The sequence below is a fragment of the Ornithodoros turicata genome, chromosome 9 (genome assembly GCF_037126465.1).
Source record: "Ornithodoros turicata isolate Travis chromosome 9, ASM3712646v1, whole genome shotgun sequence".
In the NCBI taxonomy this organism is placed as follows: Eukaryota; Metazoa; Arthropoda; class Arachnida; order Ixodida; family Argasidae; genus Ornithodoros; species Ornithodoros turicata.
In genome coordinates this window covers 4,871,246-4,943,334 of record NC_088209.1, presented here as the reverse complement: position 1 = coordinate 4,943,334, position 72,089 = coordinate 4,871,246, and the positions used below count along the sequence as shown (strand labels likewise).

The 72,089-nt window shown below is 45.6% G+C and overlaps 2 protein-coding genes across 2 annotated transcripts; one reads left to right on the top strand and one right to left on the bottom strand.

Annotated features, from left to right (window-relative positions):
- The first annotated feature begins 17,704 nt into the window (after positions 1–17,704).
- On the top strand, positions 17,705–49,594 carry LOC135368063 (peroxiredoxin-6-like). The gene is made up of 6 exons (XM_064601141.1): positions 17,705–17,897; positions 30,275–30,431; positions 32,747–32,890; positions 36,083–36,156; positions 38,935–39,007; positions 49,340–49,594. Exons 1-6 carry the CDS (start codon positions 17,809–17,811, stop codon positions 49,463–49,465), a joined length of 663 nt encoding a protein of 220 aa, XP_064457211.1. The 5' UTR covers positions 17,705–17,808; the 3' UTR covers positions 49,466–49,594.
- A 17,650-nt stretch (positions 49,595–67,244) lies between these two features.
- Positions 67,245–67,841, bottom strand: LOC135369162 (heat shock protein beta-1-like). The gene has a single exon (XM_064602818.1). The coding sequence runs from the start codon at positions 67,839–67,841 to the stop codon at positions 67,245–67,247; it is 597 nt and encodes a 198-aa protein (XP_064458888.1).
- Between the last annotated feature and the right edge of the window lie 4,248 nt (positions 67,842–72,089).

The following is a 72,089-nucleotide window of genomic DNA, read 5'->3' as shown; positions in this document are numbered from 1 at the left end:
GGGCGGGCCGTGGTGGACGGTGAGGCCGCAGGTGGAAAGGCGCCGGGTACGTTAACGGCGGGGTTTGCAGGCGGTGGGTCCAAGTATAGGGCGCTGTGGTAGTGCTCGAAGGCGTAGTCAGGAATTTGGGATAGTAAAGAGCCGAATTGCTCCGAACATGGTGTTCGTTGTTCGGGTCACCAAATGTAGAGGACGGTGGTCTTCCTCTACATGAGCCCCGACCGGCGATGATGGTATGCCACGGAGAGGCGATGACGGTGGCCTATCTCCATGGCCGCGCCGGTGGAACTGAGGCAGGTGGAACTGAGGCAGGTGCTCCAGGCGCGTGGCCATCTTCGTCGTTGTCTACGGCCCGCTACAGCTGTATCATAAATTGTCTTCAGGTATTAATAAGCCCCCCCCCCAAAAAAAAAGAGAAGAAAAAGGAAAAAGGAGAGAGCGAGAAAGAAGAAACGAAACCGGCAGTCTATACAAACGGTGTGTTCATCCACTCGGAGTTTCGGAATATATAGATCGGTTTTATAAAGATGGTTGTCCTACTTCCCTCATCTTACATGCGTATCCGTATGTCTTCTGCACTGCCGAGCCTTCAGCCTTCAGCATTTTTTTCGTCTAGACGACACCATCTACGTCATCGTGACATATCCACGCCAACATTCACTCAAAATACCTTGTTTCTACAATCAAACTGATTGTTGGTTCGTTAGTCAATTTTAGTCAAATCTTTTATTTGTGTATGTCCCAAATTTTGCAACCATGTCATTTTTTTAGTTTCCTTTTTTTGTGCGCCATTTCATAAATACGATTGTACATTCGGTCTACCCGAACGAGCCTCGAATTCTTCCGGGAGTCAGTATGGAAACACATGAGGATATACAGGTTGTCCTCTGTTAGGTGCCACAGTTGTTATTAAAAATTTATGAGAGCCCCGGACGTGCCGTTTGGGCGCCTAACATACCTTGCCTCTCGGATATCTTTCCTAGCCGGTCTCATCAGCGTTCGATGGCTAACTAAAATGGTATACTTAATCAGCTTCACTAATTTTCAAAGATAAGAGATAGACCGAATGACAACATTGAATCCCTTGGAGTCATTGACATTCTCTATGACCGACACATTGGTGTCTATAATTATGAACCTATCCTCGATAAACTTGGTTTGACAACCCTAGCACATCGTAGAACCTCAGATATCACATTTTCCTGTGCAAAGTAGTACATGTCGTCTTAAGCCGTCGTTGGTCCATTTTCTGCTGTTCATTTTAGTTCTTTCTTGTGTTTTCATCCCTCCTTCATCATCTTCACATAATGTTCAACGTGCAGTGGGGTAGGGTACGCACCTCCGCGGTGAAACACCCCATCTCATCGTCATCATTTATTGTTCTCTTTGTTGTGCCGTTCACTCCGACCACACCTTTATTTTATGTTTTGTTTGATTGCTCACAGTTTAGCAGATGATACCGACAGACTTCGTAACAGCCATAATGTATACACGTTTGCTCTTTATTACAACCTCAACGATGTTAGTTCTCCTAACTGCTGTCAAGTTTTTAGTTGTTTACATCCTATACTCTTACCACGTGAGGTAGCACACAAATCTTTGCTCCTCGTATTGTTATTTCTTGTTTGACTTCTTTATCTGTTGTAGTCTCTTCTGCGGCGAGCCATTTCCCAAACCTGTGGTTGCGCGTGGCCTTGAACGTAGGCTTCGCCGCAACGCGTTCGTGCGGCGATGGAAGGCCCCTTTACACATTCAAAATTTGGAACCCGAATGGAACCTTGAAGATGTCACTATTCATGCCAAAAAAATTGCTCAAAAGTTTCGTCCTGGCAGAGGCAAGATGCTATTAGAGAACGAATGCAAAGCGCTGCCAGCAGAATATGTAGCACGCGCTTTTCGTTCCAGAATACACGGGCTCTATGGGAGCCGTTTTAGGTGAAGCCTGCTTTACGTTTTGTCCCTAATTCTTGGGATGCTCCGAAAAAAAAAAGCAAAATGATTTTCGGATCATCGTTCGCGGCGTTTTGTTATACTAGGAGAGCCTTGGGAAAGCAGGTACCTGGCAGTTTCAAAATTGTTATACTAAGATTTGCTCTCCGATCTAAGTCGTACGAAGGTAAAAACGTGAGACATTTTACATCTGAAACACATCGAGAGCAACCTGAAAATCCGTCGAAGAACCCCCACGCCCGTAACGCGGAAATGTGGAGATACCACCTCACGCATTTTGTATATTGTTCTCTCCCCACATGAGCAGGCGGAACCAACGGAGCGAAGAGAAGCGACCGAGCAAACACTATACAGTTGCCAATGTTTTCTGTGCACTTCCTACATCTTTATTATTATTATTATTATTATTATTATTATTATTATTATTATTATTATTATTAGTTGTATTTCGTTATTTCATCTTTGGACATATGTTGGCGCTGTTGCAATATAGCTGCAATAAAGACGTACTACTCCAACTTTCTGCAATGCACCGTGCTGAGAGTGTTGGGTAAAATACAATGTCGTAATATGCAGTTATAATGCGCTAGCATAGCGACCGGTAAAGACAGAAAATCAGCGCTTCTTCACAAACTGAACGAACGGTTACCACATGATACCAGTTAAAAATTGGTGAACAAATCAGAATGGTGCAAGCGAGCCGTTGTACTGTATAAAAAGGTAAGGGTGAGCCTAGTGTCATCCTCATCGTCATGTGTGTCCCTCAAACTCGAGGAAAATTTCCCTCTTTCTACAGTTAAATATGCACGAGCTCAGAAATCAATATGCACGAGTTCCCATTTCTGTATCTTGGCAGTTTTTGATGAACCCAGGTTGTGCAAGTGCTCTGGTACACGCCCTCACTCAATCATGCACTGCAAGTGGGCGACGGAACTTTCCTGGAATATAGAAAAAAGAAAAAGGGAAACTCTCCGACACACGACGTGACGCGAGCAGCAGGCTGGCCGGCGAAGCCAACGCCACCTAGATACATAAGGCCTGCACATTGCCTCCTCTCCCTTCTTCGCTACGTTGACCATTAAGAGCCAGAATATGCCTGCTACTGCAATTCGCCGTTCTGCGAATTCAAGAACCCGCAAATGATAGCAGCTTGCTTGGAACCTGCAGACCCGAATATTTAGACAAAAAGTGCAACGCGTTTTCCAGAAAATCAGTTTTTCAAAGCAGGCTTTCCCTATCTAGGTGGTGTCGGCGAAGCGCTCTGCAGTCACGTGACCTGTACATGTCAGAAGGAAGCTGTTCCAGGTACAGCACAGGCGGCCGCCGAAAAGGGAGTCCTGCCCGCGCTGAGCGAGGCTCAGTGCGGATGAGCTAAGATGTGGGTTTGAGTCCTACATCTGGCAAACCCTTTTGAGTGATGTGATAGAAAAAGAAAATATGGGGATTGAAGTCACGACAAAGTCAGACTGGCTACCCCAGACCACTTAGCCGCAGTTAGTCGAAAAAAAAATGAAAAAATGAAATGAAGTTGTGGGCCGGGAGACAGACATCCCGAACTAATGGGAACACTTGTTACAAACGTAAGACCAGAAAGTCTCACAAAATATCAATCCGATGAGTTTGTTCAAGGAAACGTATAGGTACGCTTTCAATGCAGTCGCTTAGGCACTTGAGGCTTTGTACGTATTTGTCCTTTCCATGCGTTCCAGCCTCAGAACGTCAACTCCCATCATGCAACAGCCATCTGCGTAGCCAGTCAACGGTACACTGCCGTCTGATTGGCGTACAGATGTATGTCACAATGATATTTTGCCGCTGGGGCTTTCTGTGATGCACTATGTAATATCTACGCTGTACGCGTAGACTACGCTCTTTTCGGGAGGGAAAATTAGCGAAATAAACCGTCGAACAAGGTCAGACAGTCATTTCCGGAGGCGACTGGCACTTTAATGGAAGCAGCGGCCTCGTGCTTTTTCTTTTATTTTTATTATTATTATTTTTTATTTCTTTTCTTTTTTCTTTTTTTTTTTTTTTGCGGGCAGCCTTCCACATTTTTCGCCCAGCATTCCTTCGTCATCTATCCTTGTACGCGTTCATCCAATGCTCCCGTTCCGCAGGTATTTCTTTCGTAGGCAGTTAACGAGTGTAATTACATTTCCTTTCAGTACAATGTTACAATGTACTTAAGTAAAGTAAGTACGCCGATGAAAAAAATAAAATAAAATTTGTGTGAAAATTGTGCCTGTCACAGCCTTTTCCTCGATATTTTTACCGTACCTCAAAACCTGTTGTCGAGGCTACCCTGTCGATTCGGCGAAGTGAAGTGAAGTGAGTTTGGGGAGCTCACTAAATCGTTAGTGCACTTTCTGCGAAGTGTCACTAAAAGATGTCGTGTGACAGCGCACGAATGTCACAAAGCGCAGGTGTCACTCGTTGAAAGTGACACTTAAACAGTGCGTGTGACGGCTAGGCGTAAATCTCGTGTCGTCAGAGTGTTTTCGCCATTACAATCGGTTCTCAACCATTTGCGGAAACCAATAACAGAGCTCTTCAGATTGTCGCCCTTTTTGAGAAGGAGAGGGTGGGTAAAAGCTTAAATTGCGGTTTCTTCCGCTCATAAATCGCGGTCTCCATTCCCCCCTCCACCCGGCCCACTTTGAAAGATTGTCAGGAGCTGAGGCGGTGGTTGAAGTGGTGACCAGCAGTGTTGCCAGACTGTGCACACTTGACTAGATATCAAATTTTACGATATTTCCGCATCATATTGGCAATATGGCAATATCGTAAAATTTACAGTTTGCACAAATTTATAAATGCACAGTCTGGCAACACTGCTGGTCACCACTTCAACCACCGCCTCAGCTCCTGACAATCTTTCAAAGTGGGCCGGGTGGAGGGGGGAATGGAGACCGCGACTTATGAGCGGAAGAAACCGCAATTTAAGCTTTTACCCAGCCTCTCCTTCTCAAAAAGGGCGACAATCCGAAGAGCTCTGTTATTGGTTTCCGCAAATGGTTTGTCCAATCATGGCGGGGTATCGTTTGAGGAGACCGGTCTGAGGCCTCTCCGCATTGTCGGCCTTCTTGACGAGGAGACAGACCGGGTGTCTTTCGCTCATAAACCGCGAACGACGCAGTGCAGGAACCCCGTTCCTTTTGTGTTGCTGTAAAGGTAACAAGATCTTTCATTCCTCAAGCAGAAATTTTACCCTTTAGTCCCCCTTTTAGCATCTGCGTGGAACTAGACAGATATATGCGTGATAGGAATCGTGTAGCTAAGAAAATATAAGATAATATGTTCGCACTATCTAAGTTCCTTTTTTCGTTAGCTTATAACTTAAGTCGGTACTTTTGCGCCGTGGTAACTTTCAGAAGAATTCTTTCTTTTTTCAGGTAACTTTGCCAAATAAGTAACAAAGTAAGTTCGAAGTTACGTTTAATTCACTTTTCACTCACGTCCACATATTTTCTTACTTTCTTTCCGGTTCTTTGATGGCATTTTATGCCATAAAGCAATACCAATGCCAATAGCAATGCCATAAATCAATCAATGACAGTATTCTATTCAAGAAGTAAGAAGCGCTGCCATGGAAATGAAGCTGAACCATTGTGCGCCCACATCGAGTAAGATGCAAAGCGTTCGAACTGTTGGACATAAACGAAAACGATCTGAGAGTGTTGCAGTCTTCCGCAGGTAACTCAAGGTCTAACTAAACTGCTCACGCGCGCTGCACCTGTTTAGTGCTATTTTGTGTCCGAAGTAACTTGGAAATGACTCGTTCTTTATTTTAAGTAACTCCGTAACTACGAGTTACATTTCAAGCCGAAGAACTTCGTTATTACCTTAGTTACATTTTTCACGCGGTAACTTAACTTGTAAGGGGCTCTTTTCGACGGGTAACTTCTAGATCTATGCCATTTTCTGTCATATAGTTACGCTACCTGATTTTGTTGTCGTTACAGTACCGGTGAAAACCTGAAATTGACGTACTCAAGCACTAGGCACATGCTAAATTCAGACGAAGCAGCACATATTATACGCCCTTCGTTGCAACAATGTTTTCTTTGAAAATACCCACGCGAATAGCGCAAGGAAGTCGGGAGCAGCAGCAGCCATATCTAGCAACAGATAGTGCGATTGAACGGATAATTTGAAGTGCTCTTTCCTTTGACTATCTGAGAATAAATATTGTCACCGACCGCGTAAAAATAAATACCAGCGCGCATGTATCGGTGCACTTCGGTAAGTACCGGAAATCCCTTACTGACAACCACATACGTGTAGGGAATACCTATATTGGGATATGTTTGTAATAATATGTTGCGGATATAAGATTCCTGAAATCATGAAGGGAATATGCGTTGCACGTTGAACAGCCAACGGTGCGTTTGAAGTCCGTGTAGCACTGTGCAAACAAGAAGTAACTGGGATGCGTGAAGCGTGGAGCTATAGTTTTAAACACCTTACACCCTACCACCCTCTACACGCTAGATATATTTAAGCGCTTTGCAGGTGGATAAATAAAATTAAACGTCCTCAGGACGTTAGGCTTTTCTTTTCTGCTGTCGCATTCTACAGGGTGTCCCAGCTAAATGTGACCATATTTTTTAAAAATATATCTATCACTTTTTTCCGAGATGAAATCAATTGCAATATAGCGTATGCTGAAGGGCACATCCTAGGAGTGCCTTAGCAGACTCCTAATGCAATGTCTTAATTAACTAATTAACTTTTCCATTATAAAAGCTACGAAGTTGTTCCAATGAGAACATCTGATCTCTTCGGTCACCAGATACCACAGCCGTTTTCAGAACAAAAATCCGTTCCATACATCGTCCGCAAAAAAATCGTGAAGGAACACCATTTTTTTCTTTATTTTGTTCATTGCCCATCTTCGAAGAAGCGTCTTTCCTTCATCCCCAACGTGAGAGAGTGAAAGAGCACAGTGCCGCCTAATGCTTCGAAGATTAGCCGATTAGCTTTAACTTGCGGAAACAAAACAAGAACAAATGTATCCTGTGACTCTATCGCTACTGCCCTTATCTTGGGCTGCATTTTCTGTTTCCTTTTAATCTTGTCCCATGACGCAAGAGGCGATAGTGTGCTCTTTTCCCCTCTCACACTGGGGCTGAAGGAAAGACGCATCTCGGAAGATGCGCAATGAACAAAATCAAGAAAAAAAATACGGTGTTCCTTCACGAATTTTCGGCGGACGATCTATCGAACGAATTTTTGTTTTATAAACGGCCTTGGTATCTGGTGACCGAAGAGATCAGATGTTCTGATTGGAACAACTTCGTAGCTAACCTAATTAACTTTCAATAAAAGTTAATTATTGAAAGTTAACTAAGACATTGCCTTAGGAGTCTGCTAATGCGCTCCTAGGGAGTGCTCTTGAGCATATGCTATATTGCAATTGATTTCATCTCGGAAAGAGTGACACATATATCTTCAAAAATATGCTCGCACTTAGCTGGGACACCCTGTATATGTATACAGGGTGTCTTTTTTTGGATGATGCAGATTTTTCATAAAACACTATAAGGGGTATAGACATACTGTTTTTATTTCTATCATCTCTGGGCCGGCGGACGTTCTTGGGCATACGCTGCTAGACCGTCAAATGAATAACTACCTAAAAACCGTTAATTAACTTTTTAATTATAAAAGCTACGAAGTTGTCCCAATGAGAACATCTGCTCCTTTCGGTGACCTGATATCGTAGCCGTTTTCAGAACAAAAATCCGTTCGGTAGATCGTCCGCACAAAATTCGTGAAGGAACGCCATTTTTTTTCTTTATTTTGTTCATTGCTCATTTTCGGAGGCCCGTCTTTCCTTCCCGACTTTCCGTCTATATTGCCCTTATAGTTTTTTTTTATGAAAAATCTGTATCGCCTAAAAAAAGACACCCTGTATATAAAAGGAATGCCCTGACCGATGCAAAAAGAAAGTCTCATGAATCCATCTGTTCTGAGTGTTCTGCATGGAGAGTTCTTTTTGTGTGTCTGTGTGTCTCAACAAGGCCTCAGCTAACAATGGAAATCGTGCGAATCAGTGGCAGGAGATAGGCGCGAATGAGACATCACATTTTTTGCCGTTTCGTTCACGTCTGCTTCCTTCAGCTGTTTCTTTTTTCTTTTTTTACAGGGGGGAGAAGAATTTCCACCTCGTTTTCCTCTCCCAAATGCACTACTGAATCTAAGATTACGGTGGAGGGAGGGTTGAACACCCGAAACTTCCCTCCCCCTTGACTACGTCACTGCGAGTATAACTGTCACCCTTGTTGATGCTATATTCAGCTGTTGCCAAGTGATGCCTGGATGATAACCTAGCTTTGAATAGGAGCAAGAAAGGGATGCAGGTCACCTACTAGTTTGTCCCTGCATGTTGTTTTCGTCAATGACATAGGGTACTGTAGGGTACGTGTATGCTGTCAAGGATCTCGAGATTTGGTTACACAGTCGCCTCGCATTTAGGGTGCACGTGATTTATATATTTACATTGCCAAGAAAGACACTCAAATCCTTGTGATATGTAGGGCGACGAGGGACTTGGTTGATCAATGCTGCATGGACCCTGTCTTTATTATTCGCTTCTTTCACTTCATATAGAGGTTGGAACAATTACGCGACATTGCATTGGGCAAACTATATTACGCACACTGAAATCGAACAAGCAACCTCGGCACATTCCCCTGTTTATATACGTGGTATACACGTAACGTTGTACGTTCGGATTCTGCCCTTCAGCGTTACCTGTGCGCGATGGTTTCCACGTATTCAACGTATATGTCTATGTCCATGTGGTGTAACCGTAGATTAAGTCGGTTTCTTTGTTCTACATAAAGGTATTCATAACATCGCAGACGCGAAATCTGTACTTGATATTTTGAGTTTTCACTCACCACCTAGCGCTGTCCGGCACACTCATTCATTTATTCCGGTAAGGAAGTATGTGAAGGGAGTTGCCTCAGGAGGAGATATTTCGAAATATCGGCGGCTATCGTCCTGAGGCAATTCCCTTCATACTTTAATAGCATAGTTCTTCGTTCGCCAGTCACCGTCCGTCGTCGATGTTTTCTTAAATCTCACCCGACCTGTTTTATTGGTTTGTTCGCGATTTCAGACAGGTGTTTCGTAACTCATGGACCTATCCCTGTTTGTAAACAAATGACGTCATAGTGTTTCACAGCGCCACCAATTTGGTAGACTTAAACTACGCCCGAAGCTTATGTGCGAACAAGATCGCGCCCGAAAGCCGCGATCTTGAGGGGATTACGATGGTCCCTCACAGGGACCATCATAGGGACCACATAGGGACCTTATATTGACTATAGGACCTTCGGTCCTACATTTCTTTCAATAGGAGGCAGTGAACAAGTGCCCATTCATTGAAGCCAGCACTCTCCTTCGGATTTGTTTCGGTTTCAGTCTGTCTGCCAGCGTCATGATGACGTTTCTCGGGTAGATGTCTATATATATAGGTAATGATGCAGAAAGCAAAGTGACCTATACTGCGTAGGCTTTCGCCGCGTTTGTAGGCATCTTTTACACGGAGCATATACGCATTTTTTATTGTTACAGGTTTAGCCGAAGCAATCAACTGGAACATAAAAGGCTGCGTGGTGCATTTTTTCATATTTCAAAACGCCATATGCAGGCAACAAAGAACACTGCACCTGGCCCTGACGGCATACACTATGACATGTTGCGGCATTTATCACCCCACAAATCTTACTCCACATTTTTAACCGTGTGTGGAGAGAAGGGACTCTTCCGTTGTCCTGGAAGCTAGCCGAAGTGGTTCCGGTTCTGAAGCCAGGGAAAGACCCGTCTGCTGCTACTAGTTATCGCCCCATCGCATTAACCAGCTGCCTTGGGAAGACTTTTGAGCGCATGGTAAATGCAAGGCTCGTGTATGTTTTGGAAGAGGCAGGCATCTTTGACAAACACCAAAGTGGTTTTCATTCCGGCCGAAGCACCCAGGACAACCTACTCCACCTAGAATCACAAATCAGTTCTGCGAGGGCAGTTCTGCGCATCCATGTTTTTTGATCTCGAAAACGCGTACGATACCACATGGCGTTTCGGGATTCTGCAAGATCTACACGCATGTGGTTTCCTACACAGCATCAAGTCTTTGGACAGCTGAGAGACAGGTGCAGCTCACGATCAACCGTCTGTCTAAGTGGGCTGATGAAAACGGCTTCAGGTTTTCCGCGCAAAAGACAGCGTGTGTTGTTTTTATGAGGACGCGAGGCACATTTGCTGAGCTCTCGCTGCTCCTCGGTGGCAACACATTACCAGTTTGTGATGAGCAAAAATTTATGGGGTGGTATTTGACAAGAAGCTGTGTTTTGTGCCACACAAAAACTATGCCAAACAGAACTTCCTGAAATCCTCCAACATACTCAAGGTTTTATCCCATCGATCGTGGGGAGCCGACAAAGTCACACTGTTGCGTGCCTACGACTCGGTTGTGCGATCGGTAATTGAGTACGGGAGTGTTGTGTATGGCTCGGCGCGGCCTTCGGCATTGAAGGTGTTGGACCCCATCCACTACGAAGGCATCCGACTCGCCACCGGTGCCTTGTGGACGTCCCCTGTGAAGAGTTTGTATGTTGAGGGCAATGAATGATCGCTCGAGAGACGGAGACAATTTGAACATGTGAAGGCTGCGCTAAAGTAGAGGTGCCAGGGCGATGACCCAGTTGTACATTGTAGTGAGAAACCCCGCTCTGGAGCGACTCTTCCTTGCAAAGCCCTCTGTTGTAACCTCGTTTCCGCTTCGCGTGCAGGCGGCGAGTTCCCGTGTGGGATTCAGTTCCTTTGGCGTTCCCCTGCAGCAGGCAGTCCTCGATGCTGCCCCTTGGCAGAGACGCCTAATACAATCCAATCTAAAGATGACACAGTTTGACAAACAATCCTCTGCACACACTGTCATTCTCCAGGAATTCCTGGAGATTCACCATAACTTCGGGAACCACCATGCAATCTACACTGATGGGACCAAAGTAAGCAATAGTGTGGTGGCCGTTGCCCTTGAAAGTGATTCTATTACGACGGCACGCATGAACACCAACGCCACAGTTTTCACCGCAGAGCTTTACGCGATTCTCCTGGCTCTGCAGCACATTCAACAAAAAGACCTTCAAAATTCAGTAATTTATTCCGATTCGCTAAGCTCTGTGCGTGCGCTGCTTTCATGCTATGACAGCAAGAATCACCTCGTCAAGCGGGTACGAGCGCTTGCGACTCAACTTTGTTCCCGAGGCTTTTCAATATGTCTCTGCTGGGACCCCAGCCACGATGGGATCCCGGGGAATGAACGAGCCGACCGTGAGGCCCGGCGAGCGTTGGCACAAGAGGAGTCAGATGACTACCCTACCAAGACATCCTGCCAGTGTTAAAGAGAGCTGTCTACACACAGTGGCAGCAGGAGTGGGACATGGAAGAAAATAACAAGCTACACCTCACACAGCCACACGTTTCCCCCCCGCATCGGACTGAACACATCAATAGATCCTCCGAAGTTCGAGATTGAGGATTGGGCACACATGGCTCACGCATCACCGCCTTTACCCAGAGGTCAGGATCCGCCAGCTTGCGCGCACTGCGGTGACAGCTTGACTGTCTTGCACCGTTGCACGTACTCGCATCCTGCCCTCACTTCGAACACCAACGCCAACAGTATTTCACCGCATTCTACGAATACCATGTCCCATTCCACCCAGCCCTTCTACTGGGTGACACTCCTCTTGTGCCGTTTGATAATGTCATCCAATTTTTCACCATTTGTGGGTTACTTAGCCAGATGTAGATGTTAAGTATTGCTCCGCTTTTGTCCAATATCATCGAACTCCTCATGTAAATATCTCATCCTGGACCACCTCATTGCTCACACTTGTAGATAGCTTTTAACTGCCATACTCACTTGTTATCGTCATCCTCCTCTCTTTCCTATCTTGGTTCATCTCATCGCTAGTACCTGTAGATAGCTTTTAACTACCACACACATTCTCTCTCACATCATCTCTCCAATAATCATCTCCCACACACTCACCATAGTTTTGGAGCTCTATGGCCTTTGTTGCCTTTGTGCCATTAAACCCATAATCTCTCTCTCTTTCCCCCATATGCTACACATTGGCACTTGAAAAGAATTTTGCAATGCGAAAAAAGAAAGAAGAAGAAAGAAAGAAAAAACGTCAACAAAAGAACCTCGAATACAAGAAACAGCAATCAAAAACTGCTGCGGTATGGCCAGGGGTTACGCCCCATTTCGTCCAAACGTTTATTTCGTCCAAGTACTCACAACGTCCAAATATTTAATTCGTCCGAAAAAAATCGGACGTACTGAACACTTGGACGAAATGAACAGGCGGGGAGAAACTTGCCCAGCGCGTCCAATACCCGTACCGTCCAATAGCCCATTTCGTCCAAATGGGGGAATTTTCAAAATCTTTCGGCAGGCGACTGCCTGGCTGCATTCATGAAAGCACAGGCCATTTTGACACTGGGTGAATGGCAGGTGACTGTATTCATGAAAGCAAATGGATTATCGATCAAACGGGGAATCACAGAAAACACAAACCCGTTCACAGGACCGCTGACCTACAGTGACCGTCCAGTTAACGATGTGTTGTTTTCTATAACTATGTTCTCGCTACGTACCGCGTTTCCCAATGTCAGTGATCTTTCTTGGAAACATCTAGGGATCTGAAAGGAAACTTGCGGTCCTTTGCCTTTACGTAGACTACTTCGAGCGGCAGTGGCTTACCAACGTTCATCTCTGGAATTAGTTTGCGGATGAGGACGATCTCCGCACAAACAATCACGCCGAAGGGTGGCATAATTCGCTGCGCATGAAATTCAAGAGCCAACCCCACATGACGTTACGGACGGCATAAGGCCCAAGTGACCAAAACGTCCACATGTTCATAAGACCCGAAAAACAATTGGGCCTTTTGCGCATTTGGGTCAAATGAGCAGGACAGGATAAGGTGTCCAGAAGGCCCAAATGGTCATATGGCCCGAAAACCAGAAAGGAAGACTCACAGTGTATTTTTTCGACCGTATTTTTCAGTGTATAAGCGCCGTTATACATTGAAAAAAGTTCCCTGAAGAAGTCCTGCGCGTCATCTAATGTCATCATATCCGCGTCATCATCCTGCGCAGGACTTCTTCAGAGAACTTTTTTTTATATATAACGGAGCTTGTACACAGAAAAATGCGGTACATTTATCAGTGCGAGTTATATGCGAGAAATATTTTTCTGTAAAATCGCTTTTCAGGTGTGACTGCGCAGGAATTCCACACTTTGCCGAGAATCGCTACGGCTTGGTATTTTGCTCGGGACTGAGATTTATTATGTTCATCAAGCAGTGCCCATTTTGGACAATTGCACTCGGTCACTCAGTGGAATATGCTCCTTCTGCAGCGCGCATCTCACGTGAACACAAACAATGCGCTTCTTCCGTTTTGTGAAATGTAGTCTCCAAAGAGTTCAGTTACAGAATCAATTCGAAGGTGTCCGCCTATTTGACAGAGCGCCATTTGGTCGAACGGCCCCGAAAAAATGGCCCCGGAAAATTTGGTGACGGAACAAATGGTCTCGAAAAAAATTACACCGATGGGTTAGAGCGGAAAAAACGGTCCCATGCGTAGGCGTGGTTTGCGACGTTCAGACCCCTCCCGTAATTGTACCTTTGGTAGCGCATCTGGAAGAGAGAAACGAGGAGTAAACCCTTATCTCCTATGCAAATTTCCTCCTGAACCCCTCCAGAAATATTTTTTTCTAGCTACGCTACTGCAGTGCCCGGCTTGGATACCTTCGCAGAAAAAGCGCTACATATTGTGCGTCATAGCAGTATTCAAGCGAAAGTTGAAAAGCTTTTAATGCGGCAAACGAATCAGTTGTTCAATAAATATATTAGGCACAGAGCTTACCAATCTGTACCAAGCGAAATATTGAACGCTGTAAGGATTCAATATTTATTTGTATTTTACTTTTTCTCACATTTATATCTTATTTGCTTGAAATTTTTTTCTTCATTTCAGTACTTTTATTAATATTTTTAGTTAAGTTACTTTCATTAATTTTCTTTAGTTCAGTTACCTTTTTCTCCTCTGTCGCATTCAGCATTTAATTAATATTGCGCATATGTGCAAAGAAAATACATATCTAGGTCACTCCTAGTCTTCCCTCCTGGTTTTCGGGCCATATGACCATTCGGGCCATATGAATATTTTGGCCTTCTGGACACCTTACCCTGCCCTTCGCATTTGACCCAAATGCTCAAAAGGCCCAACATTTTTTCGGGTCTTATGAACATTTGGGCGTTCTGATCACTTGGGCCTTATGCACACTTGGGCCATATGAGATGATACCAAATACAGCTCAGGGGAAACGATGCTGGGAAACGAAGCACCCTTCACAGACGTAACAGAGCAGTTTGCTCATGTCATCAAGGCATACCTGCAGCGCATGTCCCATTTGCTGGGCCATGCTAACTAATAAGTTAGTTGTTCCAAGGAAAAAAAAAAACTAAACGGATCAGGCTGAGCATTTGTTTCTCGTTTTACTCGGTGTATAACATCTTTCAGTGGGAATGTTTAAATCTTACCTTCAACTAATAAGTCAGTTGTTGGAATGAAAAGAAAGAAAGAAAGAAAAATAAATAAACAGAGCAGGCTGAGCATTTGTTTTTCGTTTTACTTGGTGTATGGCACGGCATCTTTCGGTGTGAATGTTTAAATCCAAAAGATGTGGGTTCGATCCCTACAGCTGGCTAACCTTTTCAGTGACTTTCATCTTTCATTGTTTAAATCCTACCTTCAATCGTAAACGAAGCAATTGTTCACTCGCATTCGGAGATCCCCCTCCCTTTTCGGACGAAACAAGCGTTTGGACGGTACGGTTATTTGGACGGGTTGGTCAAGTTTCCCCCCCCCCCCTTTGGTTCAGTTCGTCCAATGCCCACTATGTCCAATTTTTTTCGGACGTGCTGAGTACTTGGACGTTGTGAACACTTGGACGAAATAAACATTTGGACGAATCGGGGTGCTACCATGGCCAGGGCGTGTGTGCAGCAGCAAGTTGTCGACAAAGTGATTGATTCTGTGTTAGCGCAGATTGAAAATAGTCGGGGTACACCTTCTTTTTCTCTTCCATTGGCCTTCACATTGACCATTGCACCTGGTATGACTCGGCTCTGAGCCAACCTGGGCTTTCAAGCCAGATCTATGTCATTATGAACATTTGTACTATTCCAATATTCCTAATGGCTTTATCACTATTATACGTGGTGGTTAAAAAGTCATCACACACACACACACACACACACATTGAAGCACTTAAAAAGGAGGCGGAAGGCCTCATTCTTCCCACCATAGAAAGGCGCAATTTTTTTTGTGATGTTTCGCGGTTAAATCTGTATTTTCGAGGAAAACAGCAACTCGTATTACTCTTGTGGAACGAGCTTCGTTTGCAAACGACGTGGTCAGCCCGAACATATCGAGCATTTGAAGATCCCCTTCTTGAAAAAAAATGCTGCTAGTTTTTAAGTAATTCGGGGCTTTACGTCTCGAGACTTAACTGTGATCATGAGCGACTCCACAGTGTTCGGGTCTGTGGATTAATTTTGTTCACCTCGACACACCACAGTGAACGTCCCTCGCGGAGACGTTGAAAGCAACTCATACCCTTCCACCAAGCTGCCACCGTCCTCGGTTGGGTTTGTACCTTGGTGTTTTCTAAGTTCATGCAAGTTCTTTCGGAAGTATTTCAGTGTATTAGTATTACGAGAATAATTAGGGTCTGAGGTTTTCGGGTTTTACCCAATTCCTCCCCGAATTTACCCCCGAACTGCACATTTAGTGATTCGGGTCAAACCCGATTTCAACCCAAGCCGGGGTTTTGTTACGCGACGCGGAACCATAGAGCCCTGGACCGGTAATCCAGAAGATGTGGGTTCGATCCCTACAGCTGGCTAACCTTTTCAGTGACTTTCATCTTTCATCGTTGATTTCTTAGGCAATTTGAGGCTTTGTTTGTATCTGTCCCTTCTATGTTGTTCCAGCCTCAGAACATCAGTTTATCTCTTGTTCAACAGGTGCCGCTTGCGTCGATTTCCGTCGTATGAATGTGTGTATGAGTGAGCAAAAATGTAAGAGTGAAAGGAAGGTGAGTGAGAGTGAGTGGCTGGTTTGTCGTCCCTTCAGATGACGCACCCCGAAAGTCGCTGGAGCGGCGTGTTAGCTTAGCTCAATTGGTAGAGCCCTGGACCGGTAATCCAGAAGATGTGGGTTCGATCCCTACAGCTGGCTAACCTTTTCAGTGACTTTCATCTTTCATCGTTGATTTCTTAGGCAATTTGAGGCTTTGTTTGTATCTGTCCCTTCTATGTTGTTCCAGCCTCAGAACATCAGTTTATCTCATGCGGCGCACCACTGCGGTAGTGGAAGAGAGGGAGAGACCACCGACCGAAGGAGGTGACACCGCAGCTGAGAGAGAAACGCACATGGACGCACATCCCCCAGAGACAAAACGTCGCGCGTACGCCGTGACCTTGTACATGCGGCGAAGAAACGACCGCGGTCGACCACCCGAAGCGAATGGGACGCGGACAAAGCGAGTAACGCGCGCCTATGTTGCCACGTTCGTCGACTAGAGCCCTGCACGGGCCCGGGCCCGACCCGGCTCGCGGGCCGAACGGGGCTTGTTATTGGCTGTGTGCTCCGGGCCGGGCCGAGACAAAATACGCTAGCACCGCGGGCCGGGCCGACAAATATGTTTTCGAGAGTCAGCCCACCACCCCGGGTCGGGCCCGGAAAAGTCGGCCCGTGCAGGGCTCTATCATCGACAACGAGCGTTGGCGCGCGAATATCAGTAGTCGACAGATTCCAGCGTAAAGCCTGCGCGTAAAAAAAATTGGGGTTTCTGAGATCGCACGCACGCCGAGCACGCGCGCTTCGAGAAATCGTCCGGAAAACTCCGCGGCGGGCATGGCTTCCGCCGCGTGTGTCGCACCCGTTCTGGATGGCATACCGCCCCGTCGTCGAAACAACGCCCAGCACCAATCAACTCAAGATAGTTCTTTAAAAAAAGAAGTTCAGGAGCCAAGTTAAGCATAACTGCCGCCGAACGTAATTGAATCCGACGCCCATTTCTCCTACTTCGATGCGGAAACGAAAACGCTTCTCACGTGAAGACTTGCAACAGCGACATGTTAAGCGAAGTAGTACTTTATGAGTAGTGCAGGTTTGCAACACCATGCGTATTCGAATTACCATTCCACTCAACGCAGACTTGAATTGCCCGTACACCTTTAGACACAGTTCTCATTTTGTCACAGACTTATTACTTAGTTTAAAAGCTGTTTTCTTTTTCTCATATGTACTCGTATAACAAGCCTCATAAACCCGATTTTGCCTGTATCATATAATACCGGAAATGTTACACCCGAATTGGATGCTAGTGTTTTACCCCCGAATTTGGTAAAAACTATTTCCCGAAAACCTCAGACCCTATCTATAATACACGGTTCCAAAACGGGTGTCAGTTTTTTCATACGAATTTTCATTCAGTGTCGTGTGTTATTATTTTTATACAAAAATCGTATCGTTGCCCACCCCTGCGATTTCCCGCCTTTCCATGCCTTTCCATCAATTTAGCGCTGCTCCGCATCATCCCTTCCTCGTCTTCCCTTGCCACAATGCTGTCTCGCCAGTGGTGCCGCCGCCGCCGCTGCAGGCTATTTCCCACTATTCCACTCTCCCTCTTGTACAGATCGCAGCGTGGCAACCGGCGGGTTCGATTGCTTCTTCGTCACTCTCGCGGTTCACTCCTGATACAAAATGCCACTCAACCTTGGTGATCCATTTCCAAACTTCAAGTGCGATACTACAGTCGGTACGATTGACTTCCACGAATGGCTCGGAAACTCGTGAGTATAAACAGAGCTATATGACACTTGGAACTTGTCACGCGTGTCTAGTGCCACGCCTTCGGAATAGCGGTCATAAGGACGAGGTATATTTGACTGTGCTTCGCTGAATTGATTTTAAAATAAGAGGAAATAAGTGGTATAGTCGATCTACTGCAACCTTTTCTCTTCGTTGAACTGCGAGTTATTGTATGTCATTGAAAACGGAACGAATGAAGAGTGCAAGGAAATATCGGTTCGTAGCGTGTCATCTATCGTTATTCGAATGAGAACATTTGAACCGAACACACACAACAAATTCCTTCACGTAAGAAGTTTCCAGCGAGGCTACCCTGCGTTCCGAGTGTTTCTCGGATGACGCATATCACTAACTTTTCAGTTTGGCGTCATATTTCATGAGAAAAGCACTTGACCAAATGAGCTGTTAAAGGTTGTAGTGTGCTGAGTTATCGGTGGCAAAGCAATTATTTCACAGAGTGCTTTATCAATCGTCTCATGAATGGACAGGAGCAAGGCCATGTCAACTTAATGGGGAGGACCTTGTGGCTGCATGCTTTCGATACTATCTGTGGGGACGTGCATAAGAGCGCGTTGTCTGCACGGTGCTAAGTGGAGAATTGTACCGCTATTTAACGAATGCCACGTCGTAGATGTATGCAGAGAAGTTGGCATTTTCAAACCCACGTTAAGCGAGTTACACACGTGTGAACGTATTCAAAGCGCGCGCATGGTTGTGATTTATGTGTGACGAATTGGCAACACATTCCGGATTTTTGGCGCAAAGACGAATGGACACAATTGAAAAACGAACAGCCCAAGACAAGACTCTGACCAACAGTGAACAGCAGATACAAAAAACAATGAAAAAGCCAAGTATCTCATTGCTGGGTTTGAGTCTTGACTTCATTACTGCGTCCTAGAGTATTCGTCTTTTCCCTAAACCAGGGGATATTATTGCCAATGTCAAGTACCCACCACTTTTGTATTGATTGTTTTATTTGTCTCGCAGCAAAGTTATTGTGATATACCGTATTTCAGCATAGTTGCAATCAAATCTTTAAAATCTTGCCCAGGTTTCACAACGTAATGTGCATAGCAGTGGACAATATATCAGAAGGAATTTGGGTAGGATCACTGGTTAAATGTAATATTCTGACGTTCCACGTAAAATCCACTAATTGCAATCTCAAATAAGACAATGAGACAAATAAAACAATCAATACAAAAGTGGTGGGTACTTGACATTGGCAATAATATCCCCTGGTTTAGGGAAAAGACGAATACTCTAGGACGCAGTAATGAAGTCAAGACTCAAACCCAGCAATGAGATACTTGGCTTTTTCATTGTTTTTTGTATCTGCTGTTCACTGTTGGTCAGAGTCTTGTCTTGGGCTGTTCGTTTTTCAATTGTGTCCATTCGTCTTTGCGCCAAAAATCCGGAATGTGTTGCCAATTCGTCACACATAAATCACAACCAAGTGTGACACACCAGTATAGCACGTTGGGCAGATGGGCACACAACTTTTCCATAAGATATGCAGTGAAGTAAAATGCACTTATAGAGCATTAGGATATCTGAAGTTCCTCGATTCAGCAAAGTGGTTACATCACTGTCACACGGATTGGTTAACATGTCGAAAACGAAAACAGGCGAGCCGGTGATTTCTGACCTCCATAATTAAAGCTCTTAGATTGCGAAAACAAGATAGACATCACAAAATCTCAATGGCACAGAGTTGAGATTTTTTTGTACGTGCGGTGTCATTTCACAAGCGTTGGCCACAAGATGTTTGTTTCACTACAGAAAGTCGTGGTGAAGGAAATGTGGTAGTTCTTACACAAAGAGACATCATTCTGGTTGTTGCCTTTGTGAGTTTCACCTGAACTTTTATAGCCACGATTCAAGTGAAGAAGTAAAAAGTTGTGCACTAATTTCAGGCCAGGCGCAGTTTTAAATATTTTGCACACATACTAGAGTACGAGTGAGGCCTATTTGTGCTCAGTCTGATTCTGCCTTCCAACTTTGTCGGTGTTCAAAAACAAACTATCTGCCGTAAATGATTGTAAGGCTGCGCGTCGAGGCTTATCAGTAAATTAAAAACTGCGAGGGTCAGTCGTAGGTGTTCAAAGTCTTGTATCAGCTGAATATGACTGCCACTATCCACCTGCAGTTGTAGGAAAGTGTGGTCATTCAGGTATTACTCACATCTACGTTCACTCGTAACGTTGCGCCCATGAACATGGTTCACTATTCTAGCGATTAACTGCAAAGCATTACGGCTGACAGCTTCACTTTAGGGGTTTAGAAGTTATTTAAATGAGCAGCAGTAAAACAGCGGTACAGTGCTGCACAAAAGTTTACGCTCCAGCACATTCCTTCCTTAGTTAGAGTGACACGCTAGCTGCGAATGGTACAGCTTGGGACAGAAGTTTACGGAACACGGCACTTGTGTATTTCATTATCGGAAGGGCCCCTTGCTAGCTATCAATTACAGATCAAATAAGAAACGGGAGACCGGCTATTATATCCATCTCTCAGTATGTGTGCCCACCCCTGCTTGCTGCTAGGGTGTCGCTCCAATAGAGAAATTCGATACCCCTGTGTTCCGTAAACTTTTGTCCGAAGCTGTACCACGCAGAATTGCAAACAGGTGTCTGATTTCACTAGGCACAAGGGCTCTATGTCCATACGGTTCCATTCGCTGCTAGTGTGTCACTCTGATAAAGGAATGTTCTGTGAACTTTTGTGCCGCACTGTACATTACATTTGCATCTCAGCTGCTCAGGATGTCACGATTTTACCCACACTTGACTCATCTTCCTGTTACATAACGAAGACTGCCAATGTAAGCATAAGGTGGCCATCCCAGGGATCCCAACATGAGATTACCATAAAATACGGCAGATAGAAGCATCCTGTTTAATGATTGTCGTGTATCCAGCGTTAATAGTGAGAAACACTGGAAACATTTTTTCCTTCCACGTTTTTCTGTGTGTCATGACCAGGGAAAAGATCCAAAAAAACGTACGCCCGTAAAATTTGAAGCAGTTTGGACTTATCCGAAAAACTCTGCATTTGTGGGTTCCAGTATTCGAGAACTGAGTAAAAATGCTGTGGCTTGTTGACTGGTTTGATCCTTTCCCTTTGGTGTCAAGATTACCTTGCATTGCAGATTACCAACCCCTGCAACAAGTGAGTGTCCATTAAACTAAATCCACCGTACAGCTGCTTTTCACAACGCATCCGTGTAATGCGGTGAGCTCCATCCTTGCGTAGAGGTAATTTGCCATTGGAGTCACTGGATAGGGTACCCAATTCAGTGACACTATTCGACACGAGGGCATTTTGAGGCCATTTCAACCGCTTTCCAGGACTGCTTGGAAAACATCCAGTGCCTACCCAAGCAGCACAATGTACTGAAGGTAGAGTCGAATAGGGGTGGATGGTATGTGTCTTGTCAATGTTCCTTAGTTTCAGGAGTCTGTTCAAGGCCTTCCACCTACCCGTCCACCCCTATTGCACTCGACTTTCAATACATTGTGCTGCTTGGGTATAGGTTTTTTCATTTTCTGTGAATCTTGCTTTTGCCTCAAAGTACTCGTATACACGGCTATACAAATTGTCTTTATGGACAAGTAGCAGGATTGGACGCAGGCGAAAACTGCCTCATGATTATGTAGAGGAATACCTGGAGGAATCCAAGGTGTGAACGTTGTCAGGTGATGGTAGCATAGATGTTGTCTGTTTCACAACATGACTGTGAACATTCTGGGGACGCAGCGTCTTTTTGTGAATAGTATCTCGTTTCACAGCTGTAGTTTTTCACCAAACTGTGGGTATTAACGGAGATATAACAAAAATAAAGACAAAAAACTCTGAATCCTCGGCACATACTGAACTCAGTAAAACATGCTCGGAATCTGTCAAGAAATAAGCCCCAAGAACTCGGAACTCTAGTTATAGCCTGCGTGGTAAATTGTTCTACCCTGTATTTTTAACTTTTTGTCTGGTTGAGAATTTCTCTCGTGCTACAGAGGTATATCATTTTGTGTGATATTGAGGCTGCTCAGCATTGCAGTTTGCATAACTGCTGCCCCAGTAGTATGGGTCATTGAAGTTAATTGAACATGTCTGTGTGCAAGGGTCAAATGTCCTGACCTCCCCCCACCCCAGTTTCTGTGATTACATAGAGGAAGTGTAGTAAGATGCTGTCTAAGGTAAGCCCCCCCCCCCCCCCCCCCCAAGGATAATCCTGAATCTGTCCCTGTCTGTGTGATAACATTTAGCACACAACATGCACCTTTCAATGCTTAGTCATCATCTATGTTCCACACATCTAGACAGAGCAAACAGACCTAGAGGCTTATTGTGAGCACATATCAGGCAGGGAGGAGCTGGGGACCCACTTATCTTTTGAAGTGCTATTTTCGCATTGTCACCACAGCAAATAACGAAGGCTGTTGAGAGCTATTGCACCGATGATAACCTTCTTGTAGAAACCAGACAGAGTTTGTACGCACCGTTCTCGACAAACAGCTGCCGCTTGCCACCTGGACCTGTTGTGAATGCCATTCTGCTGCCTCTTCAAGTACTGCACCGTACAAGTTCTATACTTCAATACAATTCAATACTACAAGTTCAATACCGCACCGTGCCTGTTCATTGTTATATCTCCACATGAACATCACGAAACGATGCAACACAAACAACTACACCAAAGACAGCAAAGAGAGCAATATGTTACTAAGTGTGGAAAGATGGGCAAGTGTTAAGTCCGTAATTATAGTTGCATGGCTCTATAGTAGTATAGTTGTGTAAAGAGCACAGAGAAGAAAAATGGGCAGCTCAACTAAAGCTCCAACTCCTGCTCAACACAACGCAATCTCGAGCTTGTGCTGTGTTGTCCATTTTCTGTTGTGTGCTCTTTTTATTCGACTGTGATACTGCACTAGTGGTTGCTTGCAAATGACAACCTAATGCCCACATGTTGACATTTGTTGGCATGTGACACCCTGTAAGATCACCAACATTCCTGTGTCATCCATCACCACCTTCAACACAAACGAACCCACATTGTCACTAGCTGTTTATCACTCTTTTTGATGGTTGTCTCCCGTCAATGCTTTTACTATTCATAATGCATGCACTTGGTTGAGAATGTGCAGTTATAGGATTATTGGCAAAGACTTTTGTCTTTATGTCGCACGTTAATTTTAGTGGAATTTAACGCCGTTTAATTCATGACAGACATGCGGAAAATGGGAGAAAACAGCTGCGGAAACAGCTTGACATGCACTCATCCCTGACTGAACACAGAGCACACATGAAATATGCACTTTGTAACTGAACAGAAATACACACACATATATAACAGTCACAATCTCAATTCGGCAAGTCCCCCCCCAAGAAAAAAAAAGTATTTGTTTTGAGTTTCATATGCCAATGCTATCAAATTTAGTTAATATAGTAGGAGAGGTTGCATACCATAGCTTGTGTGTAATTGCGGTAGGTGTCATGGGTTTTCGTTACAAATGCTGGAAAGCACAGTTTGGATAGATTTACAAGCCACACCCGCTAATTTTTAGCAAAATGCTAATTAGCAAAAAAATGCAAAAAGTGCCTAGGTATATAAGTGCCTAGGTGCATAATGTTGAAAGAGTTTTTAAGAATAAATATTAAAGAATAAAGATCAGGTTGACGTCGCATTGTGACGTGTCAGTGACGTGGCATGCTCGTAAGCTCCTCCCACTGGCTGCCACTTTTCTTGAGAACGACAATGACGAATTGTCTTCGGGATAAAAGAAGGGTACGGACGCGACCAGATTTCAAAGAACCATTCGAGGCTTCGTTTTCGAGCAAATGCTACATAATCTCAGCAGCTGCGACGAAAAAGTGAAACAACTGACGCCATGTGAAAACACCCTATATGTAGGGAGTGACTTTTTCGGGCCCTAATACAGTGCCGCATGGTACTTGACGAACAATAATATTTTCTTGGGGCGACACAACTTGACACCCCCAAAATATGACAAATAAGTATAGCACTGGTCTACATACTCCACAGTGGGTTAACTTACAGAGCAAAACGTTATGATTTATGTGGTCAAGTGTCCTGGAAAGATGATGGAAAATGCCCCAAAAAGTAATCCCCCAGGGCAGGTTTTGAATTCCGTAACCACGGGAGATTTAGTTGGTTGGAGGGAGAACCTGAGACAAAACCAAAATGAGCTTTGAGACAAAAATTGGCTTTTTAGGCCGGCCAGTTTTGAGATAGGCACTCCATGTGCGTTATCTCTATCTCTCTCTGAATGACACATCGTCCATTGCCTGCCGCCTGAAAAAAAAAAAAGCAAAAAACTCTTGTGATATGGTCCAGTGGCTGAAAGTATCTCTATGAAGGCGACATTTGTCCTTTGCAACTACAGTCGACCCCCGTTTATCCGGACAGTGCCGTTCCCGGCGAAATCGTCCGGATACCGGGGCATCCGGATAAATGAAACGACCGAATAGAAACGTCCTACATAGCAAGGTTTAATTAAAACATAGAAATCTCGTCAATGACAGCAGTGACACAGTAGTGTAGGCACTCGATTCCTGCAAACTTTTGCTAATTGCATAGAGTTGAGCCACGCTGTTGCGCTGCTCGAAGAATGTCAGTGCGGACGCAAAGTGTCAATGTCGGAGCCTTGTTTCTCACTGGCGTCATCGGCACCGTCTTACTGCACATCATCGGAGTCAATATCAGCAATCACACCGTCATCAGACATAGCTGCACACGCGTCATCATCCTTATCAACGTCAACGTAGTCAGAAACCGTAGCATCATCTACGGCAGTCGCAGTGAGCCTCTGCATCAGGGATCGCAGCAGGCCCTCGGGTTGGAGTTTTCCCCTCTAGAACCAGACAGTTGATCGAGATATTTCCAAATGACCCGACTGGTCAACGTGACCCAACACACACAAATAGAAAAGGGGGTCATCGTGCAGGGTTGTCTCCCCTACGGAGGAATGTAGGCCCCTGACGTGTGACGGGAATAACCCCAACACAGCGAAAAGGGTGACGAAGCGGGGTCAGCGTCTCCTCTTACTCACGGTAGTCCGGATAACTGAAGCTGGATTACAAGAATTTTCGACTTTCGTTCCCTGGAATTCTTGTCCGAGTCCGGAAGCTGAAGTCCGGATAAACGAGAACAAAATACATGGAGGAAAATCCGTTCCCGTGCCTTTTGTCCGGATACCGCGGGATCCGGATAAATGAAGTCCGGATAAACGGGGTTCGACTGTATTATTGCTGTGCGCATTGGTTGCGTTGTGCACATGTTATGCTATTCCGTAGTATGGTAGTGTGCGGAAAATGTAAAGTGCTCGAAAAGTAAATTGCCTAGAAATGAGCAAAATGCTACAGGCCCTAGAGAAAATAAAGAAAATGCAGTGTGGTAATGAGACACCTTCATTCAGTCTCAGTGTACATTTTTACTTTGGCTGTAATCTATATGGTAGATTTATAATACTCCAATAGTGATAGTCCTTTGCATGATTTGCTGTTATGGAGACCACCATAGGATAGAGTATGAGATAGAAAAAGATAGACTGGAACAATGTAAAGGATTGCCTGTGTTGTTGTCGACACTCCAGTCATTGTCAAAATGAAGTTGTTGTTCTTGGATGGTAGAGTAGGAGATATTGGAGATTGCGAGCATTCAACTATAGCATGATGTTGTAGTGGATGAGGCAATTGAACATTGAAGGACGACAACTTTATTTGAATGATGATGAGAGGGGAGTTACTCGCGGTTACGGCTGGTGAAATGGAATAATGAGTCCCCTCAGATGGAGGATGACGACACAATGGGGTAGCGACAATGCTGTTGTTGCTGTTTAGCATGGCGACTGTGAACACAAAATACATTCTTTGTTTGTGGAGAGACGAAACAATGCTTTGGTGATCTGTACTGGTACGACCTTACTGCATCCAGCTGTAAGCAACATACAACATGATGTGCAGGTGCAGATAAAGCACCCAAAGGGCACATCATATAATCATTTAATGCATGGCAAAAACGACACCAGCTCTCCCAATACGACTGTGTTTCCTTTGAACGTTACGGGGGGGGGGCGCAAGAGTCGCAGATCTGGTAGGGAGCTCCGAAACATTTTTCGTATTTTTCGCTGAAGGTTTTGGCCATCCCTCAGTACTGTGGAAACCCAAGTTCCCACAACCTCGGGGCGTCGGCCCGTTCGTTCCGCACACGAAGTACGTAACAAGCAAGGCAACAGAGATTCAATCAAACAACATCCAATATATTTTAACCTTTAAACGAACCCTTCTTCCTATACTCTGGTTCTGCCACAGCGGGGAATGCCCCCCAAAAGGCAGGCTTCTTGCCTGAAATAATTAACTGTCACGCCCCCTAGTTCGCAGCACGGGATGCCCCCATGTCTAGCAGATGAGATATCTGCCACAGTACATGCACATTGTTGTTGAACAATGCACGCTGCGTGGAGGAAATACGGGCACTCGTCCGTGCCACTTTTTCCTCAACATCTCCCTCAACTTCGGCGTCACCTGCGGCCACTGTCCTGTGCCAACAGCAGAGACAGCTGCACTCATTTCTGCTAGTCATGCTTTCTCCCTGTATGCACATTTGCAGTCTTTACAGTCATCGTGCACACTCAGAACTGGCAGTGACCAACTCTTCCATCCAAGAACTGTTATACCTGTGCCATGCAGGTAGAATGAATTGCATCACCATCCCAAATTCTATCACTGACTAATGCCGTGCCACGAATCAGTTTGTAATATAATGTTAAGCCTCGGGTTGTAGATGTTGCCTGCTCACTAGTCTACTAAAATGTATCCCCATTTAAAAACTTATTAGGCAGCTTGCAATTGCGCGTAATATTCTGAAATTCAACGACAGTGAGTTTATTTTCATGCGGATAAGCTGGAATGTGCCTTACTAATGTGGTCACGTAAAAGCTTATTTGCCAACTGGCACCCACTTCAAAGCAAACAAGATAGCATCTGTTGCATCAAAGAATACCTCGTCAAAGAATACTCCCAGAAAGAATACCTCTAATTATGAAATAATCTTGCGCTGCATGGCACAAAGTGACTTGCACAAAACTATGGGAGCAAGAGTAGGCATTTCGTTGGCGAATGAGTTGTGGCGATCTCATTAAGCGTAAACTGTCATTCAGACAAATGTTATTAAATCTCGCCGTGTGGCACTACACAAATGACATAAAGATGTGGGATTCAGCACTTAATGTCACTGTTCGTGCCAGTGCAGCAGGGGTATTGCTGTGCGATATTCATAATGTGGGTTCATCCAATGAGTATCAGTATTGGGCTATTAGAAATCCGCAGTAAAGATACCGTATACAAAGCTGAAAGGCAAGCTGCAGTTGAATGAGAAGATCTCATTGTCATGATGCTTTTTTGTTGTTTTCTTTCCCAATATGCTTATCTAGCTTTGCTTATTTCTACGCAGTTTATTTTTCGAGCACCATACATTTTCCACTTATAACCGTATGAGTGAATACAACAAGTTCTGTACGATGCAGGTGATGCACACTGCATTGACTGGCAGGAGAGGAATCTCGTCTCTATAGAAATATTTTTGGTCACTCGATCATGTCACGAGAATGCATTCTGCTGCTGTGTCACTTAGAGATAGATAAACATACCGAGAGCACCACTCAAAGTGGGCCAGCACAGAAAGCTCATTTTCTTATTTTGATTGCATCACTGATTATCCTCTCCCATACTTCATCCAATCTAATCTTCCTTTTCTCCGGAAGACTAAGTCTTTACAGAGGCTTTAAGAAGAGCTCTTCCAGTTCAGGGTCCACAACGAAAGCCATGTTGAGAATCTGTCTGCAAATTATGTTTATCGAGAAATGAGTGCTACCAATTAGTCGTGAATTAATGACCTTCACTCGGAGAAAATAAGCAAGATCAAAATAATGCGATAGCACCATAATTTACCTGATAATTTTTGTCACTACCTTTTGTCACTACCTTTGAAAAAAAAGACAACCTTTGCAATTTGTGTGCGTGTACGAGAAACACCAGTCGATAATGAGGTACATTATAAATGTGGACAAGCAAAGAAACTAGGTCAAGAACAGGCTTAACTGGTTCAAAAGTCACCTTTGTCACTATTCTAGACCTATTTTTATTTTTTGAATTTCAGACTCAGTAACTGAACCTAAAAACAGGAAATATAGTACAGACACATCAGAGGTTGAGCAGTACAGATAGCTTTCACATGCTACTGACGAATTACAACTGTGTACAAAATGTGTACCTAACGTTTACGCTAATTCGTGCCCGGCCACAACAGTTCGAAACACAACAGGTGCAACTGCATTACTCCTTTCTCTTCTCGATTTGGATGGATAACCTTATTTATATTTCTTTAAAAATTTTGCTGGAGTCCCTACGTATTTGTACAGGAATTAATGTACTCTCCTTTTGGAGTACCCACCCCACCCTGCCCTGTGTACGCTGCTGTCCCCGGATGCTTCTGGGCTACAGAGTGGTATCTTTCTATCCAGAGTTTTCTGTGTAGTGGAAATATTTGTTACGTAAAATAGACACCGGCACACACAACATTTAGAGTGTTTTAAAATGACGTTTCGGAATCCATTTAGATTCCATCATCAGAATGGCATGCGAGTGCCTGCCCCAGCCTATTTAAGTACCAAGCGGGCGTAGCAGTCAGGCAGTGGTCCCGGGACATTTGTTGATAGCTTCCTGTGTTTTTTTTATGTACCAGGATTCTAATTGTTTTCATATGCCACAAAGATTTTCCCTGGCTAAGATAAGTATCTTGTCTCAATCTAGACCTGACTGCTACGCCCCCTTGGTACTTAAATAGGTTGGGGCAGGTGCACGCATGCCATTCTGATGATGAGATCCGAAAGGATTCCAAAACATCGCTTCAAAGTGTTTTAAATGTTGTGTGTGCTGGTGCGTATTTTACGTAACAAATATGACTGTTTCCAGCATTTTGGACTGTTCTTAGTAGTGGAAATTGAAGTCTCTATAATTTGATTCATATTGAGTGAATTGCTGCCTTAGGTCTTCCTTTGAGTCGGTGTTTCAGTGTTGAATGTGGGAGACAAGGAGTCCCTGTGGCCACTTCTCATGTTATGGGGAGAGCAGTCTTGTTAATGCGGTCGACCATGGACAGTGTCGTGGAATAATGCCTAACGGTCTTTGAGAAGTCTTGCTCCTTTGAACTTTTCCTTCCTCACTAAAATATTTTCCCAGAAGATCATAATCCTAGAAGAAGGTCATAATATGGGACACCCAGTCACGTTTTCTCCTCAAAATTTTGCACGTTTTTCTATTGATGTTTTAAACATTACATTAATTCTTGTGCTCGTATCTCAGCAGCAGACTTGTGCCTGTTACTAAAAAAAAAAACGAACTAAATGCTGTTACCCATTACTTCAGAAAAAAGTAACTAAATACGTTACTCGTTACCAACATACAAAAGTAATGAGTTCTCGTTACTCACAGGTAACGAGTTACTTTTACGTTACCGCCACATAGTTAAAGGAGCCAACAAACATGTCGTCATCAGTGTATATCATATTGCCTGGACCTTCTCCCTTCTTTCTGAAGTGGGGGTGATCGGAGATTATGAAAACACAAGAAAAAAAACACCGGTTTTCGTGCCACCGATCACCAGCGGTTCCCGAAAACAGACGAGGGGCTGCGTCATAATTTAGGACACTCAGAAGCTTAACAAAGACAAGAAAAGGCTAGAAGTCGAAACATGCTTTTTATAGCCATAGCACAATTGGTGCCCGTTCTTGGGAAGGAGTGATGGTCGGAGATTCCGGAAAACAAGAGAGAAGACAAGGGCCTTCGTTTAACACGATTCAGCACGCCAATAACACATCTAGCGAGAGACTGCAATAGTAATACTTTGAGTGACACGTGGCCGTGGTTCACGCAGGACAAATCTGCGCGCATTGTGCCACACAGTGTCGAAATGTGCTCCCCCACTCTGAAGAAAAGGAACGAGTAACGCAGTAACGAGTTACCAATTTTTGTAACTGATTCCATTACTGTTATAACTTTTTAAAAAGTAACTGAATCGTTACTTCGTTACCAAAAAAGGTAACCGTTACCAAGTAACGAGTTATGCACAACTTTGCTCAGCAGTACCCAAAGTCGGGAATGCGTGTAAGAGGCCATTTAAGAGAGTGCCGTTCATTGTCCCATGTAAAGACTATTTTTGTTGTTTATAGTGTATGAGCACAGGCACATTGTCAGCGCACATTTTTAGCGCACGTTACAGCCCTAGTGATGATATATCACCCTTCTTATTATTTCCTTTTTCCTTGTTTCCTTCAAGATGGGGCATTCTGTTCTCTCACCCTGCTGATTACACGCCAGTGTGCACCACTGAATTGGCTAGGGCAGCGCAGTTGGCCGGCACCTTTGAGAAGAAAGGAGTGAAGCTCATTGCTCTCTCGTGTGACAGCGTTGACAGTCACAATGGCTGGATTAAGGTAAGCTAATTGAAGTGCACAACATACATAGAACTTGCTTGAGCAGGTGTTAACGGGAGAGCAAGAGAGCAACCTATATTCTGGACAGACTATTCTTGGCTGCCCTGAAATGTTGTCCTTCCCCAAAATATCGTCTGTGCCTCTTCCCTTGAAGGGGCACTAAAGGGGTCTTTGTTTCTGGGGCCTCATAGACTTCGGGAATGAGGTACATTCTGTGCTCGATGCTCATTAGTTCGAATACATCTGTGGTGGTGTGATGCAGGAAGAAGTAGAATTACGCTGTATTTTGCGATGCGTGCCTACTGTGAAGTGTGTGTAACATTGAGTTTCATGTCAAAATGACGAATGAATTATGGCAGGATGACGAAGTATCTCACCTGCCAATGGAGATGACGTGTGGATTCGTGACAAGGATTGTTCCACCCGATACCATATCTTTGTTGTTGTAGATGTCACAGTACACTATATGTACTAGAATATTACACAACAGCGCTATTATAACAGTTCCAATACTACTGTAGCTTCTTATGTGCGCACATCTGCAACCTCGCATGTGCACTGCTCCACTCACTTGGAATAGCTCCAGCTGCTGCTACTACAGAGTATGCATCCCAGCGATGTGTATCTCTATGCATTTCTGCCAAGTTGGAGCTCCTCTCGTATGGCATTGATTGGACAAAAAATGCGGGAATGGGATATTCCTGCAATGTATTTCCTTTCTATAGTTCGTTGTGCCAGAGGTGACGTACCCTTGAAGTTTTACCCTCCTACGGAGGAAGGGGAACCTTCGCAATAGCATATTTTCGCAGTTTTGGCACTGAATGTTTCAAAAATGTCGCAAAAATTTTTCCACTTGAATGCCCCTTTCAGATTTCTACATCTTATACCCTCCTTGTTTAGACAGGGTGTAGATAATCCAGAATTTAGCTCAGCAATTTAAGCCATATTACAGAAAAAAAAAAGAAGAAACATCTGAGACCAGCTCGTATGGCGTTGCAGTTAGGAATGATTGCCTTCCACGAAGGTGATGCAAGTGGGAATCCCCGCAGCTCTGAGCTTTTCCCTGGATTTTCTAGCAGATGTTCCAGAGGAATGTCATCACAGCTTCCCCTGAAGTCTGCCCAAAACACATACTATTGCCCTTGTTCCCCACTCCTTTGTGTTGGCCTCTCTCCATCTGTCTGTCTGTGCACCACACATGGCAACAGCTTAAAAAAGAGAGAACTCTGCAAGCACTGTGCCATGCTATTATGTCATAACTTCCCATGGACGATGACAAACGTTCGCTACTACCACCACCCTCCTGTGCACAATTTAGTGCACGATTCTAGAGTACTCCAGGGCTGAGACCTTCGGGCCTTCAACGTTGTACACACTAACGTGCCCTGAGGACCACCTTGCTACTGCCGCAGCATGTTGCCTGCTTCAGTAGATCCCACTGGCATCAGGTTAGCATCTGTGAGCCAGCAGACAACAAAATCTGCTTAAGATGTAGATGAAATGACACAGCAAAATCAATAAGTCGAAGTAGCTTTTGGATACACGTACTAATGCAAAGTAGAAAAAAGAACAGTGCGAGCACATAGATATAACGTAGTTTCATTTTCTTGCGTCTGAGGAAGACCCTGGACAACCACACACAATGAACTCTGATACTTATTTTGGGCTTCTGGTGGTTGATGGGAATAGAGTTCTAATTAAAAGCATCTTTGTACATCATTACAAGTATAATTACAATTTGCTCTACAAGTGTCCCATTGTGGCTGGAGAGTGTTGCAGCCCCTCAAGACAATTGTTTATCAGTGTGGTCTATCATTCGCATTGCTAGTTATAGTGCCCAAATTGTTGGGGTATTAAATGGCTGATAGTCGCATGCTAGTTTTTCGTTAATGTCAGTTTCTTTTGGTAGCGCATGGGCCTGTATGGGTTTGTGTGTGTACTAGCTGCGGAAAATTCTTGGTTTAAAAAAATCTGCCCACAAATTTGCAATTGACTCGACATGCAGTGAAATTTTTTCCTCTCAAGTTAGCGTACAAGGAAGATACTTGCTTATGCTCTGCTCAGTAACAAAAGCTGGTTGACTTGGGCAAGATTTGGCACGAAACAACTACGGACCAACAAACGATGAGCACTTATGTGTGTATTTCCGTTTTAAAGCTTATTGCTGCGTGTGAATTTATCAACGAGTGGAGAGGCTGTTCACCCTTTCCACCTTTAGTACTACATACTCAGCTTGCATGTTTTGATGACCAGGCCGATCGGGTTTGATGCAGCCTTTGTTTCCTCTTGGCTGAACTTGTTTTTTGTTCTGACAGGACATTGAAGCCTTTGGGGAGCTTCCTGATGGGCCTTTCCCATACCCCATCATTGCAGACGAGAAGCGTGAGATTGCAGTAAAACTTGGCATGCTTGACCCCGTGGAGAAGGACAAGGCGGGACTCCCTCTCACCTGCCGGGCCGTAAGTCGAACATCGTGTTCTATAACACATGCGTTTACATTCTAGTTAAACTTTTAAGAGCTATATTTAGCAGCTGTGCACTATGGAGTTTGAATATCAACTATGGGGTGGGAAACTGTGTTCACTTCTTCTTTTTTTATTTTTTTCTTGTATGGGGGTGGGGGGGCGCATCAGGTAATGAAATACATTTCACTTTGCCAATTCGTAAGGTTGCTCTGTGCTCCTGAAATTTAACTGGTATTCTTTCTTGGTTTATTTATTGTCTGTGTAGTAACTTTTGAAGTGTGTCTAGCTGAACACTAATGAGGCCGATGTAACAGGTGTGCACGAGTCTCGCTCACGAGTCGTATACTTGAGCCAGGTTGTATTTTATTTGCAGTTTTGAGGCTAACCGCCATTAGAGTTTGCAGTTTTCATGCTGCCGAGTGTGCATATTAAAACTTAGACGAGAATGCATTCTACAACTTGTTCTTGTGGCATCATGTACGAACTTGCCCAGTCAACCCTTCTTGTCAGTCTCTTCTGTTGAATGTATTCTGTTTCCTGCATCCTCATACTTGGACAGATATGGACAGAAAATCTTACCCCAAACTTCCTGAGTCACTGAACTTTTATTTTGTCATTATCGTCGGCATCTCAATGGTTGATCACTATGCTCAAGACAGTCCTCCTCCCATGAAGGCAGCTGGAAACCATGCGCAGGTGGTCATTTTTTTCCCACAAAATACTGTCATAGGGATGCTTACTAGCAAACGCATCATAATCAAATGGTCAGATTGTGGAAAGATGTGAGCTGGAAGAGGGCAGCGTGGGAGCAGGAAACTTGTTTTTGCCGCATTTTTTTTTTTTTTTTTTTGCATTCAGGGATTATTCGAGCCAAAAGCGGGACTAAACGTCCCCGAGTAAGCTGGTGGGATAGCGGGACCAGAAAAGCAAAAGTAGGATTGTCCCTCTTAAATCGGGACATGTGGACAGATTACGCTAGGGAGTAGATCTCCTCCAGTTCCGAGCCCCTGTTCTACGTCATTTTGCATTGTCTGTATTGTATTAGTCTGCGGAAGGATCACTATTGTGAACTGTGTAGCCATCAGAACCAATGTGAAGCTAGATATTAATGTCAGTTACTCATAATCAAGCTTGGACAGCTAAGACACATCAGTGCCCGTTAACAAACTTTCGGGGGTTCACAAACTTCGTGTGCCCAGGGAATCCCTGAACACTTGGGGACGCATTGGAAGAACCCTCCACCCAGCACTCCAGATCCACCTTTGAAAGAACACAAGTGAGATCACACAAAACTAATAATAGGGCACAGTTTTTTTTTTTCCACTGAACAAACAGTTAAGTACATCTGGGACAACCCCAGTGGGGTTCGTTCAGTGACTGTAGCGTGCAAGAGCGTGCGTTCCTTCTACCATATTTGCTTGTGAATAAGATGCACATCTTTTACCCAAAAACATCTTGCCACTCAGTGGGTGCATTCAATATGCCCCTTGAGGGCACGTGAGGTACTGACATAAATAAATAAATATGTGGGAGAAAATTGGAACCCAACACTTAAGATAACATTTAATTCCGAGATATCTGCAGCGATCTCCCTGTAATCGAATGTCGCGATTCTGCCTCATTGTTGCGATTTATTCCAAGATATTCCCCGACATTATATTCCCCGACAATCTCCCCAGACCCGAATGTCACGATTGTGTCTCAATATCTCTATTTACATCAATCACATCAAACCACATCAAATGCTCTTCCGTTCTATCAAGTGTGGATGAAATAGTGCTTGATGTCTGTAGCATTTGTCTGCCATCACTCTGGCACCAGGTGCTCTATCTCGCTGACCGCGTGATACAAGTGGCCACGTGAGTGGTGATTTATCCAGACACTCCCCCAAATTTTTGTCGACACCCCCACATGTTTGCGATTCTGGATAAACTACTGCACGCGAGAGCGATACGCTGGTTGGCTGGCTGGTGCTGCGTCAGATGACCCGGCTGTGCTACTAAGGTTGGGGTGCGTTTAATGTGCGGGGCAAACAGAAAGAAAGCTCACGCTCGCGGTGACTGACTGTGACCGGTGGCCCCTGCGTTCCGCACAACCCAGTCTGGGAACCCCTGCTTTAAACAAAGATGAAGCTTAAAGTTAGCCGTCAATTCTTTTTCTATAACGATACTTAGCGATGCAAAGTGGATTCTAGTAAGGCTTGTAACGCTGAAGCAAGAGGGTTTAAGTCGTAATTTCAAGTTAGCGGACGGATCAACTCTTAATCTGCGTCTGTGAAACTTTCCCTAAGAGCATTATACTTTATTAACGAACTTTTACGTAGAGACTTGCACTTCGCCTGAGTGAAGGCATGCTGATGCACAGATTCACCCCCCGAGTCAGAAACCAGAAAGGCTTCGTAAATCTTCCTACTAATGTTATTGTGGAGTACATGCCACATTAAAACCTTACGAAAATCTTGCACATCCACGTTCCTTGCAGTGGGGCTGTGTCCAGAAGGGATGTTCACTTTCAAGGACACTGCCCTCACTTGTTGCCAATATTCCCACAGTCTGTATCTCAGTTTCCAGTGTATGCTACACTCCGTTGACTTTGTTGCCTCTTGTCCCGATTGTCCCTGTGGAAAATCTTGCACAGTTGGTTTCGAGGGGTTCGATTTACTCTCACATGGAAGACGACCAGCTTTCTTTGGGGTGGTGAAAATGTCTGGAACGTGATTCCTCTCACCCACCTCATTTAGATTTCTGTGCTAGTCCCGGTGTACAGCTTGGGGTAAAAGTTCACGGAACACAGGGTTATCACATTTCTTCGTAGGAGCGACACCCTGGTTAGTGAACAGGGGAGGACACCCATTCTAAGAGATGCATAGAATAGCGGGTCACACATTTCTTATTTGGTCTCGTGCTGATAGCTAGCAGGTGGCCATTCCGATGAGGAAATACGTCAGTGCTGTGTTCTGCCAACTTTAGTCCCAAGTTCTACATAGCACACTCGGAGGTCTTCCTAATGGTCATTCCCTCGAGAACGTGTGGTGTCCTTCCTCCTCTGTCCCTTTGTCGGTTTGGAAAGCAAAGTGGGAAAGCACCCTTTGACTGGAAATCTGTGGATGTGGAGCTGAAATGCTGTTGATTTGCATCAAGTCAGTCTTTAATTGATGTTAAAGCTTGTGTATCATAACACTTTCAGGTATTTATCATTGGCCCTGACAAGAAGATGAAGCTTTCAATGCTGTATCCAGCTACCACTGGACGAAACTTTGAGTGAGTGTTATGGTGTCAATTTAGAGCAACAGTTTTTGATGGATTACTCGAACTGTTTTCTGGAACATCCTGTATTAAAACAAGGGTGTCTAACCGTAAAAAATGCACAATCACGCTGCTTGGATTTCATTCTGGTTCAACCGCGTGGAAAATCCAACCACTTCATAAACCAGTTTGCAGCCCCGAACCGGTTCGTGAATGGGTTCAATTCCTCAGTTTTATGTATCCTTTAAAACTGCTTTTATCAGGAAATGCACGAAAAATAGCTTACTGCTATTGTCTGCGTTGACGTTTTCAGTGGTCAGGTACTCCCTTTAGCGAGAGAAAGGAGAAATGGATGAACACTCACAAATAGCTTCCACGCTGATGTCCAAGAGTGGAGTCCCGCTACTGTCTGTTCTCAAAATAACTATTTTCACACGCAAAGTGCCGGCAGGATACACTTAATGAAAGCTAAATAAGATAGGCAGCATTTTACATAGACTACGGTACTGATCCGGCACACTGCTTTCGCACTGTGAATCTCGAACTGTACTGAAGGATGTCGAAAATACATCTGTCAGCCTTGCTATGATATACCTATGATGCCTTGATATAAAATATTGCGAACATGCTGTAGAGCACAGTTTTGTTTCAACATTGACGTGTGATTTCTCTGGCTGGAGGTGTCCCTTAATGCTGTACTTGGCATTAGCTAACTCATATTTTAATGCTCTCTTACTTAACGTATCTATGATTAAAGGCTCCAACTTTCTGTGGTGGAAAATTAACTTTTCCACGGGGCTCCAATGTCAAATCCGCGGGCGTCCGCGAGTAAAAATCGCAAATTCCGCGCCATTCTGCAAGTGTGGCACAAATGCATGTCTGGAAGCAGATGCACTCAGATCAAGCCAGTCAGTACCTCAAAGAGATGAACACACTTTTATTTTCTGTTAACCACGTTATTTTCGTCGACCACCACCGACACTGTCGACCCACGCAGCACGCCAAGCTTCGTGTTTCTCGAACAGTTCTGGAATTCGACGGCGAAGTGCGTTCGGCCCCGGTATCGACCCGCCCTTGGTAACTCGCGTCGCCAAGAAATTCCTTATTTTGGGGCGTCCAACCTTTTCCAGCGGAATATTAGCGGCAATGAGTGCTTCCAGAAATTCCGTAACAACGTCCATTCTTGCTTCCCGGGCTGTGACCACAGAGTCCAGCGTCTGCAATCTTACATCACGCTGCTGCAGTCCAGAACGACCAGCAGCAACGTTATTGCATCGCTGCGTTTCTTCCTGCCTTCGCTTCAACTTGTCGGCGTTCATGCCGTGCCTGTTGCTCATTACGTGGTCGTCGGTCGTAGATTTACGTCGATGGTCGACAGACTTAGCACACACCTTGCAAAAAAGGATGCCTCCGTTCTCATAGAATACAGCGTTTCTGTATTCCCAGCGCGATGCGATCCCGCGCAGTTTTCTTCCTAAGGTGATGACATCGTACGAATAGGAAGGCGTTTGTTCTCCACCGTTCCCCGAATGCACGTGCGCGCTGACCCTTTCTCATTTCTTTACAACACGAGTGGAGAGGAGAACCGTGCCATGTGACTCGCGCTGATCGCGCGTCTGCTGTCGGCGCCGTTTGCAGGCACCGCTCGAAGCAAGGTTTTTTTTTAGCACGAGGCTTTTTTAGCGAAGGGCTTTTCAGATCTAATAGGCGTTATTGACTAAGGGAGCATAAATTATTAATTGCACAGTGAATCACAGCATTCCGCGGAGTTACCGCGGAAAACAGGCGATTCTGCGGAAGATCGTCATTTCCACGAAATTTCGCGGAATCGCAGAAAGTTGGAGGCTTTATCTATGATGTGTGTACGTCTTACGTGTCCGTTTCTCGAAAAGGCCCCTTTTTATTTCAGTTATGTTTCGATGACATGGGCCGATGTTACACCTTTCCTCTGCTGTAAAAAAATTCTGCTTAAAATCAGTACACTGGCGATGAGTGTTCAAAACGCGGCCCTACACTGTGCACGTATGTGCCGAGCGGGGCTGGCGGTACCGTGGGATGGCGGCACAGATTCCTGTCACACTGCACAGACAGATGACGCGTGAGAGCACCAGATTGTGAGCCACAGCCGACCACAGGCGTGGGCATAGCAATCACGCCTGCGCAGCTGATATTTGTATGTGGGCTTGTTTTGGCGTGATGGCTGCCACGGAAGCACAATACCACGGCTGTGACAATGCGGCCTTATCACAGACAACATATGCAGGGAGGTCTGTGCAATACTGAGTGAGACTACTTCAGCCCTTACCCGTTAAATACGTGTAGCATCTACTTTTGTGTCCCGTGTACTTCCTCTCGGTGTGAACCCAAGCACCAGTGCAAGCATTCATACGAGCATGTAATTTTCGAGGCGACACTCTCGCCCCAGTTGCTTTGTACAGCATTTTCCTCACGCTGCAGCTTTGACAGGGATGCACTTGGATCCATGCATTGAGCATTTTTGGAGCTTTAATTTCACGAAACTTTGCAAATCTGCAGAAATCGTATTGCAGCTCTTCATTTTAGCGGATAAAAGTCTGCCCAGTGGGACGTGGCCTTTAGGGCTAAAATGATTATGAATGTGACCACTTGAACACAATCGGATCGCTGCATGAGGAATGACCCTTCTTTCATGATAACGCTTCATATCCCTTCAACTGATTCTAGAACCTTGATCTTTCATCAATCAAGGATTAGCATTATCTAAGGGTTGACTGTGATATTATCCCTAATGGCCAATTATTCTGCTCCTTCCAGCGAGGTACTCCGTGCCACGGACTCGTTGCTTGTTACTGAGACCAGGAAAGTTGCCACTCCAGCTGGCTGGAAGGTGAGCGCTCTCTGCTGGCTGTTAGCAGCATGTTGTATAGATATGATTTTTAATTTCGAAAGAACTATTGGGGGAGGGACTATGCACCGCAGAAATAACGGGTCTGCACCGCAAATCACTCTCTGACGATAGCTGGCGGCATGTAACTGTGAGGTGATGACCATTTATGGGAGACTGCCCAGGCTGGAGGCAATATCCTGGTTCGCCACAGCGTGCAGGGAGGCCGCTCATGTTTTTTTTTTTTTGGTATTCTTCAACATCTGTTAGGTGCTTGTTCCACTCCCTGTCACTTACACATGTCCCATACAATCCTGCTTTCTAGTTGTCTGCCTTAGTGAAAATTTCTTTAAAGGGACAGTCTGGAGCTGTAGACTAGTTGCGAGATTAGAGTTGTATTCCACTCTAAGCTAGGTATAGACTGGAAGCGCAAAATTGTATTCAGCAGATTATTGTTGTTTGTCCTGTCGCAGACACCAGAAATTGCGATGTCATTGTGTAGGGTGGTCGGCTAAAGCGACAATCACTGACGGTTGGGATGAGGCATGACACCAGCAGGAACTGCGACGCAGGAACAATCATGAATGGGTTGAACACCAATGAGTGACGATAGACGTCAGTGTTGCAGTTGAGTGGAATCCGGGCAATGCGCAGATTACAGATGGAGGAAAACTCAACTTGGAACGGCAAGTTGTTGGAACTTTGCAGTTGAAAGGGTGCCCAAAAAATACGGTAGTTGCAAGATTGTAACGCACAGGTGAACCTTGCAAGAAAACTTGCCGAAAAAGATAGATGCCAATTCTACAGCATGAGTGTGAAACAGGAGGCCAAACACATTCTTATGACTAGAAAAAGTACTTTATGACTGGAAACATACGACACACGCACTGTCTCATGGTCCTTCATTGGCTTGTTCAAGCACAGATCGAGCGGCTCCAGTTGCGAGGTCATCCCTCCAGTCGCGCACACATTTCCGGGACGCAGTGCAGTTTCCATCTTGCTCTGTTGATAGAATCACCTTCCTCTTGAACGACGCTTCATAATGCCGTCTTCACTGCATTGCGAAAACGAGTCATAAACCGGCACTACCACATGCGACGCTTGTGAGTGTCACCTGGCACTCAACTTGCGATGTAGTTTTTGAGGCAAACTAGAAAAACTCACGGCACGTTCTCATCTGATTTCAGATTTACAATGACGTAAGTACGGGCTAGCACACCGTTGTGGATGTCTCAACGTCGTGAGATTCAGATAAATAGGATTGAGGTCTTATTTCGAGCGTGATATGAGATGGTCTCTTCGTTTTTATTTCTGGAATGTGTGTCTGGTTTGCATGGCAGAATGCAAGCCAAGAGCTACTGACAGTAACGTTATCTCAGTGGGAGGGATGGTTATATTAGTTGTTTTTAATAATTTGCCAAAAGTTTGATTTGTAAAATTTTTCACAGTGGCTCTGAGCAGCACAAGAAAGCATGTGACAGTTTGTTTTCAGTAGTTTATTAGGGTGTTTATTAGTGTTTTGGGTGAACTCTGTTGTCTCACGACGTAAACCCCCAATTATTATGTTTTGGGTTAAACCACCTGCAAAACCGCAAAAACTAATGTTAAAACACAAAAACGGACAGCACGAGACAAGGCTGAAATCAGCGATGAAACTTTTAATATAGGAGGTACAAATATATATCATGAGGACCCCAGGTAGGGGAAAGGGAACGCCGCTCTGTGTTCTCCAAGGAAGCGGATATGACGCCTGATATCTGATTCATTCAACGGTTAGCGCAGGGTAAAACAAAGAAAAGAGGAAACCGTTGTGGGCGACAAGGATGCCTCGTGTCTTTGTTATCTACGACCGCAAGGTTTAAAGGAGCTACGAACTCTTCCAAGCTAGCCCACCAACTGTGTCTGCTCCAAGCGGGGGCTTTATTTTGTCGGCTGTGACACCTTTTGTATAGGTCCGTATATAGCGCCGTGGTAACGTTCAGAGGAACTCGTACCTTTTGAGGTAACTTTGCCAAAGTAACTTAGGTTAAGTTCCAAGTTACTTTTTACTCTTTTCACTCACGTCCACATATTTTCTCGCTTTCTCTCCGGTTCCTTCATGACTTTTTTCTCCATAAAACGTTATATTCAATAAATGACAGCATTTTATTTAGGAAGTAAGAACCGCTGCCAATGAAATGAAGCTGAACCATTGTGCGCCCATAGGGGGTAAGATGCAAAGCATTCGAATACACCTCTACCAGAGAAACGTCATCATGACATTGGTAGACAGACTGAAACCGGAAGAAGAGGGCTGGGTTCCACGAACGGGCACTTGTTCGCTGCCTCCCATTGAAAGAAAAGCAGGACCGAGGGTCGCGTCCCTTTAAGGGACCATATCACAATCCCCTACAGACCGTTACCTTCGGGTGCGACCTTCACCTCTAACTTCGAGCGTAGTTCAATTCAACCAAATTTGAGGCACTGTCGAACACTATGACGTCATTCGTTTTCAAACAGGGGGGGGTCTATTGTTGGACATAAACGAAAACGATCTAAGCGTATTGCACTTCTCCGCAGCCAACTCAAGGTCTAACTCAACTGCTCGCACGTGCTGCACCTGCATAATGCTATTTTGTGTCCTAAGTAACTTGGAAGTAACTCGGTTCTTTTTTTTTAAGTAAGTCAGTAACTGAGAGTTACATTTCAGGCTGAAGAACTTCGTTATTAACTTAGCTACATTTTGCGCACGGTAACTTAACTCGTAACGAGTTCTTTTTGACGGGTAACTTCTCAATCTACGCTATATATCATTGATGTGCGGCTAGAAAATTGGCTCCGCCTCCCGCTTTCAACAAATCAGGGACAAGGACGTTGTCGTTTGGGGTGATGGTTGGCTAGGAGCGTGCTATGTGGTGAAGTTCATTTTTAAGAGTGTAGAGCAGAACGTTAAGTGTAGCACCGCATTGGCGTCCGATTCGGGGCTACAATTCTTCCTGTGACGTAACAATGGATATAGAGGTATCTGGATGACAGTACGTCTACTCGCCCGTATCTGAAAAAGTGTGTTTTTGCATGAACACTGCACATGTTGTGAAGGAGAAGTATTGAACAATAAATTGTAAATAAAATTACGAAGCGTGGAATAACAATATTACACCAATATTATGTACACCCATAACTAAATACTAGGGGTGTGCGAGTACTCGAATTTTCGAATACGAATTGAGTAATACGCTATATCTGGTTGATATTCGCAAAGGATATTCGCTATTCGCAATTTTCGAATATTTTTCGAGTATCTGCCCACCGGCAGAGATGCACGCGAAGACACCCGCGCGTGCTGCTAGGCTGGTAGCGCTGCTTGGTGACGTCACCGCGCGTGAGCTTCCTCCTCGCCACTACTCTCCCAAAGCGAAACCACGTGCAACTGGTGAAACCGTTGAGACGCAGTCACGAGTCGCGCAGGGCATGGCAAGTTCGGCTGTGTGTACAACTGAAAAACTGCAGGATGATGGACACGGTTGTGAAGTTGTGCAGGATGATGCGGCAGCGAAGCGAACAAACAGAAGCGCCGTGTGGGACTACTTCCAAAAAGAATCGGCAGTTTCTGCTAGTTGCAACCGGTGCTCTGCGCACATCCAGACACCATCGCGGTCCACAACCAGCCTCGTGAATCATCTGAAGCGACATCACCTACTTTATGCTGAGTTTAAGAAGAAACATGAGGCTAAGAAGGCGGAACAGCAAAGAATCGACGAGTTCGCCACAAAGAGACAGCTGCCACGTGCTCGTAAAGAAACATTGGATGTCAAAGTGGTACGCATGATAGCCCTAGACTACCAACCGTACAGTGTGTTCGAGGATCGCGGGTTTCGAGAACTTCTGGCCGAAGCGGTACCAGACTACTGCCCTCCTTCAAGAACGACGCTATCCCGGACGCTAGTACCGAAACTCTTTCACGACACAAGGAGAGAAGTTCAAGCAGAACTCGAAACCGCCTTACAAAATGGTGTTGAGTCCATGTCATTCACGTCCGACATGTGGACGTCACGCTCGAACGCCAGCTTCATAAGCCTAACGTTCCACTTCGTCGATCAGCTTTCAAGTGAAGAGGTACAACTTGGACACGCATAGTTTTTCGGGAAGGCATACTGCGATGCAAATATCATCGGTTCTCCGCGACATGGTGAAGACTGGAACGTACCACTGGATAAATTTCCAATCTACATCCAGGCTAGCACGCAAGTACCTCGCCATTCCAGCAACGTCAGCTTCCAGTGAACGGGCATTCTCAGCAGCAGGAAATGTTGCTACACCATGCAGAGCTGCCTTACTCCCTGAGCATGTCAGGCAGTTGACATTTCTGCACGACAACCTGTGAACTGTTGAACAATAACTGAACACAGTATTCCAGTGTGCTTAGACTGGACTAAGAAGTGTTGTGTTAAGTGTACCTCAGTGTGCCAAGACTGCCTGAATTTAAAACCAAGTGAAGGTTCAACTATTTCAGTGTGTTTGAGAGTCTCCAAAATGTACATTTGTGGGAAGAAAATAAATAAGAAATGTGTGACGTGTTAGTTCTTATTACTTGAAAGTATTCGAAATCCTGATTCCAACTATTCGTACTCGATTCGCAGTGAACTTTAGATACTCAAAAACTATTCGCAGTGAATTTTAAATATTCGAAAACTATTCGCAGTCTAGAATTTGGTACTCGCACACCCCTACTAAATACCTGCAGATAGGAGTTCTTACCTCCTTTAAATAAGAAGATAAGAAGGCAGAAAAATAGGCGTTGTGGTTGCCGGTGGTAACTAACTGAAAGAGTGATATTAAACGGTAGGGGCAACTTATTTATTCACACGTGGTAAACAAGGCTTTCGTGCACGAGACTACACTTCTTCAGGTTAGAAAAATATGGACATGGCACAGTAGAACCTCGGTATAGTGAACCCGCATGTAGTGAAGAAACTGATGTGGTGAAGGGAAATCTCTGTTCCGATTGAATGCCCATAGACGCCCATGTATTGTCAACCCGTTTATAGTGAAGACTTTTGTGTCCGAGAACCGGATATAGTGAAGAAAAGTCGGCCGAAACTTCGAAATTTCCCCGAAAAAATGACTCATTCCGCCATCGCGGTGGAAAACGGAACTCATGCAGTTTTCAGGAAGTTGGGTGTGATCAATGACGTAGGATGGAAGGCGTGGTCATGAGTCATGACCAACCAGCCAGGCATCCAGGCTCACTATTTTGTTTTGTTTGGTGTTGTCAAACGCTGTGCATTGCAGTGCATTTCAAGCTTTGTAAGCGGAAGCGGCCATGAGGGCAAAATCTTGTGCAGACCACCTTACTGCAACACTTTAGATAGCACCAGTTCCAAATGTACTTGTTATCATATGTTTTCATGTAAATAAATAGAGCCTGAAGTTTTAGGGTTTTACCCGATTCTTTCCTGAATTTGCACCCCGAATTGAAAGTTGCCTCTTTAGGGTGAAACCCGATTTTACCAGGCAAATTGCCTTCTCTGGGATGTCCATAGGAATGCACCAACTTACTTGTTTGGCAGAAAAGTGCAGTTACATCACTGTTTGTACCAAACTGCTACAGTTAGTTTGAATAACTGAGCCCGATATCCCCCTTGATTTTAGCGTAATGGAAGTTTTTTCACCCGAATTCGCATGAATTTAGTGCACATGTTCATTTACCCGATATTTACCACCCAAATTAAAAAAAAAAAAAATTCCCGAAAACTTCAGGCTCTATAAATAAAGTGTTTGTATTCTATTACAACCAATATCTGCTGCTTACAGGCATTCTGTGGGTCATACATGCAGGAAAAAAAAATACTGAAATAGTGAAGATCCTGATATAGTGAAGATTTTTCATGGTCCGGATGACTTCACTATAAAGGGGTTCCAGGCACATATATACAGTTGACGGTGGAGTTCTTGCATGAGGTAACAGGGTGATGGAAAGGATGCAAATACAGGTAAAAATGAAACTAACATAAACACAAACGCAGGGGTAAGGTTGCGTTATGTTGTGCTTCTGATACCTCTGCGTCTGTATTTATGTTCTTTTCATTTTTACCTGTATTTGCATCCTTTCCATCATCCTGTTACCCTCTCGTGCTAAAACTCCCCCGTCAACTGTACATATGCTCCTGTACCATATTCGTATTTTTCTAACCTGAAGAAGCGCTGTCTCGTGCACGAAAGTCTTGTTTAGCACGTATAAACAAATAAGTTATTCCTACCGTTTAATATCACTCTTTGAATTATTCTCCTTTAAATCGTTAAATCTTTAAACTGCCGTGCTGTCATCATTACTTTTTTTCTATGATATCTCCCACTCACTCGGAAAACAGGCTGCCGCTTACGGTGTACGTGGGGCATACACGATACCTAATAAGCTCTCTGATCTAACTCCATTCTTACGCCCCTCTACTGGAAACGGTTGCACCACAAACCACAAATCTCCTTTTGTGGATTGCTCCAAAATCGTTGTGTACTCAATTCCCTTAAAATGTGGAGCCTTCTACTTTGCCAAAGCAAAAAATGTCTAAATGAGTGGTTAAGAGAGCACAAAAACAACGTTTCCAATACCTAATTCACCAACCTCCGAACTATCCCAACAACATTTAGACAACTGTTCCGGTTGCCTTCCTCTCTCATCAGTGAGGCTAAAACTCTATTGCATTGCAAAGATGATACTTCTCGCACACCCTTGGAAATGGCTTTTGTTACTAACACCCCAGATTGCATTAGTAATCCGTCCATAGTTATCGCTCCTTGCCTTTATAATCTAATAACCCCCACATGGACTGTTGCACTGTCTTGCTTTTTTTCCTTACCCTTCTCACGTACTTAAACCTTTCGGTGGTAGATAACAAAAACGTGAGGCATCCTTGTCGGCCACAACAGTCTTCTGTTTGCTTTGTTTTACTCCACGCTAATCGTTGAATGAATCAGATACCAGGCGTCATATTCTCTTCTTTGGAGACTGCAAAGTGGCGTTCCCTTTCCCCTAACTTGTCTTCATGTGATACATTTGTACCTGCTATATGAAAACTTTCATTGCTGGTTTGAGCCTTGTCTTGTGCTGTTCATTTTTGTGTTTTGCGTTTTGCCCTTCCCCCAAGCTCAGGGACATGTTGCCAACATCAGGTATACACCAGCTCGCTTGCATTTTACCACGGTCCACCAAAGGACCGTGATTTTTTTTTTTTTTTTACTTTCGTATTTATTTCCAAAGGGAAAGGGAGGTACAGCAAAAAAGCTGCAGAGGCAGCTTGACAGCAACCGTACCCCCAGATGTTCCCCCCAAACTAGCTTGGCGCAGTGCCAGAGGCCCTTTTTTATTTTCCAAATACATAAAAACACATAAAACCTCAAAACATACTGCATACATTTTATTAGGACCAGATTGTTCCTTTAAATATCAGTTCATACCATCCATTACCATTCTCTGTACCCCTTTCATAATACAGGGTAGTGTTGAAACCTCTAATTATTAATTATCGCATCTTCAGAGTGTTGTCATCACAGTACCTCCCTACAGTTTGCCCTTTGTGCTCTATCTGCAAGTGCCTCCTTGATTGTGGCCTCTTTCGTGTTGAAGCCTGTTCTATGCAGACAGTGATTCGACTGTCATGTGATTACGATATCGCTGAGTAAATGCGTGTGTATGTCTCTCAGGCATCGGAATCTGTATATTTTTTCAGTCCGGTTTGGGTGCAGGTATATTGGTTTGGTTCAGGTTTAGCTCCGTTGAACCGGTTCAGGTATATCTGTTCGGTTCGAGTTCGGCTCAGGGAGAACAGCCCCACCCCGCGCATACAGACAAAAAAAAATATCTGTCAGCGGTCGGGACATTTACAGGGATTGGAACCATTACTTTTTTCGGTCCCGGTTTAACCGATTCATGGGCAGTAATTTTGCTACATGAAAACGAGCTTACGCTCCACGTACCCGGTTGAGAAATGTGTGAGATAACCGTTTCAGGTGAGTCAAAAAAAGGTTAGTCAGTAGTGCAATTATTTCACCTCTGAATCGATTCCCGACCGGTAACCGTATGAATTTTTTTTGGTTCAGTTCTGGTTCAGTTCAGGACAAGCAAAAAAATTGTTCTGGTTCGGTTCGGGTTTGTCAGAAAATAACGTTTTTTTTTTTTTTTCGTTTTTCGGTTCGGGTTCAGTTCCGGTTCCGATCCCTGCACGTACATAAAATATGTGTGTTTTAAGTTTAGGCTTTAATTCTATCTTGTGGCATGGCATTAGACTTCAGGGGGAAGAAAAGCTACTACTAGAATGTTGTGAGCATTATCAGTACGAGTAGCATTAGTAGTAAATGTAGTAGTGATAAACCCCAAGGACAGTGGCATAAAATTTATGCAGTATCTGTATGTGGCATGCATGTGGGGAGTTGCTCCTCAGAGAGTACTGTAGTGTGCTTTGGTGATATCGCGGTGCAAGCTTAAGGGGGGGAATCACTTCTGCGCAAGACAATAGAGAACGTTTGTTCGCACAGCGCTCAGACACAGCGTAAAATATCGTCAAAACAGAAGTACTGGCGTGTTCTCCTTGCTCTGCCCTTGTCAATGACACATTTTTGTAGAATTCCAGCACTATCCGTTGATTTCAGGGTGTATACCAACCTGGAAAACAGGGAATAGTCAGGGAATTTTGATGTGACTGGAAAAGTCAGGGGATTGTCAGGGAATTTGGCTAAAAAGCAGCTGAAGTCAGGGAAAATTGCGGACAAGTCCCGTGATGACTCGCGTCGCGATCGACCGGTGGTTGAGCGGCGCCGCCGCAAGTAGCAGTTCGCTGGTATCACAAGCTCTGAGGCAGAAAAGTAGGGTAGCCTCACTAATACTTAATAAATGGTCTGTTTTATGAGGGGGGGGGGGGGATATACGTTTATTTCGGAAAAGTCATGTTTATGAGGGATCTGGTATCAAAACATAGGAGCAGGCACCAAGTTCCCTTTAGTTTTTGTCAGGGAATTCGCTTGAAATAGTCAGTGAAAACCTGGAAAAGTCAGGGAATTTGAAGGCTGCAATTTGGTAGACACCCTGGATTTGTATTGAGCCCGAATTCGCAAATATTTTAGTGTGTGAACCTTTATCGAGATGGCAGCACATGTTCGAGATGCACAAAACTTTAATTTATTCAAAATCAACGGCTCAACCTTGTCCTCTAAAAATACGTCATTGACTAGAGAAAAGCTAAGAGAACATGAAATAAGGGTGAGCAGGCAAGCGAGCTGGTGAAGGTTCAAAGAAGGCATACCTTGATCTTGAGGGAACGATAACACACGAAGAAGTAGACAAGATGAGGCTCTTGAGCCTCGTTGCCTCAAGCCATAAGCCTTGAACTATGCCTTCGTCGTAAGAGAACACGACAGTACCAATCTTATCATGATAGTTTAGAGAGTTCACGTGTCTTGTGCGAACGAAAATCACCCATAGATTTCTGAAGAAGTGATTCCCCCTTAAGTGATTTCGAAAGGTGATACAATCAGTCTGTGTAGGTGTTGTCAGCAAGGGGCAAGTGACATGTCCAGCAATCATACAGAGCTATGCGTAATCAACTCACATAGAGGTGCAGAGTTTGCCTTTCTTGCTTCCTTGCCATGTTCTCTTGAGGAGGGCTTTTGCTCAAGAAAAAAAAGGGGGTCTAGGAAGTCATGTTTATACATTGTAACAAGAATGCTCGAACTTCACAGATGATTTAACGGACCATTGTCATATTGAAACTGCAACTTTATGTGATCGTTTAGTACATTAGCGATTTTGTCGATCCCACAGATGACCAGCAGAACACTAGTACTCAGCTTTTCGTGCAAACCTTTGTTGTACAAAGTTTTCACCAGAGCACAAAGCTTGTGTACGCTATTGCACTTACTAATAACCTCACATCTTTTTTTTCCTGAACTGCCACTGCTGAAAGATTTTCACTCAAATTTACACAAACACAAAATAGTTCTTATTCCCGGCACTCTTACTGCCCTGAGTCACTGAAAAACTTCGGATACTTCAGGCCCTGCTCATGATTGTCCAGAGCACATTGTGGAGCAGTACCAGCATAGTTAACACGTAGGATGCCTTTGCATCACAGACTGAAATTTAGTAGTAGTTCTACTAAGTAGTACTAAGTAGTAGTGACGTATTGATCTGTTCAGTGATCTGTGAGGTTCAGGCATTCTTGACCCAATGTATCAATAGACCAATGTAGTGACTTCCTAGACCCCATTTCTTTACTTTGCTTTACAGTTGTTGAATTCCAGTTACGTTGAATTAGTTGTGATGTATGCTGATTTTCTGTGCTACAAAATGCTATGCCATTGCAGAAAGGGACACCATGCATGGTGCTGCCCAGTGTGACGGACGAAGAAATCCCCAAGTTATTTCCGACTGGAATTAAAGAAATTCCTGTGCCGTCTGGGAAGAAGTACCTGAGAACTACCATGGACTGATGTGGAAAACTGCAGTATTTGTTTTTTCCCACTGCCCAACCTTTACAAGTTATTCCATGCTAGCTGCATTGCTGTTCTTTATACTCTCGTTAACCGCAACAATAAAGGGGATACCAGGGTACCATTTAATAGAGTGGTCGTACTTTGTCTACTCAAAATGACGTGACATAACAATCCGCCAATCGCTACAGTGCTTCGGCGGCCGTAGCTGTGGATATGAAGCATATGGGCAGCCATCAGAAAGCCCCTGTTTGAAATCATCTGCAGCGATGACACTTGTTATGTCTACATGCGAGTGAGTGAGAGGAGGCATTATAAGCAGGCCTTGTGTACCTGGGTGGCGCTTCACGTGGAAGGTAAGACGACATGCAACATATTCGTGTTGCACAGGAATCTAGAAAGACCAAACGAACGGTGAATGAGACTAGGGTGAGCAGCTGCATCATGACGTCAAATCTTTTAAAGACTGGTGCTTCTCCCTACGAGTAAGACGTGAATGCACTTCGTACCCGCTTCGCAATCTTCCCATTTGAAATTGGCCGACGGCGGACTCTCGGCAGAAAGTCGGGGACCAGTTGGCAGCCAACTAAGTCGGCCAGCCAGTCATGTTCTAAAGTCTGGGCAACGTTAACTGCCAATTACGTCGGCAAGGACCTGACCAATGACGTTGGGCCAACAGCCCATGCCGACGGGACGCCACCGTAGCTTGCCGTCAGTCGGTTACCGAACTCATCTTCACGTAGTACCAAGGTAAGTGGCCAATGATGTCTCTTTATGACAATTTCAATCGGTTCTCGGGGGTGCACATATATTACCTAAGATTGAGACAGTCACGTAGACTCTGTTAGTCGTTGAAACTGTCACAGAACAGCCATGTACGACATATGAAAAAAGAGAAGGTGTCCTCTAACGTCCTCTATATGTTGCATTGTGATAGGCAGAGCGAGGTTTGGCAAGCCGGTCGGCCAGGAGAGATCTGTAGCAAGTAAGCTCTGTACCGAGCTCGTTTGCCAAGCACTTGCCAAGCACGGCTGGGTTGGCCAGCCAAGCTCTTGCCAAGCTTGGTTCAATCTCATGCAGTATGCTGCCTCGGGGAAAGGGAAACGCGGAATGGTGTAGCACTGCATAAGTTCAACTTTCGATTGGCCAAGTGATTGTCTCAAACCAAAAGCAGTAAGAAAAAGAGACATTATTTATCTTCATAGTGAGCTAATACGACAAGCAATTCCTCATTTCCGTGTTGTTTGTGTACGCATCAAATTAAACTTGCACACCTCACCCTTCATTTTGACTCACACGCGAGCAGGACTCTCGAATTTGTGGAAGCTCGCGAGACAAACCTATGTATAGTATCTGCTGTTCTTCCTCAGGAAAGAAATGCAATTTCTTTTCTTTATACTGACCTGTTTGATTCTAGTGATCTCAGGCATATTGCGAGCTTTTACGATTCTCCACCTACGCCGTTACCCTACGCCACGGGACAATTGAGCAGAGTTCGAGGTAACTCGTTACAAGTAACTCGTTACTGTAACTAAGTTCCTTTTTTTGGTAACTTGTAACGTAACTCGGTACTTTTGCGCCGTGGTAACTTTCAGAGGAACTCGTTCCTTTTTTTGGTAACTTTGCCAAAGTAACTTAAGTTCCAAGTTACTTTGAACTCGCTTTTCACTCACGTCCACACATTTTCTTGGTTTCTGTCCGGTTCCTTCATGGCATATTTTGCCATAAAACGTGATATTCAATGAGTGACAGTATTTTATTCAGGAAGTAAGAACTGCTGCCATTGAAATAAAGATGAACCATTGTGCACCCAAAGGGGGTAAGATGCAAAGCGTTCGAATAGACCTCTACCAGAGAAACGTCATTATGACATATTGGTACACAGACTGAAATCGAAACAAAGCGGAAGGACGGCTGGGTTCCACGAACGGGCACTTGTTCGCTGTCTGCCATTGAAAGAAAAGTAGGACCGAGGGTCTCGTCCATTCAAGGGATCATGTCGTAATCCCCTCAAGACTGTGGCTTTCGGGCGCGACCTTGTTCACCTCTAGCTTCGAGCGTAGTTTATTTCTACCAAATTTTGGCGCTGTCGAACACTATGACGTCATTTATTTACAAAGAGGGAGAGGTCTATTGTTGGGCATAAAGGAAAACGATCTAAGCGTGTTGCACTCCTCCGCAGGCAACTCAAGGTCTAACTCAACTGCTCGCGCGCTGCACCTGCGTAATGCAATTTGGTGTCCGAAGTAACTTGGAAGTAACTTGTTCTTTTTGTTAAGGTACTCAGTAACTGCGAGTTAGATTTCATGCTGAAGAACTTCGTTATTAACTTAGTTACATTTAGCACGCGGTAACTTAACTTTTAACGAGTTCTTTTTGACGGGTAACTTCTCAATCCATGCAATTGAGTGAGTTGGGTCATGCATTTTTTTGGAACGGGCCGTGGTTGGCCCATGCACAGGTGTTGTTCCATGGGCCATTCTTGGGCCCACGTTTACCCAATCAGTACCCAAGCTTGCTTCCTTATTGGCCAGACATCGGCCCTACATCTGTCAGGTCGGCTCTCTACATTGGCACGAGCTTGTGCCGGCTAAGTCGGCCTGAGTGAGGCCATTGTCAATCCCCAACCTTGGCTTAAGCTTTTTTTTGCAAGCTTGGCCCGACAACTTTAGGCTGGAAGCAGACGTCGGCCCAGTCTTTCGCCAATATTGCTTTCGCCGCTAGGAGGTAGCGTTGTCATGCAAAATTTCTCACTGGGCCGTGATAGGGCCATATATGGGTCAGCGTTTGCCAGGTTGGCCAGAAAGGTTGGCCTTATGTTGGTGGCCAATGAATGGCCAGTCTCAGGCCATTGTCAATCCCCAAGCTCGGCCCAACCATGTTGTCTTACCTGGGGCCAAGGTTGGCTTAGTTGGCCAACTCCTCTCAGCCGACCTTGGGCCAAGCACGTTTTTTCACTTGGGCCCAATTGAAATTGGCCGACGGCCGACTCTCGGCAGAAAGTCGGGGACCAGTTGGCAGCCAACTAAGTCGGCCAGCCAGTCATGTTCTAAAGTCTGGGCAACGTTAACTGCCAATTACGTCGGCAAGGACCTGACCAATGACGTTGGGCCAACAGCCCGTGCCGACGGGACGTCACCGTAGCTTGCCGTCAGTCGGTTACCGAACTCATCTTCACGTAGTACCAAGGTAAGTGGCCAATGATGTTTCTTTATGACGATTTCAATCAGTTCTCGGGGGTGCACATATTACCTAAGATTGAGACAGTCACGTAGACTCTGTTGTAGTCGTTGAAACTGTCACAGAAGAGCCATATACGCCATATGAAAAAAGAGAAAGGGTCCTCTAACGTCCTCTATATGTTGCATTGTGATAGGCAGAGCGAGGTTTGGCAAGCCGTCGGCCAGGGCAGATCTGTAGCAAGAAACGAGCTCGTTGGCCAAGCACGGTTCGGTTGGCCAGCCAAGCTCTTGCCAAGCTTGGTTCAATCTCGGTATGTTGCCTCGGGGAGAGTGAACGCGGAATGGTGTAGCACTGCATAAGTTCAACTTTCGATTGGCCAAGTGATTGTCTCAAACCAAAAGCAGTAAGAAACAGAGACATTATCTTCATGGTGAGCTAATACTACAAGCAATTCCTCATTTCAGTGTTGTTTGTGTACGCATCAAATTAAACTTAGACACCTCACCCTTCATTTTGACTCACACGCGAGCAGGACTGTCGAATTTGTGGAAGCTCGCAAGACAAACCTATGTATAGTATCTGTTGTTCTTCCTCAGGAAAGAAATGCAACTTATTTTCTTTATACTGACCTGTTTGATTCTAGTGAACTCGGGCATATTGCCAGCTTTTACGATTCTCCCCCTATGCCGTTACCCTACCCCGCGAGAGAATTGTTGGGTCATGCATTTTTTTGCAACGGGCCGTGGTTGGCTCATGCACAGGTGTTGTTCCATGGGCCATTCTTGGGCCCACGTTTACCCAATCAGTACCCAAGCTTGCTTCCTTATTGGCCAGACATCGGCCCTACATCTGTCAGGTCGGCGCTGTACATTGGCCCGAGCTTGTGCCGGCTAAGTCGGCCCGAGTGAGGCCATTGTCAATCCCCAACCTTGACCCAAGCTTTTTTTGCAAGCTTGGTCCGACAACTTTTAGGTTGGAAGCAGAAGTCGGCCCAGTGTTTCGCCAATATTGCTTTTCCCGCTGGGTAGCTATCCGACTACATGTGGAGGACCAGCATGCGTCTTAGTAATATGCACCCAGATGTAAGAAAGGGTTGGTGCCTGACCTATCAGCCCATTCGAAAATAGTGAAGAGGGGTGTTCTGCATAACTGCTTAAAGGTACGGTAAAGCAGCACCGATCAAATGCCATTTAGTGCGGCTATTCGATAGTCCAAGCCACCAGGACGAAAACTGTGCAAGTTTCATTCCAATCGACGGTTCAATTAACTAGAAAATTACAATTAAAGATTACGGGCAACACTGTACTAGGTATTCGAAATGAATCCGTACTCCTGACACATACGGCGGCAACCACATTGCATGCGTATAACACTGGGCCCGACATAACAATCCACCACAATACACCATAAAATCCGCCCCTGCAACCCACACAACGATACACATCTGAGGATAAACGGATAAGCGAACTGAAATGAAATGCTGAGCCATTGAAAATAAATGTGTCAGACGTTCAAGAAGCCAGACAGTGTCGGGACTTGTTTGTTCACGGTTCGCAGAGAGAGTTTGTTCGTTCGAAAGAGGCCGCGAACAGAAGGAGCGCGCAGGCGCAGCAGAGAAGTAGGGAGAGCCTCCATCGAACAGCGGCCAGCGCTGGGTTACTTCGCAAAAACAGGGGTTAACAGGTTAAACTGTTAACAGGGGTTTCAGAATGCGTAGGTAAACAGGAAATCTAATAATATGGTTACTAGAATAACAAGTTCCGATGTAATAGTGTGTAATACCAATTCTGTCGCGCGTTGTCGGTTGGTTCCGCATATGGTATTTAGAAGCAACAAAGTCTCTAGTCACATTACCGGCATATCATGCTTGTCTACTGCTTTACATTACCTTTAAAACATGCCTTGGACCGGTCCTGTTACCACTGTGTCAAGGAAGCGTACGGAGGCCAGATGGAACGCGCTCGAAGAGCAGGATACCCGCAAGAACTTCTGCTAGCTGTTACTGAGGCACTCCCGGACTCTGTTAGCGGTGGGGGACGCAAGGAAAGATCACATGAAGGACGGCCGGTGCACAGATTGTGACACAATCTCAAGACAACTGCTGGGAGGTACAACGTCCCGGTTACGTTCTCTGCGCAGGAAAATATTGGAAAACTGTGCAAGATCACTGGCGGCATCAGAACTACCAGAGAGAGCAGCATAAAACATCTAAGTATGCATCATGCAAAAGTAATGTGATCTTTGACATCCCGCTATCATGTGGGAAATCCTACATTGGACAAACTGATTGTGAACCTTAATGTAAGGCTGAGAGAACACGCTGCCACCTTGAAAGGGACCCCATCAGGTCACCTGGGCGTCCACTGCAGTAAGTGCGGCTGCACTCCACAGTTTTATAATACAGGGATTAAGGGGCGTTCAGCGGTTCAGCGCACGAGAGAGATTGTGGAAGCATTTCAAATAAGCGTCAGTCAGGCATCCATACCGTACTATGATAGAGGTATTGTTCCTGGAGTGGGATAAAGGACCTTGAATTGTAGACTGAAATGTGACACCTGAAAGCTAACTGAAGTATATAAAAGGAGCCCGTTTTGTTGCCAATAAATTTTCTGCTTGTTGGAAGTCTAGCACAGTGCTTGTCCTCTCCCCTGTCTGTCCTCATTTGCAGTGATAATTTACCTCGATGCATTCAAACCAACTTGCCCGGTTCACCACAGTAATGTATCAATTGTCGCTTACCATTTCCTGTGTCTTCTTGGCTAACATGGCCGCTTCGCAATGCGTCTCCGCCGTGACTGGTATTTGGTATTATATATCGGCTAATACTAGATTCTCCTCCCTCCCACTGGTCGATGTTTTGGTATGCACAAAGGCACCCCTAACCAGGAGCCGTGTTTCGTGGCTGCGGCAGCTGCACTCACCGATCCCATCAGCGATGAGAGCAGTAGTCTCATGCCAGGTGTGACATCCACGCCAAATGTACCCGGCGTGCAGGCGGCATCCAATATGCGCGCCATAAAGCCTGCAAAGAGAGCTCCCAAGATGTTTGGCACTTCCACTTCCTTGTCCTGTCACGCGCAGCGCTCTCGCCACCTTCGCTCCGCTGAGCGGTAAAGATGAGTGCGGTGCGGGTATACCGTCGGATATCCGCGGGTTCCCGCGCAAGTTTGTTGTTCGCGGGTACACACTTCCGTGTCATCGCAGGTTGCGGGTAAGGTGCGGGTAGACCCGCGCTGCTTCCGCGGATTACGCGGGTTTACCCGCAATACCCGCAGGCGTAACACCATCTCGTCGGATTTTGGTGTATGACCCGATTCATTGCGAATATTTAGCCCGAAATACTTTCCAAGGTGCTCCATATTCAATTCATCTCAAAATCAAGTCGTCGTTGTTGTTTGCCACATAGGGTTAATTTTGTCTGTCATTCGACATCACCACTGGTACACTTCGCGTTAGTAAGATGGCAACCATGTCAGCAGTCGCCACAGTGTACGCGACGGAAAAGTACATTCTCCCCCGCATCAATGAATCATTTCGTGCTGTGACGATAATGTGGCATTAGTGAAACATGCGTACGCCTTGGGCTAAAGGAGTACTTATATCGGCGGGTATGCGGTTACGGATGTGGGTTGAGCGAATGACATTGCTGCGGATGCGGGTACGAAATTTCATACCCGCGCACTCACCTCTATTGAGAGGCAATGAATTTCTTGAAAGGTTGCGAGGCCTCGCATATGATGGTGTAGGGCAATGAGGCATTGAGGGGCTGTGTGGCCTACCGTGAGTTGAAGGCACATGATGGTGTAGGGCAATGGATTTCTTGGAAGGTTGCGAGGCCCGACATGATTTGAAGACATAAGATGGTGAATACCAATGAGGCCTTGAGGGCTGTGTGGCACCGTGAGTTGAAGGCATGTGAGGGTGAGATGCAATGAATGTTTTGGAAGGTTGCGAGGCTTGGCATGAGTTGAAGGCATATGATGGTGAAGGGCAATGAATTTCTTGGAAGCTTGCGAGGCCTGGCATGAGTTGAAGGCATCTAATGGTGAAGGGCAATGAGGCCTTGAGGGGCTGCGAGGCCTACCGTGAGTTGAAGGCGTGTGAGTGTGAGAGGCAATAAATGTCTTTGATTGTTGCAAGGCCTGGAATGGGTTGAAGGCATATGATGATGAAGGGCAATGAATTTCCTGGAAGCCTGCGAGGCCTGGCATGAGTTGAAGGCATATGATGGTGAATGGCAATGAGGCCTTGAGGGGCTGCGAGGCGTACCTACCGTATCGCGTACCGTACCTTGTTTGCGCGAAAGTGCCTATGAGTTTTCGGAGATAATATGAAGCACATTCCAGAGTTTGACGCCCATAGCATTGTAGTATACGACCCCCATAAACGTTATTTGGTCGAAAACTTAGCATATTACTAGATCAAAATTATTAATACTGCTGTTGTTCCTGCGGCACCATCTAAAGTCTCAAGTTTGGCTGCGATTGTTATTATTGATTCCACTATGTGTCAGCCTAACATACCACAGGTGAACCAAATTAGGAAGGTGTAATATGTTGAGTTCAATATATAAATCGGACGAAGGATGCAGAGTGCGTGAAAAAGCTAACAATCTCAATATTTTGTAACTCGAAGAGACCGTCAAGGAGGATATGGGAAATCTGTTGCCCCAAGACTTTTATTTTTCTCGTCATATTCAATGTGTGGCTTCCATGTCTAGGACGGCTCGAGCAGGACACCAAGGTACTTCACCATCTCTGTTTAATTAATCGATTCTCAAGAATCAACTCCAAGTTTTCACCTGTTGCAGATGGCTTCCTAAAAAGAACCGTACATGTTACTGTATTGCAAGACAGCTGGTTGGGCTTGAACCATTACGTTATACTGCGTCTTCCATTTGAGACAGTAGTAACAGCCGTCTTCGGCTGTTACACCAGAGGAAATGAAGCAGGCGTCGTCTGCATACATACATGATGTCCCAGAAAACGTGTTATTGAATTATAATAAAACACTTTGTGTGCATGTTAATACCACGCTCTCTTAAATTTTCCGCAAACTTATAAAAAAAAACTACGCCACCAACACTCTTAGAAATGAACTTCACCGCATAGCACGCTCCTAGCCAACTACAATCTCGAATGATATCGTTATCTTCCCTGATTTGCTGAAAACTGGAGGCGTACGCCTTTTTTGTGACAATTATGAACAGCATAAGTGTCACAAAATAGGCTCCGCCCCACGTTTTCAACAAATCAGGGGCTAGAACGTTGTCATTCGGAATGTTGGTTGGCTAAGAGCGTGCTATGTGGTGAAGTTCATTTCTAAGAGTGTGGGTGCAGATAGAAACTCGTATTGGACGAAATTTTACCGTGTTCCGTGGAAACGTTAGCAATAAAAAAGCGAGCCGCTACGCGGGTCCAACTCGTTCACTACGTCACATTGTTACATCGTATTCCTTCACATCATTTATTGTGAACAGCCAGCCAGGCTGTTTCATAGCTTTGGGAATCATTTCCTTATTAGTGCGAAGTGTTACGAGCGGAGGCCTATAAGGCCTTTGCTCTTCCTCAGCAAGCTCACACTGAGCGCAATGTCAGCAACAATTTCGAGACGTCTTTCATATTCTTTGCATACTCCTTTTCATTCGTCTTTTTCCTTTTTTTTTCCAACAGAATATTAAGTCTACATTGCTTTTGACTGAGTTTGGCTCTATTTCCTCTATTTCTTGGAGTAAGCATTCCCCCAGCCTATTGACTGTTGCGGATGATACTGCATAACATAAAACAAGGAGTTAGTATTGGACAGTGATTGAGTGCGGGTACACCCGCATTTTACCCGCTACCCGCTGCGATCGCGAATTCCTACCCGCAAATCGTGACGATGCGCGGGTAACTGCGGGCACCCGCGGGTTTACCCGCACCCCCGTCAGCTCTACTCAGCGGCTTCTTTTTTTTTTCTATGATCTAATGAGACGTGTGGATGAAGCGGAGTACAAACACATGCTCATTTTTAAGAGTGTAGAATCAAGCAGTCAACGGCATTTGTTCTTGCCAGGGTTTTGCCACTTTCTGATGTGAATGCAATCTACTTTAAGTTTTTATGTCAATTTATACGATCTGAACTCGAAAATTTCCTAAGTAAAGGTCACTTTTGTATCCGAATAATGTGACTCAAGCATCTTCCGTATGTGGGGAGGGAGCATCTCTTACGCCTTTTCGATGACAGTTGGCAGCAGGGGGGGGGGGGGAATATGTTTAATGCAAAGTAAGAAGGAAAGGGAAAGGTTAGCCACGGTGTGGGCTTGCTATTCCCTAATGCTTTCAAGCAAACAGAAGAAAACAGCTGGGGTACAGAAAATTATCAAAAAATACAGAAGTAACAGCTCCTTCACTAATCGTTGCGCATCAGAGAATGCCCAGGAGTTTAGATTCCCGAAGGAATCGTGTCAGCGCAGACGTGACTTCAGCGTGCTGGGTAGGGCCAAGTAGCACCGCGAGGGAAAGCTCTCGGTAGCCTAGATGAGCAAGGCGGCGCCGGAGACTCGATCGGTGGACTTCGTACCGCTGGCAGGCAATGAGAATGTGTGGCACATCGACTTCTACGTTGCACGTTGGGCAAAGAGGTGATGGGTGCTGATTCATCTTAAATAGGAGGAGAGGAGTTCGGGCCACATTCAGCCGCAGCCGTTGAATCAGCGATTCCTCGATGCGCGGGATGCGGCCAGGCACAGCATATGTCATCAAAGGGTCAATGGATTTGAGGAAGGCATTGGTGCGTATAGCTTCTTGCTGAAAGAGCTGTGTGCGGTTGGCAGTGAAGCGGCGGATTTTCAGCTGGCACATAGAGTGCGCAAGGGGAAAGACAGTTGGATGCTCAGCGTCGTGGGCTTGCCGAGCAAGAGCGTCAGCACGATCATTGCCTGAAATTCCGACATGGCTCGGGATCCATTGGAACACCACTTCGTGTCCCAGTGATACAAGTTCAGAGTGCAGGGCGATGATCGTGGTATAGGTGTCACTGATGACTGCGGCAGAGTAAGAGGCCAGCGCCTCCAGAGCCACTTTACTGTCAGTGAGGACCGACCAGGCCCTGGGCGCACACGAGGAGACATGTCTCAAAGCGGCCAGTAGTGCGAATGCCTCGGCCTCAGCAGATGACATACGAGGGAGCTTGAAGCCGTGCTCAGCTCCATCCTCTGGGATGCAGAAGGCAGCAGACGACCCAACTAGAGAGACTGAAGCATCGGTGTATATCTGGGTGCGATGCCGGTGGTGACTGTAGATGTGGAACAAGGTCAGTTGGCAGGCCACAACTGTTGGCACAACCTTCTTTTTCCTAAGGCCCGGAATTGACGTTTGTACAGTGGGGTAGTGAAGTGTCCACATGGGTGGCGCAAAGGAAGTCCGGGCGGGAGTTGAGGGGATGTTGCTTCGTAAACGGCAAATAGCTTGACCGAATGCAGATGCGGGATAACGTTGCGCAATGTCACAGAGGTAATGGGCTGGATGGCGGACAAGATAACGTGTGTACGCGTGTAAGGCGACACTATCGCGAATAATAAGCACCGATGGCTCGCGTGCCTCCGCCAAAACAGAGAAGGTTTCGGTTGTCTTTGGCACTCCCAAACAGAGACGGAGACTTCTGGCTTGAATATTGAGCAGCTCCCGCTCGTGAGTGTTGGAGAGCCCATAAAGGACAGGCAGGGCAGCAGGGGCGAATCCCCGAGGAATGGAAATTGGCGATGGTTGTCGCCTTGCTCAAACCCGGCCAATCGCCACATCACCTCGACTCTTTCTGCCCGACAGCCCTTACCAGCTGCGTGGGTAAAACTCTGGAACGATTGATTTTCACCCGTCTCATCTGGCACATTGATAGTGACCGTTCCTTCCCGGAAACAATGATGGGCTTTCGCTCAGGCCGTTCGTCACTCGATAGTGTCATTGCTCTGGTCAGTGACACGTAGCAGTCTCCCGTGGACGGCTTCCTGACTGCTACTGTTTTCCTGGATATCAAGAAAGCCTATGACAGTGTCCAACATAATGCAATCCTTACGGCTGTCCAGCACGCCAACGTAGTGGTATGCTCCCTATCATGGATCCCAGACTTCCTCGCAGATAGTTCCCTCTTTGTCCTCACTGCTGACGGAGATACTGCATTGTATCACGTTCACCGAGGCGTCCCGCAGGAAAGCGTACTCAGCCCCCTCTTGTTCAACATCATTATGGCCTCTTCCTCTGCTCAGCTGCCAAGCCACACCCACATCAGAATCTATGCAGATGACATTTATATTTGGACCCTCGCTCTTCGTCGTGATGCGATTCAACGTCGTCTACAACGGTCCTTGAACACCATCGCCCACTATCTTGCCGACCGCGGCTTTTTCACGAAGATCATTCCACAAATATTCACCCTTCATCGACGGTTCGCCCCTAATCTGTGTCACAGCCTGCCGTTACCTGGGCTTCGCAATTGACCGAGGCCTCACATGGTCATCTCACGTGAAGACGCTTGTTACGAGAGCCTCCAGCCGGGTCAATGTCCTCAAACGTATCGCATGTGCGTCCTGGGGCCCGTGCTGTCAGGACCTCCACCGGGTTCATACGGCTGTTCTTCTGGGCGCACTGCGGTACGGCCTCCCGATCCTTCTTGCCCTCAGCTGCACCCAAGAACGGGAGCTCCTGAATCTCCAAGCCCGCAGTCTTCGTGTCTGTCTTGGGGTCCCTCGAACAACGGAGACGTATTCCATACTCCCCGAAGCTCGGGAGCAGCCTATCCCCATTCTGCGGGACTTTGCCGCCCTCCGCGTCTACGCCGGTTGTCTGGCGCAACCTTCTCATCGCCGCATTGCTGTGAGCTGCCCAACGTCCACTTTTGCCAATGCAGTTGCCCGCTTACGAGACCATCTCCCGTCCACGCCATCTGCCCCTTCCTTAGTGCCAGCAATGTGGACCTCAGAACGGCCTCGCATTCACGCTCCTACACCGGACCATCCCCGAAAACAGGCAATCAGCCCAGTGGTAGCGTAGCAACTCGCTTTGGTCCATCTCACCTCTACTCATCCCCATTGCCGACAAATCTTCACCGATGCCTCCGTAGTACCTGACGCATCGGGCGCGGTCTTTTACGTCGCCGATACAGATCATGAAAAGGCCTACAAACTGCCCCACACTCTTAAAAATGAACTTCACCACATAGCACGCTCCTAGCCAACCTTCACTCTAAAAACTGAACTTCACCGCATAGCACGCTCTGCGCCAACCATCGCCGCGAATGATAGGGTTATCGCTTCTGATTCGAAGAGACAAAGGGGCGTACGCCTTTTTGTGTCAATTTGGATACATGATAATTGACACAAAAAGGCGTACGCCTCCCTCTCTCGTCGAATCAAAAGCGATAACCCTATCATTTGTGGCAGTGGTTGGCGCAGAGCTTGCTATGCGGTGAAGTTCAGTTTTTAGAGTGTTCACCCCGAATGACAACGATCTCGCCCTAGATTTGTTGCAAACGGGAGGAGGAGCCAATTTGGTGCCTTGCATAATGGTCACAAAATAGGCTCCTCCTCCCGTTTTCAAAAAATCTAGGGCGAGATCGTTGTCATTCGGGATGATGGTTGGCTAGGAGCGTGCTATGTGGTGAAGTTCATTTTTAAGAGTGCACCCCATGTTGTCCACCGAGGCTGAATTCTTCGGCATCCTTACCGCCTTGGAATACATTTCTGACTTGCCACCTGGGAAATGCATCGTCCTCACCAACAGCAAGGCGTCCTTCCTCCGCTTGATGTCGTCCCGCCCCAACCTCATACAGGATATACCCAGCCTACATGCAGACGTACAACAGGCTCCGCGCCAATGGTCATGGTTTGTCCCTCCAATGGGTGCCCGATCATGTGGACCTGACCGGTAACACACGCGCAGACGCGGCTGCTATTCCTGCCACTGCACGTTTGCCCCCTTACACTTTCGGCTTGCCATTTATCTGTTCACCGCCGGTGTGCTGCCCGTGTCCAAACATTTAGGTCTGAGGCCGCCTACAACAGTCACGTGCAGTCCATCGATCCCTCGGTTGCCTTCTTCATGGCGTGTCGCTGCAGTCGTCAGGAACATACCTGGGTAGTAATGTCATTACTATAATGAATTACTTTTCCTGGTAATTTGTAATGTAATGCATTACTTTTTAGATTTTGTAATTTGTAATGTAATTTAATTACATTTGGGCAGTCATCTTAATGACATTACTCATTACTTTTTACAAAAGAATCGAGTGTGTCTTCTGTGTTTGCACTTGGCAGAGAGTTGGGGACCGGCGAGTTAAAAGAATTCCAACGCCCACTATGAACGGTAACGAGCTCAATCGGCACGGGGAACGTCAGTTCCCATCGACGAGCCAGTTGCCTTAGTTAGGGCACCCACAAACAAACGTTCTTCGGGTCAACGGTTTGCAGCCTTGGAGAATCATTGTTTGCGGACCCCATCCTCCAGACAATCTTCCTGCTGTCGTGATATTTTGTGTCACCTTCGTCCCTATATTGTAGAGCGAAACGTCATACGTGGCACACTAGCTTGACATGTAGAAGAGACAAATAGAAGAGTACAAGCCAACTGTTGTTAATTGTCAGCATACATTTCCCCGAATTTTGGGGAAGGCAAGTTTCGTCAACTTTTGTGTTTTTGTCCCTTGTGCCTTCCACAAAACTAATAATGGCAAAGTAATGACTTTGTAATGTCATGACTTTTTCGTAGTAATTCTAATGTAATTTAATTACATTTGAGAAGTAATTTACCCAGGTATGGTCAGGAGGAATCGCTGCTGCGCCGCCTCCATCTCAACGTCGCTCGCACCCCATTGCTTCTTTACGAAGTGGGCCATTCCAGCTCCCCTTTGTGTTCCAGCTGCGGCGAGGTGACCTAAATTCCTCATCACACCACCCCCAGCATCTTCTGCACTGCCAGTAGCTTATTGCCCAACGGCAAGCCCTCCGTCGCCGTCTAATGCAGCTTGGCTGTAACACAATGTCCATGGCCACCTTCCTTAGTCGCGTCCCTCGGCCTACCCGATGGGGCGTAACCACAGCCCTGCACTGCTTCCTGAAAGACCCGGGCCTTGCGTCCGTCCTCTGACTGGGCCTTCTTGTGCCATGTCGTGCCTGTGCTGCACTAACTGTTTTTCTTTCTTTTCCTTTCCCTTTTCCTTTTCTTTCTTTCTTTTTCTTTCCGTTTATTTTGAATTTCTTTCTTTTTGGAATAGCAAGCCGGCATTAGCCTGGCTGACATTTCCATTTTTCTTTCTTTTCATTCTATTAAACATATTCCCTTCTCCCAATAACGTGGAGCGCGTGCCGAATTTACTCAAGTTCATGATAACTGACAGGGATATCCAGGAGCTACTCCATCGAAAAGAAAAAAAAAAAAACCTTAACGTAATGTTTTTCGGAGCACCAAGAACATAGGGCTCGACGACTTTTTGAGCGGCCTCGTTGTCAGTCCGACGAAAAGAGGTTGCTAATCCCGGCCCACAGTGGGATAGCAGAAAAAGTGACAGTCCTTGAAATTGGGGGAGGGCAGGCATGACCCCCGCAGAACAACACCTCCTACACAGCAGAAGGCCTGCACCATACTTCACGCACACGTCACGCACGGAAGCCTGCTTGAGCTTTGCGAGCTGCTTCGAGCTTTTCTCTTGTTCGCTCTTTCACTGACGTCATAGCAGCATCAACAGTTGCACCAGCAGGCCTCCCTGTGCGACGCAGTGCGCGGGCCTTCTACTATCTAGGAGGTGTTTAGCAGAAGCTGGATGGGAGAAGCCATGCCTGTTTTATGTTCTTCTAGTATGCCTGTGGGCTAAGTTCACCAACATCCTTTCGTCGGACTGACAACGAGCGCACGCGAAAAGTCGTCGAGCGCTGGATGTTTGCGCTTCGAAACGCATGATGTTCTCCTATTTTTCGTATGGGATACCCCCTCAATTTCACGTTTGGGTCACCGGGTCCATTCAGCATCTTTAAATAAAGTTGTTGTTGTTGATATTCGTGTCAATTATGAGCTTGAGTAAATGCGTCACCCGCTTCACATTGGCGCGGTAAGAAAGCGACTTTTACTTGGCAATTTTTTGAGTTCAGTTCGCAAAATTTGGCATAATAAACCTTACGTTAGATGACATTCATATCAGGAGGTGGTGGTAGAAACCTTGTTAGAACAAATGCCGTTGACCGCATGTTTTTAGGTGGCGTAGTCTTTTTTTATTGTAATTCAATTACGCGATTTCTGGGACACCCTTCTGTAGACAGTTTTTGGCACAACAATGGGTAGACCATTCGTGTACAGTAAGAAGAGTAAGGGCCCCAAAACAGAGCCCTGAGTCACACACCCATAACCACCGCCAAGGTACGTGAGGACACTTCAACTGCTACGTAGCTGCACTCCTAAAAATGAACTTCACCACATAGCACGCTCCTAGCCAACCATCATCCCGAATGACACCATTCTCGCCCCTGATTTGTTGAACGCGGGAGGCGGAGCCTATTCCGTACCGTGCATAATGGCACAAAATAGGCTCCGCCTCCCGTTTTCAACAAATCTAGGGCGAGAGCGTTGTCATTTGGGATGATGGTTGGCTAGGAGCGTGCTATGTGGTGAAGTTCATTTCTAAGAGTGTGGGTGCAGATAGAAACTCGTATTGGACGAAATTTTACCGTGTTCCGTGGAAACGTTAGCAATAAAAAAGCGAGCCGCTACGCGGGTCCAACTCGTTCACTACGTCACATTGTTACATCGTATTTCTTCACATCATTTATTGTGAACAGCCAGCCAGGCTGTTTCATAGCTTTGGGAATCATTTCCTTATTAGTGGGAAGTGTTACGAGCGGAGGCCTATAAGGCCTTTGCTCTTCCTCAGCAAGCTCACACTGAGCGCAATGTCAGCAACAATTTCGAGACGTTTTTGATGCATATTCTTTGCATACTCCTTTTCATTCGTCTTTTTCCTTTTTTTTTCAACAGAATATTAAGTCTACATTGCTTTTGACTGAGTTTGGCTCTATTTCCTCTATTTCTTGGAGTAAGCATTCCCCCAGCCTATTGACTGTTGACGGATTGACGGATGGTACTGCATAACATAAAACAAAGAGTTAGTATTGGACAGTGATTGAGTGCGGGTACACCCGCATTTTACCCGCTACCCGCAGCGATCGTGAATTCCTACCCGCAAATCGTGACGATGCGCGGGTAACTGCGGGCACCCGCTGGTATACCCGCACCCGCGCTCAGCTCTACTCAGCGGCTTCTTTTTTTTTTTTCTATGATCTAATGAGGCGTGTGGATGAAGCGGAGTACAAACACATGCTCAAATGAAACGCACAATGCCAACCACTGCACAAAGTAACACCTTTTCATTTTCAACTAGGAGGACATAGCGAAAGGTTACACCTTCCTGTGACTATAGTAATATACATTCCAAAAGCGAAGTGGTTGGAAACCACCACCACCGCTTCCCAAAGCGGAACTTCACCGCATAGCACGCTGAGAATCAACTGTCAATCAGAGTAGCATTGTTCTCGTTCTTGATTCGTTGAAAATCAGAGCAGTACGCCTCCTTGCGGCAATATAGATTAACTGCCACAAAAAGACGTATGCCACGTTCGCTACCTAAATCAGAGAAGAAGCCATATAACTGGATTGGATCATTCGGCATAACGGTCAGCGCAGACTGTGCCATGCAGTGAAGTTGGGTTTTAGAGTGCGCACGCAAATACAAATAAAAGCACGCAATACCGGGTTTTTGCAGCGTGCAGGTGACTGAACGGTTATCCCAGGGCATCACGGTGTAGCATGAAGAAGTTTATAGAGGTAACTGCAAAGCAGTCGAGCCCAGAAAGCTTAGTTACCCTTACGTCACAATTTTCCTCCCAATTGCTTTGAACATAGCTTTTTAAACAATTAAAAATTACTGGCAACATTGTGTGGAAGTGGCCACCAACTGCGCATTGCTGGTCAAGTACGGTGGCAAAACCACACTGCATGCGCGCAACACTGTGCCTAAACCAAAAGAAATATGACGAGCATCTATGTAGCATCGGGTGCATAGATCACTGTTTCTTTACAAATTGGGGGTTATTTCCAATGAAACCTCACCCCGAGCCATTTTCCTTGCGAATTAAGAATATCTAGCGTACCCTGTCAGATGCATAACCTGTTGTTGTTGGGCCTACGAGCAACAAGCTGTTAAACTACGCTGCCACTAAAACCTAGCTGCTGGTTTACGGTACCTTTAAGTGAGATCCCGTGCGGTGTAAGGGGGCGAAATCGCCGTACCTATGCTGCAGAAAACCACAAACGTAGGAGGAGCACAAAGAAACACGAATATAACGGCAACAAGTTACTGCTAGATGCTCGAAATATTTCTTAAGGGTGTTACAAGGAAACACATAGTATATTTCTTCAGTGGCTTCGTTACACAAAACGTGACCTGCTATATAGCCATATATTACCCAGTTGTTAACGTTGCAGATCTACGAGGCTGAGATTAATGACAAGTCCCGCGTTTCACATATTGTTAGCTTCACAACTCTACACGTATTTACACCTCCCCGAGAAAGTCGTCGCTATCGACTTACTATAGAACTTTTCGAATCGTCAGACTGAACACCACCACTACTCGTGCCAGGTTCACTGAAACTCGCTGGAGCACCACAGGTTCGCTCCAAATTCCAATCGGGGGCCATCACTCTTAGGCGACCATCCAAAGAAAGCTTCGTCGACACACTCTCTGGGTCTATCCCACTTGGAAGCACGAAGCGTCTCTCAAACTTGGAAGCTGTTTTTTTCTCCTCGTTCCCCGTCAGTTGCTCGTGATTGCTGACGGCGGACACCAGCACCCATCCTTCAGCCACTTTCACAGACACTTCCTCAGGAAGGTAACCTCGGACGTCGACGGTTGCCTCGTAGCGCGCACCAGAAGCGTCTTCCACACGGCCGAAGGACAGGAGGTTCTGATCCAGAAGCGAAAGTTCATCTCCGCAGTCTGGGTGGTCTTCGACGAAGCTAAGCCATTCCTGGTCGAGATCACTGCAGTCGTCATCGACGAGGAAGGTTTCAAATAGCGTCTGAACTTTGTCAACCTTTACGGCAGTGCCGTCTTCGGATGACCATTCCGTCGCAAAGTTGACGGGAACCACAAGTTTTGTCTTGGCGCGATGCATGATGCCTGCAACGTTGGCGACGGAGCGGCTGCATGTTCTCTTGGCATCGACGATTGGGAAGTTTGTGTCGCGTTCGGGATAGAGCCTAGAGCTATTTATACAACCTGTGCTGCCTCTCGCAGGAGTTTCACGAGGTGTGGAGTGCGTAGAAAGGCTGTTTTGCTCCCTTTAGCCGGTACCAGAAGGGTTGTTTTGGAACTGCACTGAAGCAACCCCCGCTGCGAGGGCTGAGCGGGTAACAGGATAGTTTGTCGTGTAAAGAAAAATATGTCCCTCGAAGGACGCACTTAATTAGTCGGAAAACAGGGGACTTGTGCCAAAATGTCGAGTAAGCAAGAATTCGTCGCAGTGACGTGTGCTCAGCTCGCGCGGTTAAACTTGGGTTGGATTTCAGTTTTTCAGTTGGATTTCAGTCGCACGCTTCCTCCGAAAAATGCCAGTGGAATTAGTTTCTGGGTATGACGCATTCAAATCGCGTGCGATCGCCATATATATCAGACTCGATAGACTCAGTGGTTATATTGGCGGCGTAGTTTCACAGCTTGCAAACGCAGCAGAAGAAATTATGCGTGTGACAGGGAACGCAAGTATTTCTAATTTGCTAGTAAAATTTCGCTAAAACGGCCCAGGGCGACATCTTGCGGGAAATAATCCACAATTTATCGAGCAACAGTGATCTATACCATCGATTACACGAACTCGACAGGAGCGGGTCGAGTTGACCCAGTTGGCGGGCTGAATCCAACTCGACCCGACGCTGTTTAAATGAACCGCAGCGGCGCCTAGCGGGCGTCGAGCCTAGACTTACCCCTCGCTGTCGGGTTGACTCGATTCGACGCGACGCGTGGTCAACCCGACCCGACAGCGTTTGCATGAGCGAGTCGAACCCGACAACCCAACTCGACCCGCTTCTATTGAGTTCACGTAAACGTAGCTTATGTTCCGGCTGGCTCGTTGCTCATGATGGCTACGTAGACTACACGTAGCCGACTTGTTTCGTTTTAGGCACAGCGTTACGCGCATGCAATGTAGTTTTGCCGCCGTACTTGACGACGAGCTATGAGCAATTGTTGGTTGTGGTCTTCAGTTTTAATTTTCGAAAAACCACGAGTGCAGTTGTGACGTAAGAGTAAAAGAGTGTGAGCCTATCGAAATGATAAATTTTCTGAGATTGCAGCTTTACTATAGTTAAAGGAGTACACAGGGCCATCCAAAAAAAATTCTGATTAAGACATCTCATGAAAGTGTGTGTGTCATTATACCGAATAGCGCGAAAGGTTTTGATGTGTGCAATTGTTTCCCAGAAAAAAACTTACATAAACATAGCTCCGCGCCTTCACCCTTAACTCGCCACTCCAGCTATAACGAGGATGAGGAGGTATGATGGCACGTCACCGATGACGGCATAAGGAGACTCGTTCTGGTTTGCCGATCAGTGGGTGTCAGCGCATTGTCCCTTTGCCGCCGTAAACCTGTTTTGCCAGTTTTCCCGGAGAATTGAGGATAGAAGGAGCGGCCAAAGCATTACCGAGCAAGGAGAAAGGCTTTATCAGAACCCCGAACAGCCGAGTAGCAGACGACAGCGGAGTAGCAGACAACATTTTTCTAGGCCAATCAGCGAGCGCTCTCCTTATAGCGTCAGCGCGAGGTTCCAGGCAGATCACAGGCTGGTACTGCTCTTCACCACCGTTGCGCACGGTCGCTTTTTGCGGCGTATTTTAAATTCAATTTCTGGGATAATTATGACTCTGTGGTGTAAATTACTTCGCATGGTGCATCTTACTGGCAAACTTAACAGTTTTATAAGAAGAAAACTGGGTGTTAAAAATGACTTCTGTGCTACTTTAAGGGGCAGAAAAATTTCTCCTCGCTGAGTGAACGATGCCGTTTGCCTTGATAGCAATACAAAAGGATTCACCTCTTTTGTGATTTATGGCCGAAGGAAACTGGATCTTACTGGAAACTGTACTTTCTCTCACTTCCCCCACTATGCGCTCCGACCAGTCTCGAATTTAGGAGGGGGCAGACCGGGCACTTGCCCCGGGGCCCCCACCACAAAGGGCCCCCACCACCAAGGGAAATCTGTTTTGCATGCCTGAAACGGAAACTTTGTAAAAATCTGTCCTCCGTCCACGCATATCGATCCCGAATAACAGACTGGATAGACATAGAATACACGAGGGAGCCCCCCCCCCCCCAACACAATGTCCCGGGGATCCCACCATTGTAAATCCGGCACTGGCTCCGACAAAGAAACCGCCCCCCTCCCCACAAACCGAGATTCTCGATCCAGCCATGGCTGGAAGCAATGTGTATGTGTACCTCCCCAACACTGCTTCCTCAACAGATGTAATATGTTGATTGTTTCGCTCCTCGGAGTTGAAAAGTTGGCAACTGGTATACGGGGCAGGTATATTGACAGGGGATGACGCAACGTTCAACAAGGAAGCCGAGAGTGAGCTATATGCCTTTGACCCAAAAGAAGACGACGGAGCTTTCTTTGCTGGTGCACGGAGAGCAGCCTCGTTGTCGCTCGAAGCGGCGACAGTGCAGAGTGGCGTCTGCCGTCGCTGCTGGCAAATAACCAACGTCTTCCCGAAGCAGATAGCTATTACGCAATGCAATGCGGTGCGTGTAACGGGTTCCTCGTCGGAACGCTTAGACCAACCCTTGTGTTCGGGGGTGCCAAGAGTTACTGCGATACGGGTAGTGACCTACTGAGGATACGTTGGATGCGTCGAACAAATATTTTCTTTCGTTATACGTGCTTCATCGGAACAACTTTCTGATATCACGCTGAGTGTCCCAGAAAACGTGTCATTGAATTCCAATAAAAAAACTACACCATCTAGAATCATGCGGTGAACGGCATTTATTCTTACTAGGTTTTTGTCACCTCCTGATGTGAAGGTCGTGTAACGTAAGTTTAATTATGCAAATTTTTGCGAACTGAAGTCGGAAACTTGCCAAGTAAAGGTCCCTTTTTTACCCCACCAATGTGAAGAGCGTGTCTAATTTATTCAAATTAATGATAAGTGACAGGGATATTCAGGGGCTAGCCCATCAGAAAAAATAGCCGAACAACATGCTGTGCGCGCGACAAATTTTTCAGCGCAATCCTTGTTAGCCCGACCAAAGGAGGTTGGAAACCCAGCCCGCACCTGCAACGCAGAAAGAGATAACACAGGCATGGCTTATCGCGTCTGACTTTCGCTGAGATCACATCTTCCTTCTCCCAATTTGAGGAAATGTCGCTTTTTCTACTATCACTCTGTGGGATAGGTTTAAACCCCCTATCGTCGGACTGCGAGCGATTGCGCTCAAAAAGTCGTCGCGCGTTATGGTTCGGTGCTACGAAAAGCGTGATGTTCGGCTATTTTTTCCGATGGGATAGCTCGCGAATATCACTGTCAATTATCCTGAATTTGAGTGAATTCGGCACGCTCTTCATGTTGGTGGGGTAAAAAGGTGACATTTACTTGGCAAATTTCCGAGTTCAGTTCGTAAATATTTACATAATTAAACTTACGGTGCATGATATTCACATCAAGAGATTGCAAAAACCCAGTAAAAACAAATGCCATTGACCGCATGATTCTAGGTGGCGTAGTTTTTTTATTATAATTCCATGACACGTTTTCTGGGACACCCTGTATGTACATACATTTACTTATCGACAACAACGACAAATAAATGGCGACTATGACCCGGGGTGATTCACTACTAAAGAGCAGTACACTACCCCATTACACGCGAAACATTGGATGTAAGATATGAGAATGGAAGTTAAAGTTATGTGCATGTACAACAATTGAGCTGTCCTCCACTGACTGCGCTACGCCGGAAAAAGAAAGATGAATGAAAAAAAAAAAAAAGACATACTACACATACTTATCACTAGAAGCCGGATTCCTTTGCAAATGCCTATTTTTTTTTTCGTATGGTTCTAATAGTGCCTTTTCAATGCAGGAGCACGAATTGAATGCTGGCAAACCTCCCGTATCGTTCTGACAGTGCGTACAAATGCCTATTCCGGCGTTAGTGCCTATTTCCTCGTAGGTTCCTAAACCTCCGATTAAACGTGGAAAAATGCCTAAAAGGCCATTAAGAAGTGGCAATACTCTGTTGTGCAGGCGAAATTGACACGGTTCACCTCCCACGTCATTTTGAAACCATCGATATCGCTTCAAAGAAGTCAGTATCTCAAAGGTACTGGGATGTAAGCTGGGAATTGAAAATCGGTTACTC

Coding starts and splice junctions, on each gene's coding strand:
- LOC135368063 (XM_064601141.1), top strand. CDS start 17,809: ATGCCACTCAACCTTGGTGATCCATTTCCAAACTTCAAGTGCGATACT. Junction 36,157..38,934: donor ACCACTGGACGAAACTTTGA/GTGAGTGTTATG, acceptor TGCTCCTTCCAG/CGAGGTACTCCGTGCCACGG. Junction 39,008..49,339: donor CCACTCCAGCTGGCTGGAAG/GTGAGCGCTCTC, acceptor ATGCCATTGCAG/AAAGGGACACCATGCATGGT.
- LOC135369162 (XM_064602818.1), bottom strand. CDS start 67,841: ATGCATCGCGCCAAGACAAAACTTGTGGTTCCCGTCAACTTTGCGACG.